General features: G+C 29.7%; 6 protein-coding genes across 7 annotated transcripts; 5 read left to right on the top strand and 1 right to left on the bottom strand.

Moving 5' to 3' along the window:
• Window positions 1–9,699: 9,699 nt before the first annotated feature.
• Window positions 9,700–14,224, top strand: LOC148203214 (uncharacterized). Its single transcript, XM_088107115.1, has 2 exons — window positions 9,700–10,005; window positions 13,694–14,224. The coding sequence occupies exons 1-2, from the start codon at window positions 9,763–9,765 to the stop codon at window positions 13,976–13,978; spliced, it is 528 nt and encodes a 175-aa protein (XP_087963241.1). The 5' UTR covers window positions 9,700–9,762; the 3' UTR covers window positions 13,979–14,224.
• A 14,954-nt stretch (window positions 14,225–29,178) lies between these two features.
• Window positions 29,179–31,273, top strand: LOC124829013 (exopolygalacturonase-like). Its single transcript, XM_047302431.2, has 5 exons — window positions 29,179–29,385; window positions 29,461–29,784; window positions 30,167–30,456; window positions 30,646–30,865; window positions 30,963–31,273. Exons 1-5 carry the CDS (start codon window positions 29,179–29,181, stop codon window positions 31,179–31,181), a joined length of 1,260 nt encoding a protein of 419 aa, XP_047158387.1. The 3' UTR covers window positions 31,182–31,273.
• A 7,691-nt stretch (window positions 31,274–38,964) lies between these two features.
• On the top strand, window positions 38,965–41,107 carry LOC124829009 (ethylene-responsive transcription factor RAP2-3-like). Its single transcript, XM_047302428.2, has 2 exons — window positions 38,965–39,226; window positions 40,082–41,107. The coding sequence occupies exons 1-2, from the start codon at window positions 39,052–39,054 to the stop codon at window positions 40,600–40,602; spliced, it is 696 nt and encodes a 231-aa protein (XP_047158384.1). The 5' UTR covers window positions 38,965–39,051; the 3' UTR covers window positions 40,603–41,107.
• Window positions 41,108–51,892: 10,785 nt separating this feature from the next.
• On the top strand, window positions 51,893–62,595 carry PLDP1 (phospholipase D P1). Its single transcript, XM_088105761.1, has 20 exons — window positions 51,893–52,317; window positions 53,130–53,231; window positions 53,369–53,493; window positions 53,587–53,728; window positions 54,605–54,775; window positions 54,894–55,067; window positions 55,409–55,651; window positions 55,791–55,907; window positions 56,975–57,114; window positions 57,243–57,392; window positions 57,684–57,840; window positions 57,933–58,466; window positions 58,709–58,819; window positions 59,102–59,248; window positions 59,335–59,529; window positions 59,601–59,702; window positions 60,711–60,842; window positions 60,922–60,987; window positions 61,956–62,017; window positions 62,112–62,595. The coding sequence occupies exons 1-20, from the start codon at window positions 52,066–52,068 to the stop codon at window positions 62,356–62,358; spliced, it is 3,369 nt and encodes a 1,122-aa protein (XP_087961887.1). The 5' UTR covers window positions 51,893–52,065; the 3' UTR covers window positions 62,359–62,595.
• Window positions 62,596–63,101: 506 nt separating this feature from the next.
• On the top strand, window positions 63,102–66,351 carry LOC124829011 (uncharacterized). Of its 2 annotated transcripts, none has more exons than XM_088105760.1 (8): window positions 63,102–63,497; window positions 63,579–63,709; window positions 63,869–63,946; window positions 64,249–64,286; window positions 64,390–64,434; window positions 64,545–64,596; window positions 65,286–65,392; window positions 65,966–66,351. In XM_088105760.1, exons 1-8 carry the CDS (start codon window positions 63,242–63,244, stop codon window positions 66,129–66,131), a joined length of 873 nt encoding a protein of 290 aa, XP_087961886.1. In that variant the 5' UTR covers window positions 63,102–63,241; the 3' UTR covers window positions 66,132–66,351. The 2 variants fall into 2 exon arrangements, with proteins under 2 accessions (XP_087961886.1, XP_047158386.1); XM_047302430.2 differs by having other exon boundaries at window positions 63,108–63,497; window positions 64,242–64,286; window positions 65,296–65,392.
• Window positions 66,352–66,813: 462 nt separating this feature from the next.
• On the bottom strand, window positions 66,814–71,777 carry LOC124829010 (lipase class 3 family protein). The gene is made up of 7 exons (XM_047302429.2): window positions 71,152–71,777; window positions 70,804–71,001; window positions 69,351–69,623; window positions 69,001–69,103; window positions 68,339–68,457; window positions 67,924–68,100; window positions 66,814–67,742 (listed from the first exon to the last, which is right to left on the bottom strand). Exons 1-7 carry the CDS (start codon window positions 71,455–71,457, stop codon window positions 66,990–66,992), a joined length of 1,929 nt encoding a protein of 642 aa, XP_047158385.2. The 5' UTR covers window positions 71,458–71,777; the 3' UTR covers window positions 66,814–66,989.
• Between the last annotated feature and the right edge of the window lie 312 nt (window positions 71,778–72,089).

The following is a 72,089-nucleotide window of genomic DNA, read 5'->3' as shown; positions in this document are numbered from 1 at the left end:
AATAATAGTGTGAAACTAATTTATCTAACTAGATACTTCTAATTATGATTTCATGGATAAAATAAAGAATCATGTCATAAACTATTGTCAAAATTTAGTCTGATGAAACAATGAACAAAACAGAAATAGTAGTTTTTCTTAGAAGACTCACTGAAGAAGTCAATCAGCTTTCTCTTTTCTTTTTATCTTCCAAAATTTGCATAAATTAATATTCTTTCTTAAGTTGGAAGACTCCTATTTCAGAATCAGAAAAAAGGAACTTAACTAATTTAAATTATTTAGACACATAATTGAGAATGCAAAACATTTGACAATATTAAAACTTTGTAAATATATATTTTTCTTATTATAGCAAAAACTAATTATGTCAATACTTCTTGTGCTAACAAACTTTTTACCCTTTTATTTCTTATAACATATACACTATTTGAACCAATTAATATATAAACTATATATATATATATATATATATATATATATATATATATCACACAATTAATACTTATATATATATATATATTAGTATTAAGATTTACTTTTCTATTTTAGTCACTCATGTTATAATCATTATGAAGTTAACGGAGTTAAAGGTTATCGGAAGATGAAAATGCAATTTTCACACTTGAATTCTTAACAAAAAAATGCTAGTAATATAATTAATGTGATCCGAAATGTTTTATTTTCTTTTTCATACACATATATATTCTCCTTCAGAGCTGATGCCAAATGTAACTACGTCAGAAGTTTACGTGACTAAGAAAGTCAAAGATTTGAAGAGGGTAAAGGAAATCTTGGCTTTTAGACTTTGACGACATAAATGACATTCAAATAATATAAAGCCGAACCGGTTCGTGGCATTTTCAACTATAATAGCTAAGAAATTTGAAAGTAGAAAAAAGGTTAGAAGAACTTATATAATGCAGAAGAATCTGATGGACCATCCAGTGTGTTAAATTTTGATGCAGTTCTGTCTTAGACACGAAAGCTTCATATAATTTCATAAATTCATTTTTACTGATTAAAGTTAATTAATAGTTAGCTCTTGGATAATCACTACCAAATGATATCGACGGATGGGAGGAATATACCAGTTCATCACAAAAATATATAGTGTATGAAAAAGGAACCAATATTTTATTTGGATTTGTTGGTCTAAAACATTATATCGGAATCATATATAATCATAGAAATTTTGTAGTAAATAAACAACAACTAGCTACATTCAGGTTTTATTATATAGAGTGATATTCCAATTGATCTATAAGGAAGAGAAGAAGATAAAAGTGGCATGTCTGTTATGGATTTATAAATATACGGGTAGTTGGAAATGTTACAGAAACAGACATATTCTTAAAAAAAATAGGAGAATACGTCTCGATTGTGACCATAACCGAGGTAGAAAGTTCTCTATGGCATCCGTTCAAGCCACAATCGAGACAAAAAGGCTGGCGAAAAAACAAAAAAGAAAAAAAAAACACTTTACTGCCTTGGTTTAGGTCCCAATTGAGGCGTAAAGTCATTCGTAAAAAAAAATAACCAAAAATGCTACTGCTTCGATTACTTTTGAAGCAAAATCAAACAAAGTAGACTTTTTGTCTCGTCTATATATGTTTCAGTTTAGGAACCGTTATTTATGGACGAAAATAATCCCTGTCATTTTCTTTGAGTGCAGTAGTGTTAGAACTGGAAAAGAAAACAACTATTGATATTGATAAACAGTAGAATCATTAAGTGACTTGAAGTTCGGTGGTGCGAACGCGGTTTGTGGAAGAACCGTAGATTCATTCTTTGTTCCGATGTAGAAAAGTAAAATGGAAAGAACACTTAAATGATAGAAAAAGGAAGAATTAGATTCAGTTTCTTTATGCTTTATGCTGCGCATTTTCTTTTTCATCTAATACTTTTTCTGCTTTTGGACCGCCACGTTATTATCAGTTGAAAAAGAATCTCCGACCTATACCAATATCCCATTCACCAATTCATTTTCCACATACTTAGCTAACCTGAAAGATCAACTCAGTAGGTTTGATGTGTTTAAGAAAAAAAAAACTTCATTTCGTGCAGTGTTGGTAAAATATAGTCTAAACATTTAAATGAGAAATAGCTTAAACCAAATCACTTTAGTTATTTGCTTACGATGAAATGAAAAAGTTATTTTGTATTCATTACCCCATGCCCTAGCATTGAGGTGTAATTTTCTCATAATTTATGTTTATTTGTTAAACGTGTTTTAATTAACTGAGCTTTTATTTAAACATATTCTTGGTCCCACAACTACTGATTAACCACTTTTGCCTTCGTTATAAAGTACAGCAGGGCTTCTTGTTTCAAAGCAAGAAACAAGATAACAAACACACACACACAGAGTATCATCGACTTCCACAAAGTTAGTGTCTGTTGAAGTGTTGCATATAGCATCAAGAATGGCACAACCTACAGACCTGAGAGTGATTGGTTCAGAAGGTTTTGCTCTTATAGACAAGTTTTATGGATCATCAACACGAAGAAGACCTAATAAAAAAGGGGTATTTCCTTCAAGACAGGGACGTTGGATGGTTCAAGTGCCCAATGACGAATTGGAAGAGCCTGTAATCAATAGCAGAGAGGCTGCTTCTCGCTATGGTGGAATTATGATTATGAATTACCCTAAACCACAAACCCATCTTAACTGGTAGTTCATTCAACTTTCTCCATCTTGGTTATATATATATATATATATATATATATATATATATATATATATATATATATATATGGGGGATGTAATAACCCATCTCATAAAATTATATGATCACTGTATCAGTATATATATTTGGGAAGCATCTCTAGGAGTTGCAGTATAATCTTTGAAGAATGCAGCAAGAGCTGTTGTATAACTAATTTGATCTCTTACAATAAATATATATATTATATGATAGAGCAATACTATCATGTTTATTTCTTTTATTTTATCATCTATACTATTATATAATATTATAGAAAGTTGCCTCGTTTGATACCAAGGAGTAGCATTTATAATTATTTTTTTGAGTAATCATATTATGATAAAAAAAATCATGGAATTTGTTAATAGTTAATTTTAATTAATGAATACAGCAATATATTTAATGAGATTTATTTTAAACATTGTTTTCATGTTAATACTTCAATTTGATAGCACTTATAAACAGCTGTTAGCAAAAATTAATAAGTATTATAAAATCAACTGTTTTCAGAATTATTAAAATAACTTATTTTTGAAAATATGTATTATAAATATAATCAGTTTTTATCGAATTTATATAGCTATATGAAATAAGACAATGATGACTAATTAGCTGTTTTATCTATAGTAGAGAGGTGCATAATACCATTATTTTTCTTCATTTTTAGGACTATATAGTATGACGGCTTTATCATATGAGTTGAAATTGAAATTGTTTCTCGAAATTGATTTTCAGTAAAGTAATAATAGAAGAGATTAAGAGTATATCCATTTGATACATTAACATGAACATAATGAATATGCTGGCTAATCCAAAAGGGAATTACGGCTCTAAAATTTTGATAAATCTATAGTTTATGATATGCTTTTTTATTTTCTTAGTATATTTTTCATATTTTACAGTTTTAAATTAAAAAGTAAAGTTAAATAAAATTAAAATATAATTATTTAGGATTGCAAAGTAAATATTTTTGATTTGATGGATGTGAACTCAATATCACCCTTAAATATTATACTCAGCTTTTCACTAATATAGAAAACAGATATACACAAATCGCACGATCAGATTCACTTTCCATCAAAATATTTGGACTTAATAAAAATGATAAATTCGAATATATTCCTTATTTAGATGAATGCTAAACGACATAACCAAATAAATAAATCAAAGAACCGATCTATACATTACTACAATTATTGGTAATGTCGTTTTAATGGTTAAGAGAGAATAGATTCATTCTTTCTTGCTGAAGACGTAGAGCTCAACACTCAGCCATTTCTCTCTATAAAAGCACATCATGGTGTCTGAACCTTTGAAGCAAGAAACCAAAACCTCAATTAAAATTCCCTCTGAAACTTGCTGCAATATCTAACGTTCCATATATGGCACCTCCTTCAGCAGACCTCAGACAGATTGCTACAGAAGGGTTTGCTCTGATAGAGACGTTCTACGGTTCAGCAACAAGAAGGAGCAGTGGCAGTGATGCATTGTCTTTGCATGGCCGCAGAGAACGTTGTTGCGTGGTTTATCAAGTGCCTAAAGATGTGATGAACGAGTCTTCTGTTGGCAGTTATAGCAAGCCTAAAGTCCCAAATCGTTGGGGTAGATCCTTTAAGTTTTAAGATCTTTGGCCTATGCATGTTGTATGTAAGTTATCTTCAAAAGGGTATGCCCTGTTTCTTGTTTTTAGGTTCCTCTTTTATAACATGTATGTACAAAAAACTCGAAGACTTTAAGACAACGTCTTCTGCAGTTGTGAAAGTCTATGTTGTTCAATAAAGTATATGTTCTGTGTTGCTGCACGAAGCCTTTAAGGATATGTAATTGATGAAGTTGCTCTTAATATGCACTATCCACTTTCTCATAAAGATTTGCAGTGAAAGTCATCAATGGAGAAATATAAATATTTCTAAAATGTTCTGACGTATAATGTTTTTACGTCACAGAAAGAAAATTTTATTATAAGAGTTAGTAACAGAACAAAAGTTTTGTTATAAAAGTGGATGTCCCGAACATAAGCTACATACTCTGTGTGACAACATATAAAAAATATATATTTAGTGTTTTGCTTCTGCAAATTGTGTAGATTTGATACGAAAGTTAGAATTTCAATGTAAAAAAAAGGCATATAAAACGAGACCATTTATTCTGAAAACTTTCTTCGCATCTTAGCCAAGATTTGTGGAAAAACGCTCTTAAACTTAATGAGATATATACATTATCTTTTTATAATAAAATAATATAACATAATAAAACTGATAAAATATAAATTATTATTATTAAATTAGTAATAATAAATAAAATAAATAAATAATATAAAAAATAATTATTATTATTATCATAATAACAAAATAAATAATATAAATAATAATAATTATTATCCAAATTTATCAATTAAAGTATTTTTCTAGTTTATTAAATCTTTTCATAAATCTCCATTTCAAATTCCTTTACAGTTTACAATAAATCATAAGTATTTGAAAAGTTGTATATTAATGCATGATATTCTATCAATTTTGCACCTTTCCACCTAACTTGACTTTTAAAGAAACTATATAACCATCGTAATATTAAAATAACCAAGTGAACATCAAGCATAACAATATCTAAGACACTATCCAAGCATAACTGAACTTTGATTTTAATTTTATAAATTATTTTCTTCGATTTACAAAGTTTAATATAATTGATTCTAACATTATCTTAATATATAGCTAGGGATGGATGCATGCACAATACTTGAGACACTGCAAAATGTAGCTACGTCATCGAGTTTAGCGTAAGAAAGTAAAAGATTTAAAGATGCTAAAGCAAATTTGTTGACTCTTTGACTGGAACAAAGTATTTTGTTTGGGGGTATAAATAGCAATTAATCAAGCACTAAAGTGGGCCGAAAGTTTGGTAGAAAGTTCCTTCCATAACATAATTATTATGTCCAAGAATCTGATATTATATTCTCAACTACCTTATTTTAACGCGGGATTTATATTACACACGGAACCATCATTTGATGTACATATTTAAGTAAATGATGAACTACTATTACAGGATAAATCAGGTTTCTCCAAAACAAACCAGATTTTTACTATTAATGATGATTTTTTTATTTATTATTGGAAGGTTACGAGTCTTTTGAGCAATGATTTAACGGAAAGAGACAACTAATGAAATATAAGTCTTTTGGTTTTTATGTAACAAAGTTTTATATCCAGTAATATAAAGAAAGTAGAACTATATCATTATTTGATAGAGAAGAATCTGATACTGCAACCGCCATATTCTGAGTGATTTGGATAATCATGGAAGAAGAAGCAAATTGAAGGAATATACTAATTAATCCGTTAATTATGATTTAAATCTACTGCTTGAAAAGAAGGAAATTAATGGAACCTATGCAATATTCCATGATCTGAAAGCATTCTATTATAGTAGATTTTGGAAGAACTCTTCATAATTAGAAGAAGTATTTAATAACTCGTAATTATGGAAGTTAAATGCTACCACGAAGTTCGGTGATGCTAACACGCTTTGTGGAATAACAAAGGTTCATAAAATAAAATAAAATGAAAAAAATTATTTGTTTCTAAAAAAAAGAAAGAATTCGAATTAGATTCACATTACCTTTATGCTCTATTTTTCTTTTTGCATTGTAATTTTCAGCTTTTAACACTGCTATGTTAATTTTAATTTGTTAAAATTATTTCCACCCTATATTCATAAAAAACAATAAATTTTAAGTTTAATAAATAAAATTTATATTACTTATATACTTTAACCATATTATATTGATGATGAAATGAACCCACTTATAGTGACTGTAAATTAATTAATCTTATCTAATAAGATGAACTTTCTATATAGATGTTGATATTTCTTTGCATCTCTTTGTGGAAAACACATATATGTTGTATCCCTTATACTTTTTCTTAAAATAAGAATAAAGTTTCTGAATTTTTGTTTGCTGTAAAAAAATAATAAATTCTCAGAGAAATTATACTTAATGTTTTCTAAAATTTGAAAACCAAAAAATATCGAAGTATATGAATCCAAAATACAGTACCTGAGTTTTCTATATTTCATAATTTTTTTTGTTAAATTTGTATAATAATTCGCAAAAAATGAATTTCCTGTGTAAATATTATAAAGTTGTACGAAATATTAGTCTCGCCAAAATATGAAAACTCTAACAATAATATAAGAACTAAAAATACACTTCATAATTAGTATCATCTATATTATACTCACTTGCTTTATAATTTTTTTCCAAAAGTGCTGAATGACACTGGGAATGCACATGGATATGTTTTTCTTTTGTTTCAAATATTAAAAAAAAATGTAATTTGTTCCATGTAATAATTTTAGTTAAATTCTATTTTGGTCTTCCTATTTGTCAAATTAATAGGAAGCCGTGCTATAGTTAAAGTTTCAAGGAAACTAATGTAAGTCACTTTTCTTAAAATAATAAAAGTTACAAATAAAACTGTCTTCAAATTTTAATTATAGATTATACGATTTAAAATGTTACATATGATCTTTCTAAATGTATAATCTATAACTGACAGGCAAGTTTTAATTATTTTTTAAATTGTTTAACTGTAGAAATGACAACTGATGATTTTGAAAGAAAATAAGAGGTGCAGAAGTAAAAGCCCAATAATAATGTGCAAAAGCCCGTTAACAGGGTGCAGCCCAAGCAGCAGAGTGGTAAGGTGAAGCTTTTACTTCCTGCGCTTTCATAATTTATTATAAATAGAATATTATGGTATATAAAACACACTTTATTAAATATACAATTTTGAAAAAAAAATTATAGAAACTTGTTCAAATTCCATTAATTTATGCAGTATTTAATGATATTCTAAAAAGTAACGGAGAAAAAGAAAATCTAAAATAAACAGAGTTAACTTGAGTTCTATAAAAAAAACATAAAAATTAATTACGTTAATATCTTTGGACTTCTAAAATTTAACTGATGCCACTAATATTCTGTGTAGGTGGTTTGTACCTATGTACCACCATTAATCCTAGGGATTAAAATTAATCTTTTTTTAATTCTAAATCTTTTTCAACATGTATATTCCTTTCACACAATATTAACAACGTTCGTCATGCAGTTTACGCAAGTAACATAGTGTAAGCTTTGATGTGTTTGACCCTTTGACTGGTATGAATAATTAAATAATATTTTATTTCGAAGATTAAAACTAGCTAAGGGGAGGTTTGGAATTTTCGAACAAAGTTAATGAGATTGTTTGAATATAAGTTACCTGAATTAAGTTGAAAAGACTTAGATATAGCAATCACTATTGAATGTAATTTTTTAATGATCACTTGTTAATTGAATAATGAAAATGGATAATCATGGAAGGAGAATTTGGAATATGCAAAATTTCATAAAGAATAAAATCAAATGTTTCAACAACTTTAAGGGAAAAATAAAAAACTTTTTCAGTTAATATGCATATATAAAATTATCTTCAATATTTTATTTGGAATATTTTTCTTATAGGCCTTTTTATTTTATTATGTATTGATTATTACTTTGTTTTCATTTTATTGTTTATTTACTGAGATTTATTAATATAAAGAGTTGAAATACTTCACAACCTTTTCTTTTTGTTGAGAAATTCTAACAGCGACGGACCTTGTTAATTTTTTTACACATATAAATTAATATACAAATAATTTTTTTAATTTTAATATATTTTATATATTTAACATTTAAAAAAATTACATCTATTTTAACATTCCAAATTATTTTCTGAAAATTCGTCCTCACTTACTACAAAAAGTTTAACAATAAATTTAGAATTTAGTCCTAAAAGGTTTTGTTTTTCTTTAAAAAAAATACTAGTTATTATGAAACAACTGAAATATGTTTTCTGATTAAAAATAAAACTACGCAAATCCTTATTACTGTATAAGAATCATTCACAATTATTCTCATTATTTAATTTCTTTCATCCTCTTACATGTTTTCTTATCAGAGGACAATTGTTTGGATGAATTTGATTAAACAAATATAAATGAAATAAAAATTAGTTTATATACAAACAAATTTATTAAAAATTACAATTAAAAAATTACTTTTAGTACTAAAATTTTCATATTTGATGAAAATTTCCCTTCTATATTTCTTAAAACTTACAAAAAAGTGAGTTTTATCCAATTTTCGTGTGAATTTTAAAATTTCATACAATATTTGTGGGAAAAAAATTAACTAAACATGAAATATTTTCATTTATATATACAAACTAGGTTAGTTCATCTAACCCTAAACTAATAGGTAAGAGAGGGTATACAGGACCATGGTGGGGACCTATTATTCAAAATTCTTGAAGAAGAAGATGCTGGAAATATCATACAAATGGGAAGAGAATCGGATTCGTAGGACACAGACTTTCCCTCAATAATTCACTCTATCATACTCCAATTATTCGACTCAATATATGCTCAAATTCAATCAATTTATCATACTATTTGAGTACATCCATGTAAATTATACACTGTTTAGTTTTATGTTTATGGTTTTGGTTGAAAGGTTTAATTACGCAAGTAAAACAGGAATTAAACAACTTTATTTTTTTATTACCAGTAAAAATATAGATAATGATCATATTCTAGATTTATAATTAAAAGTTATTGTAACATTCATTTATCATATAATTTTTTTTTCTTTTATTCTCATGTCATTCATTTATAAACATATGTATGATATGAGTAATTACGATTTTGAAACGAAAATACAGGAGTCAATAAGCAGGGTACGTATTGACCAAACACGATTGATAAAAAAAGGTTAAGCTAAGAGATTTTGTCAAGTAAACATTCCATTAATCCAAAAAAAATTTTAATTGTTTAATTTTGAATAAATATTTTTTTTTCTAATTATAATTAACAAAAAAATATTTGAATTTTATATAATGTTTTTAATATTCTTCTTGGGTCCACAGGAAGAGGCATGGATGAAGAATGTGGTTCTATATATGGCGAAAGGTTGAAGTAAAAGTGCAGACAAGAAAAGCAGCAGATACATTGGCGTATTCTGCGAGCCCTGATGGCATCGTCTCAAGAACAGCTCAGAAAAATTGCTTTAGAAGGTTTCGATTTGGTAGAAAAGCTGTATGGTCGAAGGTGCAGTTCCAGTGCTGAAGGCATTTGGGTGGTTCGTCAACTTCCCGATGAAGAAGTCGAAAAGCCTGCTGTCAAAACCATTGAGGTTGCTAACTATGCCATGGCAGCTGCATACCCTAGGGCTAAACCCCACAATAATCGTTGGGGTAGGCCCATCACTCTCGTTTAAATCTTATCGTGCTTATCTTCTACAGCCTCTCTGTCATCCATGCATATCAAATTTAGGTTAAATAATGGTGTTTATATATATATATATATATAATATATATATATATGTATATATATATATATATATGTGTGTATATATATATATATATATATGTGTATATATATATATATATGTATATATTATATATATATATATGTATGTATGTGAATAGAGCTCGATCACTTGCCATGGAGGGATATTAGTTTTATAAGTACCCTCTCTAGTTTGTGTATGGTGAGTTATCTTTAATTAAGTGGATGCATGTAAAATATATATATATAACTTGTCTATCAGTAGTTTGTGTTACCAAAAATCATGCAATCACCAATGTTTACCATACGATGACTCCAAATTTCGTGAAGATAATGGTATTAGAGTAACTCAAACTCGTAAAATAGAATGTGGAGCTCCTCTTACGATATGCATTTAACTTTATACCACTTGAGATATACATTAAATTTATCTTATATTTAGTTAATTTGAAATCTCTAACCCATTTTATGTATATTAGATATTAATAAATAGTTTAATATAATAACGTAATAAATTTAACAAATAACAGATATCATAAATTTAAAATAGATTTTGATACGTATTAAAAAATAATTTTAAATCCTATTCAAATTTATAAAACTAAGTAATAAAATAAGAGTTACATTCATATATATTTTATAAATTGGCATACAAATAACTTAATTTTGAAATGGGATAACTTATAATTCTCTTAATTACAACATTTTGAACAAAAATACATAAAAAAAAATTATAACAGGTAAATTACGGTTACCGAAAGGTTTATAGCTTAACATGCTTAATTACCAAAATTGAACCGTTCACACAGCGTAAGTTGAAACTAAATCTAATACACCAAAAGATCAATCACTAAAACAGAATTCGTTATCCTTGTGACTACTAGAAAAAAAGGAATTATTTTGATTTAATATGGAAAACTTATTTGAATCTCAAGCTTAATGTTTTGGGTTACGATAGTAGGAGAATTTTAATAAATGTTTTTAGCTCTTTCACTGGTAAAAAAAACATATTTAACTACACCTAATATTCAGCGCTACATAACTCTAGCGCAATTCTTCTTCGTTTAGGTGTAGTGCATTCTTGGTTTCCATTTAAAAAATATTCTTTGACATATCTACATTTTTTACATTTATTTGATATTATCTTTATTTACTTTTCTTTTTGAAAAAATATAAAACTTTACATTTTTATGATTATTTTATCTTTGTATTTTAAGTCAAATGAATGTAAAAGTATGTCATAATACCATTTGATGCATCTCATCACGATGACCAATTGTTGCTATCTCGATCTCATTCTCTCTGTTCCAAAGTTCTTCTCTTATAGAAATTTTAACTTTGAATCTCTTGTTCGTCTCATTCTTTGTTTTGTAAATCCTTTCTAAATTCTTACTTTCTTGAAAATTAGATAATATTATGTAAGTGCATATCCATTTTAGTTTTTATTTTCACAACTCGAAACTTTTTTAATATAGAACAACAACTTAATCCTTGAAAATCTCATATTTCATCTCAAAAATACTTATTAAAAAAGTTAAAAGTAGTTAGTATTTTCATTAAATTGGCTAAACTAACTTTATTAGAGTCTAACATTCATTGAATTCTAACTCTAATTCGATACTAACATAAATTTTATTTATCAAAAAATTTAAAAATAATTTTAGGTCTTTTAACTTTATATAAAAAAAATACATTTTTTTTATTAGAGCCAACTTAACCAATATCATTAATTCACATCAAATCAACGTTAATCTATCACTGACACAAATATTTATTATTGAAAAGTTAAAAATTATTTTACATTTCTTAACTTTCTGGAAATAATTGAAAAGGTAAGCTTATGCATAGCAGACTCGTGTAGCATCGCAAGTTAACTAACACCAATATTTAGAAGTTAATTGTTTTTTTCTCAGTGAAAGAAATGGTATATATATATATATATATATATATATATATATATATATATATATATATATATATATATATATATATATATATGATACAATGAAAAATAAAGAGATAAAAGAAAAAAAAATCAGTATACCATTGTGTTACTATGGGCTCATGACTGACTGAACGGTAAAAGTGCAGAAGAGTCAGCTCGACCGATGATACCTCTCAGGTCAATGAACCGATCGGTAAAATCAACCCAACCGATGATACCTCTCAGGTCAGTGAACCGATCGGTTAAATCAGCCCTTAAGATAATTAATAATAATAATTGTCAGAGAGTTAATGAAAATAATTGTTATTTATTTACAATTAATATTGTCATTCATTGGTGATTAATAAGTCAGAGCTAACGGTAAGCTCATTATAATTTATAAATATTTGTCTGGCAAAGGGTACAGGTAACTTGAACTTGAACTTGAACTGAAACTTAGAGCATTAAAATCTTGATTACAAGACAAAATTATTACGGAAAGTCACTAAGTTGAGCGTCAGAGTGTCTTTTGCAAGCACCCTCTTCCGTGGCTCAGACAAGGAAAAAGAGAGAAGACAACACAACTGGACATCAGAGCAGACAACTTTGAATGTTTTGGATTAGGATTCTAAATTCTTACCAAACACATTGATTAATATCCTATATATATTAAACTACATGTACGGTGTATCTCATATATGCCTTTGGGATATTTGTTTAATTTTCTTTTTGATGGACGGTAGGTCCAATATTCTTACCAACCTGAATGCCTCATATATCTTACATATTTTTTCGCCGAACGCAAAGTATTAAATACGTTGATACGTAGATAATGGAGCATCGTTTCAATATTTTTCAATTCCCTCCAAAGCCAGAGGAATACCTTAAGACCTAAATGCTTTTAATATAAAATGGCTGGAGGCTAGTTAGAAAACAAATTAAGCTGGTCATGCATTATGTTCTATATATATTATAAGTTTTTTTTAAGAAGATCATCGGAAAGTTATAAATAATAATAACAAAATATAAGTCTAATTTATATTAATATTACTTTAATCTAAAATTTTAAAACATGAATTTTTTTATATAATATTTAACCTTTTTATTTTTATTTAATGTGATATTTAATATTTAAATTTTGAACTAGTCATTAGATAATTAAATTAACTAAGCTTTAAGTAAGGTATTAAAAAGTAAATTTTAAACTTAATTAATTTTATAAAAAAGAAAACTTTGTTGATGTAAAACTTTTAACATATTAAATATATGTATCCGGAAACTAAATATTAATAAATAATTTGATAACACCATCTTATATATATATATATATATATATATATATATATATATATAAAACTAAGTATTAATAAGTAATTAAATAACAAGTAAAACAATATATAAAATAAAGAATAATTATCGATAAATTCTAACTTAATTTTGATATCATATTAAAAATTAAATTCTAAATTATCTGAATTTTATAAAAGGGACTTATAAAATAAAATTTAAACCTACTTATTTATTCTAGAATTAGTAATGATGGACGTGGAACTTCCACAAAAGACATCACTTAATAATATGATATAATGCACAGTGTGGGTCCAACCTTACACTAGTTAGGTAAAGAACCATACTTGTTTTGTCTATAAATGGGACTCAGGTTAGTTGATTTGGAACAAGAAACACAAAGGAAATCGTTTGTAAAATGGGACATGAATCAGATCTTGTTAAAATAGGAATGGAAGGTTTTGATCTGATAGACAGGTTCTATGGTGCACAATTGAGAAGAGGAAGTAACATGAAGCAGAGGCAGGGACGTTGGGGGGTTCAGCCACCCCAAAACCATAAGGAAGAACCTGCTGTTATCAATAGCAAAGAAGCAGCTTCTAAGTTTGGTGGAATTATGGTTGTCAATTATTTTCCCAAGACAAAACCACAGAATCGTTGGGGTAAGTTCTTCCAACCCTTCAAATGAACTATATATAACCTAAGATATGTGTCTGTCGCCAACTGCTGCACTCAGAGATACTAAGACCATGTTCACGATTCTTCATCTTAGGATGTTATGTAATGTTATGCTTGTAATATTATACTAAGACCTCTTATATCTATCATATCCATCGTCAATGTGTACCCTTGCTTGTTTGTTTCTTATCTATTTATCTATATATATAAATCGTGTAATATTTAAAAAAAAATTCCTTCTTATATGCTGTAAAAATTTTAGCTGTATTTTTTTTTTCGCGAGTTGTCACGAAATCTGTCATCACAAGATTTTACTTTACAGAGTTATCAAAATATTATCGTAATATATAATTAACAGTGCTGCATAGCTTTGCTTAATCATAAGAGAGGTAAATAACTAAGTGTGGCACATATACAAGAAAAATCTAAAATTTTCTTTTTTGTCCGTACTATTTTTCACTTTGTAAATTCCTATATGTTATAAATAGTTTGGTGTGTTATTCTCTTTAACTATAATATAAATATAAATAATATATATATATATATATATATATATATATATATATATATATATATATATATAGACACGTGTGTGTGTGTTAAATATCTTAACAAGTTATTAATGTAAAAATTATATTTTACAATTAAGTTTTCACTAACCATTATAAGGCAACTTTATTTTAGTAATAAAAATATTACGTTTAAGTAAATTGAAGTCAATAAAAAATGTCTTTTAAAATTTCAATAAGTTGTATAATAGTTATACAGAATATATTCATTTATTTTACTGATTCTAATTGTTGATAATAATATTAAAATGATTTTGTTAATTTTATGGTTTGCCTCCACCGTCATAAGCTGTCTTCACCTCCCCAACATCGTGAAACTCCACGAAGTGTTGGCGGAGACCAAAACCAACCTCATATTGGAATTAGCGAAAGGCGGCGAGCTCTTTGTGGGAATTGCGAAAGGTCGATTCGTCGACGATCTCGCACGGCAGTACTTCCAGCTATTGGTCTCCGCCATCGAGTACTGCCAGGCGCGGCGTTTTCCACCGCGACTTGATGTCGGAAAGTGTCGGTTCCCTGAGGAAGACATCACTTTCAAAACAAAAGAGAATAGTGAACAAATTAAAAAGAATAAAGAAATTGTATTATGTCAATACATTTATTAAATACTAATACAATAACTTATATTAATATTTTATTAAATAAAATATTTATTATAAATGTTCAACTATTTATTATCTAACTAAAAAGACTAACAAAAACAAGTTATTTAGAACTTACATATATTAACCATGCACTTTCTAAGATATTTTTTAATATACTCTTTTTTTTAAAGTGAATCAAAGCTATAAATTTATAATAAGAGATTCAATGTAAAACTAGTTTTTTTAATAACATTTAATAGTATATTTATATCCGGTAAAGTTCATATCAAAGTGGTTTATGGAATTCTTTAAAACTTTTATCTTTTTAAGGTATTATCAATTTATTTCTTCACATAACTATTTTATTAAATTTTCATCTCTCATCTTACCTAAAGTTTTCGTGTCTTCTCTTTGTCAATTTTTTTTCTTTTTAAATTTATATATATATATATATATATATATATATATATATATATATATATATATATATATATATATATATATATATATATATATAGATAGGTAACAACAAAATCTTACCGTCTCATTTTATAAGAAAGTAACATTCAAAGAAATGTTATCTCTTTTTTAAAAGTTATTTTAAAACAATTCTTATGTGGCATAATTCAGAAAGTGTCACGTGGAACTTATACATTACTTTATTTATGTATTTAATTTTAATAAATACCTATACGTATTTTTGCAAAACAAAGTTTTTAAAACTCATTAGGGAATCTATATCTCCAGGTTCGTCGCCATCGTCTCCTCCGATTTTGGTTTGTCCTTGAATCCCGACGGCCTTCCACGTGGATGCAGATCGACCACGTTGTCACCGGGACTTGCTAAAGATGAAGTCAAGGAAGCCCAAAGAAAAAAACTCTAGAAGATTACTGACTCACATGACCGATCCTAAAAGAAGGAGTTTATCTCTTTCAAATTAATATTAAAAAATTATCTTTATATTTTTATTATAAATAAATAAATAAAATGATGATTTCAAATGATGCTCTATAAATGGACTCACATAAAAAAGAAAAGGAAAAACTTGAATTCTTCTAAAAATATTCAATGAAGTTCCTGTACCTTATAAAGTGAATCAATTATGTTGTTTGGGTTAAATTAGTGTTTAAAGTTAAAAGGTTCTCTACTTACCCCTATTACCTATATGTATAGGATGACACATTATCATCGACAAGTCATTCTTCTTCAATGAGTTTATATAAGTATACATCAATTTGTATAAAAAAAAAAATATAGCATAAAAATACAAACATTTTGAAGAAATTTGATGGTTAGAAAATGGAATGATGAGCCAGTTGGAGAAAGTAGACATCCATCAAAGGATCATCATAACAAAATATGAAGAAGTTGCAACAAGAAGAAATGGATAAATACAATGAAAAAAAGGTTCAAAAACAAGTATAAAAAACAAAACATGGAATTGGATAATACCATGTATAAAGGAGAAGGAAAATGAGACGTGGAGATATATCTTAAAGTGAAAAAAAGTGAAACTGTCAGAGAAAATTCTCGTTTTATGCCGTCAATGTCCTAAACCTAAGCTTGAAGCCTTCGCTGTTGTCTGAAATTGTTCCACGTGTTCATCTTTACTTTTACCTTGTATTAGATGCTATTCCACAAAATATCACTAATCCTCACGTCAAAATGTTCTTCGTCTTCTACTTCTTCAAAAAGAATAAAACAATTTTGCAGAGATCAGATGATGATGACCACAACCTTCATAGGCATGTGTCTGTGAATCAGACTAGGTGAAGGTCTTCTTGTAGTCATCAACTATTAACTGATTCCACCCAATGAACCAAAACAATCCAAGACCACTCCTTCTCAATATATACTATTTCTTACAAAGATTCATACCCTAATTAAACTTCATCTCTCAAACCTACATGGCTATACGCATCCTTGCAGTTGGATATATATGTATGCGTGGTTTAGATCTTCATGATATCATGAAAAAGGAACCTTTAATTAGAATATCATAAGCATATATGCATATGGACTTCTCCATGGCAAATACTAGCTAGCATGGAGTCATTTACAATACTCTCTCAAAAATCAACCCAAAACACCGTTTTATAAATTAGACAACTTTTACATGATTCTGATCAACAACCATGTTTAAAATAGGAATAACCGACACTTTTTTTGTTGTTGTTGATTATGTACTAAGTTTCATTTTCGTTTAATCTAAAATGTCATACAAAAAAGTTATCTATTCGTTATAAAATGCAGATTGTTCTATATTAAAACGTAGATAGATTAGACTATATTTTTAAAATTGTAACTTAGATAATGTATATAAAATAGTAGATAATCTAACTTCAAATACTTTACATTACCACCACGCGTAACTTAATAATAATTAAATTAGTGTATAATGCATCGATTATTTCGTGAAAGTGAACTAAGTATAATGGAATCGTGATCTTTTCACTACTAGTTATAATTTTTTATTTAAGAGTAAATGTTTGATCTAACAATTACTATCGGGTTCAATATTACAAGTTCGATTCTCGACATCTATATTGTGTTGACAAAACTTTTCATTACTATTTAACTAAAATAAGAATCTCTTTTCAAATCTGAATACTTTTTTTTGTTGGTTGAAAAAGTATATTAAAATCTGATTTCTCAAAGGGAAAGAATTTGATCAAGCCAAATTTCTAATTCAAGAGAAATAAATCATAGCTATGATTTTAATTTCACAAAGTAGGACAAAAATTGATCTAGACAGAAAGTATATAACGAAAAAGATCAAGTGGATACATATGCATGACACAACAATTCTTATCATCCCAATGAAAAGATTCACCTTAGATAAATATATTTTTTCATTGTATATATTTTGTATATATACATATAAATTAACCCTCTCCACTAGTAGAAAAGAATAATCTCATTAAAAAAATCAACCACAAACAGTCTGATGTAGCGTTAACCACGTATACTATTGTGCCACCACCTTTGATGCTCTAATAATTATACTCATCCAACAGATTCGATCCTTCTTGGAGGAAAGTTGCTTACATTATTTCATTTCAATGGACCTATATAGATATATATATATATATATATATATATATATATATATATATATATATATATATATATAGCCATGCCCTTCAAGTTTTACACTAAAAAATTGAGAGCATTTCCTGAACTAGTTGGTGTAGTATTTTTTCCTAGTTCCCTCATTTCCTTGTGTAGTTGAGAAATGGCACCACAAACAGATTTTTCTAAGATAGGGTATGAGATAGAAAAGTTGTTTTGCAAGCAAAAGAGTTTTAGCAACCCTCCAGCCACTCAAAATCTCTGCATACACAAATTTTATCCAACTTATGTGGCTACCAAAGTGGTGCACATGCATGTGGAAGATGTCAGGTGCAATGAAGCTGCTTCAATATTCATAGCAGAAAACAGAACGGAGCTGCAGATGAAAGGTTTGGTCGGACGGTGATTATTAATATTACAGTTCTGCTCAGAAATATTTGGCAGTATTTTTGTCTCTTTTATATATTATTACAGACTTTATAGATTTCTGCAAGCTCTTGAGTCGTTTAGCATATGATGGTTTCACTCTTCTGGTACTGTAAAATACACTTATGTATGCTTCAGCTCGAAGATAAACACGAATGTCTTCTGCAGCTTCATGAGTTATGGCGTAGGTTTTTTCTTCATTTTGTTACTATCCATCAAGAAGTTTTGTTCTCGAATCTATACATATATTGCTGTGGAAATCAAAACAAGATTACCGAAAGGTTGTTAATATTTGTTCGTAGCATAGACATTTTATTTAAGGTGTTATGAATCTAATTTGAGTCTTAATATACTGAGGTATATATAGTTTACGGGATTTAAATGGTGAATTGTTTTGGATAATTTTATATGATATTTATATTTATAATATGAACAATATATGATATATATAAACTATATTATAAACTAAATACTTATTTTGACATATATTTTAGACTTAAATTATTTTAGATTTCACTTCAAAATAAATGTGAGAAAATTATTAGATGTGATAAAAAAAAAAGAAAAAAATATTAAAAGCTATATGGTTGGATTGAGATTGGAGATGGGAAAGGAATCACCTATCATATCATCTTAATTATACCATTTGCTGAGGAGGAATATATAGCTGGAAAGTAAAAAGTAACACTTACAAGCACAGAGAAATCAAGAGCTAAATATAATTTAGAGATATGGTTTTAACAGTGCTGGTGATTTCAATTGCAGTGAGGAACTTCTTAATGGAGAAGAAAGATTTATTATCCTCCATTTAAGTTAACGTTTCTCAATACTTCATCATTTTTATCTTTAATTGATTTCAGAATTTTAATTATTTTTCTCTAATATAACCACATATCAGAAAGTATTTTCTAAACTATTTTGAATAATGATTCATATTTAAAGTATTTTTTATGAGTTAAAGTGGGTTGGTTTAGCTTAATGTTTAGTCACTTAGTGTCACTTTCACTTTTGATATATTATTCGATTCTAATGACTTGAACATATTGTGGAATAATAATTAATAAGATAAACATGGATAAAAAGAGATTACATATTTAAAAATGAAGAATTTTAAAGTGGAGTCACCATAATGATTGTCTATATCTAGCACAAATAATAATAATTATTAAATTAATTTAAATTATTCTATAGACTCTTTTGTTTAATAATATGATATGTTTGTGTATTATCTTTTATATCATATTAGATTTTAACTTAAAATTAAATTATAATAAGTAGAAATGTTCAACCGATGTATAAACCAGCATTTTAAGACTTGAGATAAATGGTACGACATTTTTCAACACACTTTTTAACCGTGACTCAGATATACAAGACATTTATAAGGTGTTTAGCCTTTTACCGAGAGATTTAAATTTGTATTTTTACTTTCAACAATTTTTTTTTTAAGATGAAATTCTTTTGTCGAAATCTTCTTTTATTACTATAAAAATAATTGATACTATTGAAAACTAAAATTCATTGATAATAATTAAAAGTAATGACTAAATCAATTTACAAATAGTAAAAAAAAATTGTCGATAAAATTTTCATCGATTCTTCTTCTTCATAATTAATTTTTAAGACATTCCACGTCAGATTTTGACTTTAGATCTCTTACAAAAGACGTCAATTTCAAATTTGACGTCCGTCCTACGATTAATAAACATTAAAAAATGTCAAATTATCTGATGTTTTTAAGGTATGTTGATTTTAAGACCGACATCAACTTCAAAATTAATGTTTGTTGTGAGGGGTCTGATATCAATTTAGCTTTCAAATTTTCAAAAACGACATCAGCACCCTTACCTTATTCTTTCTTGTTTGCGCGAAACTGTCCATCAAAGTGCAGGACGACACCAAAATCATAAGAGCGAGTTGTTCAACCCATTCATTCCATTGTCCTGGCGTGCTCATTTCGACTCAAGCTTTCATTCTCTCTGGTTACATTTTGCATTAAAGTTAGTCTTTTAATTCACTACCCATTAATGCATATCCTAAATGTTGTGTTTTTTCGCTTTTAGGTTAACCTGATTTTTTAAAATTCACTTAAAGTAGTTAAAAAATTATTTTTTACTTAAATTCTTTTGTAGTAATTTTTATTAGGTTGTATTAAAACAGAGTGTTCAACTTCGAAATGTTAATCATTGGTTTAGAATTATAAATATTTAGTGATAAAAAACTTCAAATAATCATAATTTTTGTTACAAACTTTGGATGGAAACGATTCAAAAATGAAAGTCTAGTTGAAATGGGATTCTAGATTTTTCAAAAATTTATTGTTTACGGTATTTTTTTTATTTTCTAAATATTTTTCATCTATTTTTCCATACTTTACATTTGTTTGAGATACCCATATTATAAAAATTCTGAAAATTTTTGTGATTTATTATTGTATCGCATATTATTTTTTCATGATTTCAGAAGAAAAAAAAATCCTCCACAAAAATGTAACCTACTTAACGTATGCTCATAGCAAACGTCGTTGAATTGTTTAAAATCCAAGTGAATTTAAATTTTATATATAAAAAAAACGTAGTAGCATAAAAATAAAATACTCATCAATTCATCTTAAATTTTTATTAAAAATGATGTCTTAATATCTTATATAAATATATCTAAACTTATAAATTTGTCTCTGTAAACTGTATAAGTTGTATAAGTGACAAATTCACGAATTCTTTTTATAATTTTAACCCTTTGTTCATTTGAATGGATTTGGGGGAGAGTGATTGAACGGATTTGAAGGTAAAATTTTTTATTGTTTATTTGAGTGAATTTGGAGGTAAGTGAGAGTGAATTTGAAAGTAAATCTTTTTAATCTGTCATATCAATCAAATCCTACACTAATTCTCACACTTTACTTTCAAAAAATCCACACTCACTTACCTCCAAATTCACTCAAATAAACAACTAAAAATTTTACATTCAAATTCTCTCGAATTCATTCGATCATTCTCTTCTAAATTTATTGAAGTGAACAAAGAAGGAAAAAACTAATAGTATACGAACTCTCTTTAGTAGCCTTGGTACGTATTCAAAATTGCAGTTGATTTTCTCTGTTCTTTTTCTTGTTATATTATGTATAGTACAAAAAATAGTTTGGAGAAGTGCACGCAAAGTCATGAAAAGTGAAACTGTGAGAGAATATCCTTCATTTATGGCATTATAATGTTAGAAGCTTCAAGCATGAAGCCTTTGCATGCAGTTGTCTGAAATTCGTCCACATGTTGTTCTGATGAAGTTTATTTTGGATAGAGTCCACCCTATGCTGCACTTCTATTTTCAGCTACTGTGTGATTCTATACCATAAAATATCACCTTATCCTCACATCTTGCGGGTCCCAAATTCTTCTTCTTTTTCAAAAAGAATCGAATCATTTCACCATGATCATATCATCATCATCATCATAATATGTCTGTGAAATTAGTCCAGATGAAGATCTTCTACCACCCATCATCTCCTTATGATCATAATTGTTCTTATCTTTGTAAGCTCTTTTCCCAACCCTTATGCTCAGCACAAACACAAGCACTCAGAGATTCGTCTTCTTCGCAATAGTTGCACCTATTTGCACTTGTTTCAACCAGAATTATGATTTGACTACACAGAAATCTAAAGATAAAACATAGAATCGGAATCGATTTCGAGGTAAATATTCACTTTTTAATGTTTGTGCTCATCAAATCTTACACCTAATAATATCATATTATAACATTTTGACTTCGTTTAGAAGGTGCTGTTTCTTCTCCATAAAATGGGACGATATGATCGTGTCAAAAAGCAACATTTTTTATTTATATTTTTATCTTAGCTTTTCTTCCTCTAAGTAGCATCACTAACAAGACTCTTCAAATTTAATCTATCATGTGTTTCTTTAAAGAAAGATATTAATATATTCCATGTATAAAAAACCTATATTCTCTAATGGATTTTTAAAGGAAACATGAGAAAATTTCTACATTCTATCATATTAAACAAAATATATCTTAAAGTTTAATCTTAAATCAACTAATTTATCATCACATTTGTTATCTTCTTTATAAATATAAATTACAAAACAAGTAATAATTTACAATGAGTATATAACAATGTCATTTCTGTTTCATACAAAAGAGAAATTCTTGAAAATAATTGCAACTGAAGTGGAATCACGAACCACTTCAGATTTTAACTTCACAAAGTGGGACAATCAGATCATGACAGAAAGGAACATCTATATAACAGAAAGATTAACTGCATATGTGCATGACATGACAATTCTTAACTTCGATTTATACAATTTTGTTTTCAATTTTTTCATATTTTCTGCTTTGTATTCGATAATATTTCAAAAGGTAATCTCTCTCATACTAGCCAAAGAGAATAATCTGATGTGCACGTCTACTACTGTGCCACCACCCTTGATGCTATAACAATTCACTGATCCAGAAGATTCGAACCCTATTGAAGGAAAGTTACACCATATATATATATATAGCCTTCAAGTTTTACAGTCAGACAATATAGAGCATTGTTCTTTGTGTAGCTGAGAAATGGCACCACAAGCTGATTTTGCTAAGATTGGTTACGAGATAGAAAAGTTCTTTGGTGGGCTAAAGAGTTTCAGCAATGGCAATAACCCTCCAGCCACTCAAAATCTCTGCCGATACAAATTTTACCCATCTTATGGAGCTACCAAGGTTGTTCAAATGCATGTGGAAGATGTCAAATGCAACGAAGCTGCTTCAAGATTCACACCACAAAACATATCAGGGCTGCAGATCAAAGGTTTGGTTGGACAGTGATTATCAATCTTACACTTCTACTCACAGATATTTACCAGTATTTTTCTCCCTTTTATATATTATACACTTTAGAATTCTGCAAGCTCTTGAATCGTTTGGCATATGAGGGCTAGTTTTGCTCTTCTTGTACTGTAAAATACACTTATGTATGCCTCAGCTCGAAGATAAACATGAATGTCTTCTGCAGCTTCAAGAGTAAAATTATCAGACTCTCATGTATATATTCCTCTCCATCAAGAAGTTTGTTCTTGAATATTTATCACCTCTTATAATATGTGCAACAAGGGAAAATCAATTTCATCAGATTAACTTCTCATACTATGTAGGATAAGTATTAACTTCCTTTGCTTTTTAATACAATAAAAAAATACAAATTTTTGTTTAATCTTTTTTCACTTTTGCTATGTAAATTTAAAATTTATAGTAATTTCCTTAAAAATAATAGCATATTAAGACTGTTTTTTTCTTTAAAGACAAAGATTATAATTATTAAAAACAAAATAGATATTCAATTGTGCTAACTATTAACGAAATTTTCTTTTAATTTTCTTAATATTTTTCAATTTGTTTTTTTAAAATAATTTTGGTTGTCACAGGTATTTGGTGTGATATATGATATTCATTTCAATTAAATTTTTATATATGTCTATTAATTTAATTTATGCTCAATTTTTTTCAAAATAAAACACTATTGTCCATTTCTAAATTGAAATTGAATTTATTATTTATATAAATGTTATATTGGTATTTTTTTTATAATAAAAATAGTCTTTAACATATTACATTATTATATATTATTAAATCATATTTTGTTAATTCATGTTTTTCATAATATTAAAACTAATTAAATATAAATAATCTTTCAAAAAAATTAAGTATTTAAAGTTAATATATTATAAATCCGCGTGTTTATTTATAAGAATTATTTATATAAATAATAAATTTGGTCGTGAATCAATTTTATTATTTGTATAAATATATAATAATATAATATATTAAAAAATTATTTTTAATAAAGATATTACTATAACATCTATATAAATAATATATTTGTCACAATTTGAAAATAGTGTTCTTTTTGGAAAAAAAATAAAATTGAAATTAAATCAATAGATACATATAGACTAAATTTAAATAAAAACAATCACATTATCACGAAACACTAATATTGTTAGTGGTCAAACTACGAACCTGACACGTAATATTTAAAAATTAGAAAAGTTATATATTCACACGTGCCCTAAGATCATTAGTAATTTATTTTTAAAAAATACTTCATTTTGTCACTTTATCAAAATTAAGACGCAATTAAATATATTTTAAAAGCAAGACCAACTTAAAATTTTTTCACTTTATTGAAAAAATGTCACGTATTTATTTAAAAACATTTTAGAAAATAGTAAATACATGTAATTATATTCTTTTATTTTTATTTTCTAATTTTACTATATTCTGTACAATTTGAAACATAGAAAGGAAAATGAAAAAAAAAATCATATTAAACTTTTTCGTAGGATTCCCTTACTTCCGAATTTCTGAGCTTAATAATTAAAATGATAAAAAAATAGTATTTTTTATGATGTATATTTGTATAATGCAATAGGTTTTAACGTATAAATTATATTATAAATAAATATATATTTAGAATTAGGATAATATTTTGCACTGTAATAAATTTTTTAAACTACAAATAATTCCTAAAATTATAATTTGAAAATAAAGTTGTAAACGAAAAACTGAAATGAAGTAAGAGATGGAGTGAAATTTGTAAAAATTCTCTTTAAAAAAAGTTCCTGGAATTATTCTTCTCAACGAATAACTTATAAAACACTCTCAATTAATACTTTTACTCTAATTTTTATATATATATATAAAAGATTCCCTTTTACGCTTTTGTTCTTTTTCGGCTTAAATATATTCTCTTCTTAATACATGCACAGAATAAGTGAGTGTTATTTTTTTTTATAATATTAAAAATAATATACATTATTATTATTATTATTATTACTATAAAATTTTATTGTCAGTAATTTTATAATTTTATTATAAGGGATTTTTATTTATTTTATATGTAATTTTTAATTAAAAAAGTAATTAAACTTATAAAAATATTAAAGTAAGAAAATATTAAATTTAAATAAACAAACACTTAAGAAAATAATATTGATAAACTAATAATTTTAATTTAAAATTATTATTTGAAAGATAAAATTAAACAAACAAATATAGACAAAAAAAAATAAACCCTTTATATATATAAAGATATAAATGAGTTAGTTTTAATTTCTAGTTCGTATAGAAAAAATCTTGATTTTTATCTTGTAAAATTTGTAATTATTATTCTTATTAGCTTTACAAAATAAGAAAAAACTGTTTTAAATTTTATAAATTTGTTTAATTTTCGTTTGTCAATTTTTTTCAATAAATTTCTATCCCTAAAATTAATTTTCAAATAAATAAATAACATTTATTTTTTGAATCTTAGCACTTTTGCAAAAGGTAATACTCACATTATGTCATGCCGATAAAACAAAAAACTGATTATGTCATAAGGATTACTATCCTTACCTTGAAATTATTTTGTATAGTACATAAATAACTTTGCGATATTGAAAATAAAAAATAATTATTTATAATTTAGAAAAATTATAATAAAAAATATTAAAAAACAAAATATTCATTTATAGTTCTAGAGGAAAAAAAAAGTGCTTATTTATTTATTTTAAATTCTTACAATCAAGTGAAATTGGAAGGAAAAATTATTAAAAGCCTTAAGGTTTGGAATTGAAATTAGATTAGGATTGGAATCACATATCATATCACTACACCATGTTGATGAGGAATATGTATAGCTGGAAAGTAAAAGGAAGCACTTAAATAAAGGAGAGATTCCACAATGAAAAGTAAACTGAATCTTATATTCTACTATCGTTATCATCTATTCTTTATATTAGAAAAAAAAAACAGAAAATGACTTAAATATTAACACACAGTAACTTCTGTAAAATCCTTAGCAGAAAATATTATAGTTTTTTCTCTATTGAGAATGATAATATAAATTTAGAGATAAAGCAGGTGTTAAGTCTGCAACGGTTATTCTTATTTGTTTCTGTTTAGTTTCTCAACTCCTATTATTTAGGAAGAATAAGTCAATTAGTTCCTTGATTTTAGGGATCACATCTAGGCATGTAAATGTGGTTTATGTCAGTTTTATTTTACTGTAACGACTATATATAGTCGTATAAACTTTGCTAATAAATGAGAGTGAACATTTCCAGTTCTTCTTCTAAATCTTAGAGTCTCTCTGTTTAAGATTTCACAGCAGGTAATTTAAATTTCACTGTGGCACACGTTCTTGGTGGAGCAAATAGATTTTGCAAAATCTTATTATCATGAATCCAAGAGACATGAAATCACATACTATATGTTGGAGAGATAGTAATTGTCTAAGTTAATGACTAGTTTCTTTTGATGATTCTTGTAATGGAAGTTTATACATGTATCCAGTTTTACATGAAGGTGTGAATATCACTCCTTGTAGAATTGAAATTTTCAGAAAATTACTTACGTATGCATGGTAATCAACAAAAAAAACCTTTAACGTCTCTTTAGACGTCTGACCCTCGAATATCCAACGTAAAAAATGACTGTAATATTTTTCATAAATAAAACAACTATTTAGACGTCAGTTATTGGAAACGAGTAATGTTTTCTTTCAAATCACTTTTGAAGTTGGTATAGGTTAGAAATTCTTTACACATCAGATATGATACCATGTTTGAGGACAAGCAACATTTTAGGTTGGACGAGTGGTTAAGTGGAAAAATTTAATGCAATTGTCTTAATATTGAATACTTAGAAACTTGAATTCTTTTAAATTTTAATCAATTTTTTTTCTATTTAAAATGATTTCTTGTGTATCTCTATTACAAAAAAATATTATATTACCAATCGAAAAAAGATTGTCAATAAAACAATATTTATTAATAAATTTTATCGTCCAAAAAAATTCATTAATAAAATAAAATTTATCAATAATTTTTATCGATAAATTTTAGAATTTTAATTATCATTCAATATTTTTATCGATAATGGATCTACCATTAAAATTCAGTGATAATATATTTTTATTATTAACCGATATTTTCATAAAAAAAATTATTAATAAAATAGACATCAAAATTTTTCATTTAGTTTTTGATGATAAAATCTTTAAGTAAATTTATTAATAATAAATTTCTTAAAATTTATTGGTAATTTTTTTCAATCCATCATTAAATTTATCGACGAAAGTTTTATCTGTTTTATTATTTGTAAACTTACTTTACTTATCCACATATTTTATCAGTGGGTAAATTTGAATTGTTTTTTTTTCTTTTTGAAGTAGCCACAGTCAAGAATTAATATAAACCAACATAAAAGAGGAACAAGAACGTTGGAAAAGAATGGGAAACAAAAGAAATTTCCATTTAGATGAAACCAATTGTGCATGAGAGAATTTGCTCAAGAGAGACACATACTAGCAAGAAACAAGGGGGACTCTCGAGCCCAGTTACGCTCAAGCGAATGTATTTTAGCTTGAGTTTTTTGGCTGCTTGAAGCATAGCATTAGCTTGAGTGAAATTTCACTTGCTTAAGTGAAAATGTGTAAAAAACTGAGATTTTTTTTTAGTAAGTAGGTTTTAAGTCTAACTCAATCTCACAAAACCGGCTTAAACTATGAATTGGCCTTATTTCTAGTAGATGTAGGACTTCCAACACACCTCCTTACCATGGCTCTGATATCATGTTAGTAAGTGAGTTTTAAGCCTAACTCAACCCTACAAAACCGACTTGTAAGATAAGGTTTGCACCCACTTATAAACTATAAATTGACCTTATTTTAGTTAATGTGTAACTTTCAACATTTTTTACTCGAGTGAATGGTCATTAGGTGAATGAGTTCTTTCACTGAGCAAACAATAATTTTAAAAAATAATATACAGAAAACTGGCCATTGAGCACCCTAGAGACTCATTAAACAAGTGTACCTTTAGGAGTAATCACTAAACGAGTGAGTGTTATATATCTAGCAAGTGTGATAGGTTGGAAAACTCCTAATTGATCTCTTTGAATAAGCTTGTGAGCTCGTTGAGCAAGAGGAAAATTTCTTGGAAAGAAAATGAGATTTTGAAAGTCAAGAAGGATGATAGTATGATTTTACACGGATTAAGTTACCAGGCTCTTGAATTTTGCAAATTGGTGACAATAATAATAGTAGATTAAGTAAATATTCTGTTGGTTTGAGATACTAAAAGCAAATTTGTGGGACATCGCATAATTTTCCTCCCAAATGAACAAAAATCTATTTTCTTCTCTTGTTTTCTTTCTTATTTTTTCTGAGTATTGGAAAGTGATTGCCAGAGAAAATATAGGCTGCTTTAGAAGGGTAATAATCAGAGCTAGAATTTAGGAGGTAAAAGAATCACGAATTTTATCTTAACCAAACTTAACCACAAAAGCTAACATTCTCCGCTCGTATAGATGCTAAAAATTACAAACCAGTAATAACCATTGTTTCAACCAAAATTGAAGAAACTCAGCTAAATAAAAAGGGATCATTTTCATCATTTTGTTCACATCATTTTTCTCCTATCCAGCCTCCCCGGAGGCTTTATCAAAAAAATTGAAAAAAAAAAAGAAAATTGAAAAACTTAGAATTATATGTAGAGAGAACTTAATTAGGTACAATAATGGACATGACAGAGAGAGTAAGTGTTCTTATTCTGTACGTTGCACTGGTTTATCATGTGGGTGCTGCAAAGAAAGTAATGCCAGTTGCAGGTCCTGATATCTACAAGAATAAAAACTTAGATCAGGATAAACTTGTTCCTGGGGAAAAGATAAACAATGTCATAAGCTTTGGAGCCAAAGCTAATGGCAAGTTTGACTGCACTCAGGTATATATATCTTTCTTTCAATCATGATTATTACTGCAACACAAAATTCCTTGTTGATGTTGATTACAAGTTCAGGCTTTCATGGATGCATGGCGAGCAACTTGCCACTCCAAAGTGCAAGCCAGGCTTCTGGTTCCAGAGGGAACATTTGTGCTTTCTTCCATGTTTTTCGCAGGTCCGTGTTCTACTCCAGAGCCCGTAACGATCCAAGTTGTAGGCACCATTGCGGCTACAACAGATCTCAGTGAATATGAGAATAACGAATGGCTTCTGTTTGAGGACGTGGATGGTATAAAAATCATCGGTGGTGGTACTTTTGATGGTGTCGGTAAGAATTCATGGAAAACGGCTACCAACTGTAAAGAAGACCCCGACGCAACCTGCGTCAGAAACCCTTCTGTAAGTCAATATCTCGTAAACCCTAGACCAACTCCTTCTACGAGATAAAACAAATTTATAATATAAAATCAGATGTAAACTCATCTTATAAGTCAGTTTTATAGGTTGAGTTAGACTTAAAATTCATTTCTTAACATTGTATCAGAGATATGATTAGAGTCTATCCAAACTATATTTGTTGTTTGTTGAGTGTATTGAAAGTTCAACCTCGACTAAATAATGAAAATTAACTGTTTACTATCATCTAAACGTGATTTTAGTCTCGTTAGAGTCTTAAAATCAGATGTAATAAGTCTTTTTTTCTTCCAAGATATGTTGGTTTTAATCTCTACAGATCCTTAGAGTTTAGCACTAAGTGAACTTTGTATGTTTGGAAATGCAGAGTATATATTTCCACAGAATTAAGAATGGAATTATACAGAACGTTAAATCCACAAACCCCAAAGGCTTTCACATATTTGTGACTAATTGTGCTAACATCAGACTCCGACGTCTTAACCTCACTGCACCAGAAGAAAGCCCTAACACCGATGGAATTCATATTAGCCAATCAATCGATGTTGAAGTAGCCAAAAATACCATTGAAACTGGAGATGATTGCATTGCCATGTTACACGGATCCCACCAAGTTTCCATCAACAATGTCAATTGTGGTCCTGGACATGGTATAAGGTAAAAATCAATTCACCACTGATGTAAGTAATGTCAAAACAACATTTTCTTAATTCGCCAAGGATAAGTAAAACAGTAACATTTTGCTAGATTTGTAATAAGGGTGTGTGTATATCATGCAGATAAGATTTAAATTTGCTGTTTAACTTTTCTTTCTGTTAATTTCTTGGTCTTGAATGTGCATGGCAGTATCGGTAGTCTTGGAAAGTACGAGGAAGAGCTAGAAGTGAAAGACATTCGTGTGAACAACGTGTCGATGGTTGGTACAGAAAATGGCGTGAGAATCAAGACATGGCCAAATCGGTATGCTGGCAATGCATCAAACATCACTTTCAGTGACATCACCATGCAAAATGTTAAAAACCCTATCGTCATTGACCAAGAATATCAATGCTCTTCAAAATGCAAGGTTGATTTATTTGTTTATGTCATTCTCTGCGTTATTACAAGCCTTCCCATTTGGAACATGTTAACATGTATATGAACATTCATTTATTTCCATGCAGGGTTCACTTGTAAAGTTAAAAGATGTTGTTTTTTCTAATATAAAGGGAACCACTACTTCGCCAATTGCAGTGGATTTAAGGTGTAGCGACAAGTTCCCTTGTGAAAGTATTAAACTCGAGAACATAGGCCTGTCGCTTAAATCCAAGCCTACCGGATCTAGATGTGCCAACATTAAACCAATTTACAAGGGCTTGCAAAATCCACCAGGTTGTCTATAATTGCCTCACTTTAAACTGCATGCATTCTGCAGCTCAGTAAAGAGGGAAGGAAAAGTAATGTTTTTGACAGTTATTAGACCAAATTGGAGAATATGCGGCACATGTAAAAGGTTTTTAAGGATGGTTTTGAATCCCAGTTAAGTTTTCTCTGTACAGATAAAATCACAAATTGTATATAAAGTACGACAATTAAGTACTTAGAACTTTCTTAACTGTAAAAAGAATGTCTCTGTAGATAACAGACTTGTCTTGTGAACAATCTTGATTCATTTATGTTATTGTTTTATTCACGTATGTTCAACATATGTTTAAGTAGATATGATTTTGTCCCTTTTGAATGATTTTATCGTTCTCCTGCAATATATTGTTTTTCGATGGATTGTTTGCGATGGAGTGAATCAATATAGATTGATCCGAAATTTGATTCAAATCCAATATAGCACCCATGGATACATAAGAAATGTATTGAATCGATTCAATTGCAACTTCAAATATATAATTCAGAGGTATCAAATAGGAAATGATACTCTGAATCATCGAACTAGAATGAAATACATGATCAACCAACATTTATCAAATTTGAAAGAGTCAGAAGAAATGGTTCGATCCTCTTATTTTGATTTCTCGAACGGAGAGATCTATGAATTTATGTTATTGTTTTATTAATATACAACCAATGATATATTATATATATATATATATATATATATATATATATATATATATATATATATATATATATATATATATATATATATAATATATATACTCCTGACCATACACTCAGAACAGGAAAAACAACTAAATTCGATTAAAACATTTTTTTAAAATTATTTAGATTTTTATTCAGTTGAGTTAACATAAGATAATAAGCCTTCTCTGTTCAGCTAATCCATCATTGAGCTATATTTCACATTTTCTAGCACTGCAACGATAATGGGTTTCCAAAAAAGAGAATAATAGGAACCTTAAAGGGTCCAATTGGTCATGAAATGCAACCATTTCTGACATGTACGTCTTAAAATTCAAATTGCTCAATTACTCAAATAAAAATTAAGGTTGATTAGAGTCGATTAAAAAATGTATTTTGAAGAATTTGTGTTTGTGCAATTTTATGATTATTTTTTAAAAGGTGAGTTTTAAATTTAGTCCACCTCTACATTTACTTATAAATTTATTTTATTTTTAATTCACATACAATCTTTTTAAATAAGAATAATCCGATAGTCTGATTACCTCTACCACAATAAATTTAATAAAAAATCAATCGAATAGATATACAATAAATCTAAAAAAAACAAATTTCAAATTTCAAAATACTATAATATCATCTTAAGACGTTATAAGCCGTTTTTATACTATTAGTCTGAACATTGCATATTTGTCATGATTCAAAATTTATTTTCATTTCAATTTATATTTTATTGCAATGAAAAATATATTTTGCATTAGTGTTTTAAATTTTCTCAAATTACATTCAGTTTACATAAATAATTTGATTAATTAATTAAATTAACTAAAATTATAAAAGCAATTACAACATCATAGTCAATTATTTTTTTTAAAACATTCAAATAAATAAAATTCAGAAAATTACATCTAACTACAAAAAAAAATACTACTAAACATAAAGCATGCTATTAAACACAATTTAAAAAAAAAACTATGAAAAGATCTTTACCAACATAACTTTAAAAAATGTGATGAAGTCGTTCTATAAAACACAATTTTAAGTGCGACAAAAATAAATTTAAAGCCAAAATTAAACTTTAATTCTTCATTCTAAAGTTATGTATATAAATAGAAATTATTTATACTCGTTATTTTTCTTTAAATATTTGTCCATTTTCATAAATTTTAAATAGAATTACACCGTTTTTATATATTTGTCGTCATCCACAAGTAGAACGTTTGATGAGAGTAGCACAAACACCGATAGAATTACTATTATTCAATGATACACTTTTACGATAACAAAAATATGTTATTAGTGTGGAAACTTAATTTGAATAAAATACATACTTTAAAAATAAAAAATCATAACACCTAAATATATTAAAAACAATTTGTAAATAATAGTGTTAGTTAAAATATAATATTATTAAAGTTGATTCAATTGATTCTAAAATAACTTAAAAGATTATTTAAAAAAAAATTAAAATGCGTAGAATTGCTCTTTAATTTAAACTTTGTATAATATAAAATGTGCGTGTTGCTTAGCTTGAAGAATAAATTTATCTTAAGCAACTTTAAATTAATGTTACTTTTATTAAAAATAAAAGTATTTGTTTTAGCATCTACCAATTGGTTTATTAATCTCCATTTAAAGTTTGTGTTTTTATTATATCTAATAGTTTCATAATTTTTAAGAGTTAATGTTTAAAAGAATTTAAATATTTTTTTCTTCTTATTATTTGAAACGTCTTTTAAAAATAAAATTATAATGAAATTTCAGTTTTCAAAACAAAGATTACTTAAAAAATATAATATAAAATTATTTGATCTAATTAACATTGATATTAAAATTTGATCTAATTAACATTGATATTTTCTATTTTTGATATTATAATTATTTAAACTAATATGATCAATACTGATTTTATTTTAATTTATTATTTATTTAAGTTATCATCAAATAAACTGATAATAATATAATATAATAACACATATCTTTGATGTTTACTTAAGTTAGTATAAATTTTATTATTATAAATTTGTGTATTGTCATGAAACCGAATAGAAATTATAAATTATTTTTAATTTAAAAACTCAATTTTAAAGATGAAAAATATCTTTTTTTACAATTTTCATTTCTCACATTTTTTTTAATGTAAATCACTCTATATTTATCTCCTTCATCATATTCTTTTCTTTTTGTCATCAACTTTCATCACTTTCATCCATTGCAATAAATTTTAGTTTATTTTTATTGGAAAGGAAAATGTTGTATGCCAATCTTTTTAAATATTTCAACTAGTTTAAATTAAATTAATATTAAAATTTAATTTAATTTAACATCAGCTTAACCAAAGTTAAATTAAATAAATTTTAAAATGAAAAATACATTGTCATCCATTTAGTTAACATTAAATTGTTTTAATTAAAAATTAATTTAAAAGTTAGTGATAAAGTAACATTGACGCAGTCAACATTACTTATAATCGGTCTTCAAAAATATTAATGATTTACCGTTACTGGCTTTAGAGTTCGACCATGTGTGATGCAAATTCGACATTATGTTTTTGCCTGTTAAAGTTAATTATTAATCGAAACTAAAAGTGTATTTTTTCATAATAATACTAAGAAGAAAAATACAATTTCGAGAACATAAATAAGTTTTAAAAAAATTATATATACCAATTTTAAAAATTATTCTAGACGTAATATGTTTTTAAATAAAAGTGACTTGATTTTCATTTTATACATTTTTTTAACCATTTTAAAATTTATAATTTAAAATTATTTTTTATTATTATAAAAAGTTCCGATTTTGATTAAGTTCCTCTCCTTTTTTACGGTTTTCATAACATATAAATTCAAAATAAGAAATTAAGCCTGTTTAACTTAAAATATGTATAATATTTATTTAAGATTTTTTTTAACGTATTCTATATTGATATTATACAATGTAGTTTCTCAGATACTATTTAACAGGATAAATAATTTTGTATTTTCATAATTAGCTGATAAGGAATTTAGAATCTCTAAAAATATAATTATTGATTCGAAACATTAATAAATATTACGTAAATTTAGTTTCAAAAGTAAGGTCAATATTTTTCAATTAAATAGATTGTTGAGTATATATAGATTAATAAGATAGTTTTATATATAACTCTATTAATCACAAAAAAGAGTTGTGTTGAATTTTTTTCAATAAAACTATGGAACACAAACATTAATGAATAAAATTCTTAGTTTACTTTTTTAAGTCTAATGTTCATAAGGCATATTGGTCTTATGTTATTTTTTATGCAATTTATTTGATAAATAGGTTGTCTTTTTTTTTTCTTAAAGGTAAGATCTCATATGACTTAATGTATGATGTTTCTTCTACTTATCTAGACTTAAAAATATTTGGTTATTTTTGTTTTGCTTCCACTTTTTAAAATAACCAAAACAAATTTGTTTTAAAAAATAGTGTTTTTCTTGATTATAGGAATGATATGAAAAGTTACATTATGTTTGACAAAATTACTAAGGAGATTTTTATAAGTAGTAATGTTATATTTTATGAAAATATTATTGAGATACACTATATTAGAGAAAATGAAAATGTTTTACTTAATGACATTATATGTCATTAGAATCTTGTTAAAGCAAAAAGTCAGAATGACAACAATGGCCAAAATGTATAACTGAGTCAAACTGAAAATGCAGACCATCTCAACAACAACATAACAAATTCTATTGAGAGTGAAGAAAATCACAACTACAAAAGGTCAACCAAAGTTAGAAGAAATCTTGGATAACTTAATGACTACATACATTAGATTAACCGATCTTCATCAAAAAATCTATGTACAAAAAATAGTTTCAAAACTCCACATCATATGTCTAATGTTCTGTCTTATAACTCTTTATTTGAAAAACACTTGAGGTACAGCTTAGTCATATCCACTAGTAGTGAACCTCAGTTTTATGTTGAAGTCAGGACAGAATACGAATGACATAAGTTATACAAAAAAGAAATTAAAGTCTTCTTCGCAATTAAAGTTTTCATGAGTGAACAAAACACATTGACCTGAACTATCACATTGTGTGCGAGAAAATTCAAACATCTTCTTCCATTCGCTTGAATGAAACATTGACGAACATCTTCACCAAGTTCTATCGTTTTGGATTATTAAATATATTATAAGTTATCATTTAGAAGTAATAATCAGATAAATTTTTATTTTTCTCCCTTTCTTTTCTCTCTAGATGTTGTGGAAACCTTATTTAAGTTAGGAATTTCGTTTTTGCTTCTAAACAAGAACACTCAATAATCAATTATAATTTTTTTTTCTAAATCTTTTTATATTGGAAATCATGGATGTCCTTGTTGTTCCTACAAGTCTCATATGTCATACATGATAAATATATAATCAATTTTATACAACATTGATAATTTTATCATAAAAATTTACACAGTGCATATAAAAATTATTAAAAAAATTAGAAATAACAATGAGTTATTTAACTTTATTGAAAATCATCACTAAACTTTTTACTAAATGCGTGCATTTAACGGGTATAACAACAGTATAAGAAACGAAACTTTTAACATTTTAAAATTCAAAAAGCAAAAAAATGTTTTCATAAAAACTAAAATTTGATATATTTTACATAGCATAAAAATTAATTTAAATTCAAATTTAAATCATACATTGTGTTTGTTTTATTTGTGAGAAAACCAGCTGAACTCAAAGATTTCTGTAAGCAGTTTTGACTACTTGGGCCCACCCTACTTCTGCATGGGTCCACCATTTTCAATCATTCTGATCGCTGCAGACAATACCAATCAACAAAATCGAATCCACATAAAGTCAAATACAAATACAGTGAAAAACTAAATGATTCAAATTTCATATATGCATTATTTTTAATTGTTTTAGACTTAATTTCTAAATACCTGCTGCCAAGGTTACTTTTACGAAAAATAAGTTTGTAACTAGATTTCTCACAATTTTAGTTTCTAAAGCATAGTTGAACTATTTAAAGATTTTTAATATATATTTTATTGATAAAAATATTAAAAAGTAAATTTTAAATGTGTCTTAACCTTATGAAATTAATTTATAAAATGAAATTTATATTTATTTATATATTCTAAAAAAATTACTTTATTTTTAGTAGATATAAAACAACAAATTTTATTAAAATAATCTCTAATAATAATTCTAATATCATTTTAAGAAAGAGATTTTAATCCCAATTCAATTTTATCAATTCAACATATAATACAAAATATACACTCACTTATATTCTCTAAATTCAATTTATTTTCAGTTTACACATAACTTATAAAGACTAATTTCATTTCTCATACTTTACTACAAATTAATCGTTATATTTAAATATTAAAAAATTTATATGATGGTTTTTGGTTGTGAATAATGAGTGAGGTTGGAATGACGAGATGATATATACAATCCCAAAATTGTCGCACTCCACTGAGATCCTAAGCAGGACCACTTTTTCATTTTCATTTTCATTTTCATTGTTTCATTTTCATTTTCCAACCTTAATAAGAAAAAGGTGATCATGCCCAATTTATAATTACGGCTGAGAAATAAATATCTTCAACTTTAACAACTTGCAAACAAGAAACAAAAAATAAATAAATAAATAAAAACACAAACCTTCGAAATGCGAAGCTCATTATAAAATAAATAGTAGTATATGATTATGATATACTAAAAATCAACTCAATGTAATCTTATCAAGCTAAGTAGGGGACCTCATATATTTTCTTTGCAAAAGGGCATGGCGGTTGAAAATATATATGTTTTTTATTTCATTTTCTGAAGCATTTTCGTTAATTTATTTATTTATCTGTTCTTCACATAATTATCTTAAGGTGTTCATATAAATCGGTTAGGAGACAGCGTTTGATGCATGCAGTTTGATAAGTCTCATCTCAAAGTCCTTCGCTTTGTTTGCGTGTATGCATGCCATGTCAAAGACTCTGCAACTCGTTTGTTTTCTTCTGCAAATTTTCTTTTTTTTATCTTCTTTTTATTACAATTTTACAACCTGTATTATCTCTATGCTTACGTTATTTTTCATGTTTGGGATGTTCGTGTACGTACTGTACGTTATATACGTACATTTTTACATATACTTACCTTTCTTATGCGTATTCCTACTCTTACTGCACTCTACTTTCGTTTTCTTGCCATTAAATATTCCCAGTGCATGGATTTGTCTTCAACTGATATTACCTTTCTTTTTTATATGCATATGGAAAAGATACAAGAAAAACTCTAGAAAAGGAAATGAATGAAAATGCTCTATATTTTGAATTATCATTATTTATTACTCTTTGAATGAAAACTAGAAAAGAAGAAGAGCTTATATTGCAGATAATAAATCTGGAATATCATCGTATTATAATGATACTATTTATTTTAAAATATATTTTAGAAATCTTATATTACTTTTAAATTAAATTTTATATTTAGTTTAGTTTACTATTCGTGTATAATACTAAAATCAAATACTCTTAGTTATCTCAGATATATATATTCTTCAAGTTTAACCCCACCAGTTTTAAACTTTATTCTTATACATTTATATTTGCATTTATTATTATTTTTATTATTTTTGTTCTGATCTACTTTCACGTGCAGTGATTTCCTTTCAAGTTATCCCTAGGATGAAGAGAGCAGTGAAAGTTAAAAGCACTTTTAACCTAGAAAAAAAAAATTCACAGTGGTTGGTAAGTGATTGGTTGATAGCAGTAACGTTGCATCAATGGCTTCAAGCGTTATTATTGCTCACTTCGAGGGTGACACATGAAACCAACGTAACTCCAAAACGCACTGGTCCCACCAAAAGCCCGTTTCATCTATCTCTGCCGTTAAATCATGGCGACGAGCGTTAAATACGTCTCTGCCCAAACAAACAAGGCGCAGAACCGTCTCCATCCAAACCAACCAATTTCCGCCACGTCACCACCCCTCAGTCTCCACCGTCTGATCACCACACACCATTCTATGATTCAGGTCTCAAGTGGGACCCACAGGACACGCCAGAATCAACTCAACCCAAGCTCTCTATATAAATTCGTACATCCATCGTCTTCTCCTCCCTCACTTGCTCATTTGATGTTCGTCACGAGACTCACAGTGCCAGTAGTTGTTATTCTCCGAAGAAGAAGAAGAAGATGTGTGGAGGTGCAATTATTTCCGACTTCATCGGTGTCAAGCGTGACCGTAAAGTCGCCGCGGAGCAGCTGTGGTCCGAGCTAGACCCTTTCTCTGACCTCCTCGGCTTCGACATCACCACCACAACCACTTCCAAACGCCAACCACCCTTCCCCGTAATCTCAGACAAAAAGGGTTAGTTCTTACCTAATCTAAATCAAGTTCAATTTTTTACACCTACCTACCTATCGCTGCCAGTTTATCTTTTTATTCTTGTTCTAGGTTGTTCCATGTGCCTATTCTATTTCCCCCATGTTCCGACTTACCTGTCTGAATTTTTGTTACCCAGTCAATTAACTTGTTTGCTACTGTTTTGAGTGGACATAATTCAAAAAAGATCCAAGGTTTTAACTTTCTTTTTTATCTCTTTTTAATCCAAAAATGATATATAAGTTTTTTCTTTTCTGTATCAACCACAAACCTATGAGTTTTTTATAGTTTATAATGTAAAGATTCTGCCTTGAGTTACTAATTTTGTTAATATCTATGGATAATACAGCATGCAATCGAAAAATAAGATATCTTTGTGTAGTGTCTATTTTTTTTATTTCGAAAAAAAAAAGTATCTGCTTGATGTTGAGTTGCCACTGATGATTTTATTTTCTGAACGATGATGAAAAGTAAGATGAAGTTATCATTGGGTGGCCTAAAAAGAGTTTTTTTTTTCTTGTTTACCTTGGGGTTTGGTTTGTGGTGGTAGATAAAGAAGTGGTGTGTGTTGATGAAGTTAGAGAGAAAATGGAGTAAAGTTGAAGCTTTTCCACCAATTTACAATAAAAAATGAGAAGACGCAAGCGTTTCTTTTGTTCACGTTTTTCCTTGCAGTTGAATGGTAATGGTAAAAAGGAAAAAGCTTATGAGTTTTTTAAAAGCAAACTTTATGACAGAAGAAAGAACGTGTCCCTAAAACAAAAACAGCCATTAACGGAAGAAGTTTGTATGGTGGGAAGTGTGGCAAGGATTAACGCATTGTTTGTCTGTACGTGGCAGTGGAATCATGTGCCAAGAAGAAGAAAAGCGTGGATGCAGGGAAGAAGAGTGAGCGTGCTCGCAAGAACGTGTACAGAGGAATCAGGCAAAGGCCATGGGGGAAATGGGCTGCAGAAATAAGGGACCCACACAAGGGTGTCCGCGTTTGGCTCGGCACCTTCCCCACCGCCGAGGAAGCCGCCAGAGCCTACGACGCCGCCGCCAAACGCATCCGTGGTGACAAGGCCAAACTCAACTTCCCCGACGACACTCCACCACCCTCCAAGAAGCGCTGCCTCAGCCCCGACCTCCCTCAACAGAGCAGCTCCTCTTCCACCGCACCACCGCCTTCCGCCGTCTCCTACAGCGGAGACAGCAGCGGAGGAGAGGAACTCGACCTCAAACAACTTGAACTCTTTCTTGGCTTAGAGAATGAGCAGCCTCTGCCCAACAATGGTGTGGAATGGGACAACGGTTACGTGATGGATGACTTGTGGATGCTCGACGACGTCGTTGTGGCCAACCGTAATCTAGTTTATTAGAGGAGAATAATAACATGTTTAGATAAACGTTTTCCTTAAAAACTTGTATTATTAGAAGAAATAATAAAAATAAAATAAACTGAGGTTTTTCTTACAAATTAAAATCGGCTTATGTGAGTTTTATTGTCCATCTTTTGAAAATTAAAATACATAAGTTGGTTTTAATTTGTGATTAAATCTCGATTTATTTTATTGTTTTCTTCTTGGGGTTTTTATAGGAAAGATTATCGAACATGTGGGGTGTTTTCTATATGTTGTATAAAACTATGTTGGTATGTTTTCTTCCAGTTTATGTTGTGTTGTCCCTTCTTCTCGCTAGCTTTGGTAGCTCGTGCCTTGGACGGTCGAATGTTTGAAAAATCAGGTCCACCGTATTAGCGGGAAGATTATCGTGTATTAATAAAGGTAAGTTAGGGCGTATTTATGATTCTAAATGTGTTTTGTTGGTGTTGTAAATAATATTAATGGCATTATTATATGGTGCTACTTTGTCGTTTTCTGCAAACCTAGTTTTTGATTGTGGTGCATGAATCTGATGTCTACTTTGTGGACCAAGTTCGATTGTCTTAACATGTATGTTTAGTTAATTATTTAAATAAAGCTACTTGTTAATAATATGTGATTAAACTATTATGCCCACTCCGTTATTAGTACTCCTTCTATTCTTTTTTGTTTTTTATCTTTTAAGGTTGTTTATGTAAGAATTAAAAAATACAATAGATTGTTCCATTCTAATAAATTATTTTCAGAATTGAGATAGACAAAGAGGAAATATAGGGTGGGAGTAACTGTTATGCCTAGTTACTGATGAGTAATTATCTTGGAAATGGATCAGTTTCCTAAATTAAATATATAATTATTTATTTATTTTTTTTCACCTTTATGTTTTATCAAACACAATTGTTAGTCATTTAATTCAAAAACATCTATTTACATAAAAAAAAAGTAAAATAGACATGCAATAAATACGAGTCTTGTTTGGAGTGCCACTTTTACTATTTCAATCATAATGTACTGAGATATTTTATTGGTGAGATTCAAATGTTCATCCAGCACGAGCAGGTTTGATTTTTGTAATTAAAAAGAGAAATTGCATTTGACAATAAATAATGTGAAATAATCAGAATTTTTGTGACATGTGCTTCCTTTATTTATATTATGCATTAGCATATGTAAATGTTATTTTCCTCTGTTCCATTAAGAATTAACTTATACCTATGAAATCACTTAAAAGTTATTCCAATTTGCTAAGTTTTGTCCTCATCTACATGGATCATACTATTAATATATAGCAATTTGAAATAAAAAATTAAGATTTTGGTTAAACATGATTGCAATATTGATATTCCTCTGATAAAGAACAAACATCAACTTGTTATTAATATATAAATCGCTATGTATCTATCTTCTGACTTTGGAAATTTAACTTACATATATTGACTCTGTTTTTGTTCTTTTCAAATGCTTATTTATTTCACTTGTTGGATTCAAAATAGTTTGCTGCAATTTATACAGTTGAAAGTATTAAATTTATTACCTACAAATGTAATTTCTCTTTCACTTTAGCCATGTGTCCTTTGAATTATATTTTAAAATAAATGCTTGTGTATATGTATATCATTTTCGTATCTGCATTTAAATACAAATTTTTAATCAGATGTGTTACGCGTAAATAATAAACACAAATATTATCATTTTCCTTCTCTTATATATCCTACATTTTATTTGTATCTTCGACTATCTCTTGTGATACTTTTTTATAGCAGTTTGTATTATTGATTACTAGATAGACTTATTGATATCGTGTATAAGTGTCATATTAATTTAGTTCATATGATTTTAGCTATCATACAAAAATAAAATAATTAAATATATTATTTATTATGTATTTTATTGAAATTATGTCATAATAAAGAAGTAAATATAATCAAATATTTTGAATACGTACTGATCAATATTGTATATAAAATGTGGGAAGATAATTTTTTTTAATTCATTGAAAGTCTCTCTTTTTATTTTATATTGTTTTTGAAATATCATTGAAGGTAAAATGCTAAAAAAATATATATTTATTAAATTGGATCATTTTTATTGCATATTTAAATGTCATATTTATTGACAACCAATTAAATAATCATTTCATTAAAAAAAATTATATACATGGTCGTCGTGTGATAAATTAGTGAACTGCCAACTGCTCTTATGTCATCGATGAAAGATATATTGAATAAAAAACATCTCAAGACTATAAAACAGCCAAAAAAAATATTTTAGGAAAAAAATTAGTACACTATGATGAATATCTTTTTCACAGCAATTATGATAAATAGTATACGTAGGGAATGTAATATTTTATTTTATTTAAATAGTCACTTCTCAATTTGTGAACATGATATTCATTAAGTTACGTAATCCAGTTAAAATTTGGTTTTATTTTAACTATAACAATTAATAAAAAAAACTTATTTGCTGACAAAATTGATGGTTGTTTTAATAATGTAAGAATATTTAAGAATATATAACCATCCAGTGAAATGAAAAGCTACACAAAGTAACCAAAGAAAAATATAATTTCAAAGACTGCAAACATATTTAAAATTATAAAATTAGTTTGAGAATAAAATAGAAGAAACAGTAGGAGAAACTTACTAACACAAAACTATATAAGAAATAAGATTCACTTGGTAGTAAGGATAGAATGGAAAATTGAAGATCATGAGTTTAATTCCATTCATTAACACAGATCTAATTTAATCTTAATAACTAAAATTTATTGATAAAATAGAAAAAAATAAACATATCAATTGAGGGGGGAAAATATATTATTATTTTCATCATAAAATTATGTGAAAGTTTAGTATTTATAATTTTGTTTTAATTAGTGGTTTTATTTCTGTTGGATACTGGAGATTGAGAAGTTTTCAGCAACTAACATGTTAAATATTATAATACAGAATTAATATTTAAGATATTGTAAAAGAGATTAAGGAAAATGATTTTTTTTTTATACAAACAGTCTTAATAAACGCATGCAAAAATTAGCATAGTAATTAGAGCAATTATCTAACACTAAAAAGTTGACTAACTAAAAGAAGAATCAGCTGTTATACCAATAAAAAAAGATAAACCATATTTCCTAAACTGTTCTCAGTTAACAAGTGAATCAATCAAACATGAACTAAAACGCAACAATTTTCTCAATAATTAATGTATAAAATAAATATAAGAATGAGACTATTCTAATAAAATTTATTGAAAAGACGTAATTTATTATGTTAATATATATCTAAAATATTAAAGGAATTGGGAAATACGTAATAAAAGAGAGTAATATGATATAGTTTGCTTCATAATAATAGAAACATTACCAAACAACGACAATAAAAAAATATATTGGTACATTAAATAATAATAATAGATTATAGATTATTGTGATCACATGTAAAAAAAGTTATTTAGAATATTAAATAAGATTCTTATATAAGTTGCAAGTATTTTTCTTTTATCATCATAGAAATAGAACAGCTAATAAAGTCTATTATCTATGTATCAAACGTATGGTCCAACATAGATCAATAATTTATATATGGTTGAATGGTCTAACAAATACTTTTGTTTTGCTATGGTTGAAACTCACAATATTTATTGTATTTATTTTTAACTTTATTAAATTACTTTTTTAAGATATATCTTTAATCATTTCATTTCTTTTCTTTCTTTTTAATATTTTAATTTTTATTAATTAAAACGTATAACTATCAATTTTAAATATTCAATTATATAAACATTTAGTTTTTTAAATAACTTATAAAATTTTCTTTTATTCTCTCTCTGGTTTTTAGTTTTATTTTTGTTTCATTTAAAAAACCTTTGTCTGGTTACACATTTTTCATTCTTCATATTTCAAGTCCAACAATGTATGTTCTCTTTCAACATTTACATAAAATGAGAAAAGGTATGAGATTTCGATTATTTTCTCTTTTTCTAATCACCATTTTTATGCCATTTTTTATTTGATATTTTATTTTAATATTTATAATGCATATCCTTTTAATCTTAAATATCTTTGAGATCATATCATGTTTGATATTTATGTTTTATAAAAAAAGTTAATATTTAAAACATTACAATTAAATATGATTTTAATATTTTATAGAAAAAATATTGAATTAATATTTAAAACAATATATATAATTATGAGAACATCTATAATCAGAAATTCAATATTCAATTATAATATTGAAAGAAATAAAGACACAAATAAATAAAAGGAAAAAAAAAAGACATAAATAAGTAAAACATTTTATTTGAGAAACAAAGTCCAAGTCACATTCTCTTTCCTATCATCCTTAACTACAAAATAGCATAACAAAAAAAATACTTTATTTATTTTTATTTCTTTTGTGTTAAAACTTTTCAACATTCAAAAGAGGATAAGGTGGCTTCACTTAATGATCTAATAGGGTAAGTTATGTGTTAGTTTGGCTTAAGGTAAAATCGTGTAAAAGTTATTCTGGTCTTCATGTTGATATTTTGAGAGAAAGTTAAAATAAATATGTAAATAGTTTTTTTTTATAGGTGTAGACTTTTATTTATGATGAATTTATAGGATCATTTATGTTTTGAAATTTTTTGGAAAAGAATGTTTAGAGATTTTGAGAAGTAGGTGCATGCATTTTTGTAAACATAAGTAATTTAAAAATTTTATATTTTTTGTAAGAAAAATTATTATGCTAATAAATTAATTAGTTTAATATTTTTCCTTGATTTTGTTTAAGGTTTATAAAAAGTAATTTTTATTAGTCTACTCTTTCATTCATTCTCTGTGTTTATTTATTTTATTTTATTATTTTTATACGAAGAGAAATTACATATCATTAAAATATCTTCTTATTTAGGGAACTTATTTTTCGTACGATTAGATTTATTAGTCATTTTCGCTGTGTTAAAAATTGCATTATTGTTTCCCCATTCCCAGCCAACATTTTGACGATGTTTCATTATCAATAGAAAAACAATTTTACTTAGGAAAACTAGCCAGTGCAGGCTGACCAGGTAATAATCAGTTCAAAACTAAAAGCATGGATTGCCATCCTCAACATAAGAATTATACTAAAAATAAATCTAACATTACAGAATTTGGGGACGGTTTTATTTTTAAATAAAATGGTAAGAAGTTCTGCCTTTTTTTTATTTGTTCGAAAAACATTAGTTAAATGAATTTTATTGATTTTGTTATTAAGAAATGAGATTTAAGTCAAACTCATCCCACAGAAACGGCTTGTAAGATGAGATTTGCACCCATTTATATATTATAAATTTTTCTTATCTCTAGTCGATGTGAGATTTCCAAGATGGTCCGATAACAATCATATAGTGGGTGGAACAGAATGTCCACATAAATTTCGCGACTCTGATATCATATTAAGAAGTGAACTTTAAGCCTAACTCATCCCACAAAACCGATTTGTAAGGTGAGGTTTGCACTTATTTATATATTATAAATTTGTTTTATCTCTAGTTGAAGTGGAACTTTCAAGGTAGTCTATCATGATTTTGATATTATATCAAGAAGTGAGCTTTAAGTCTAACTCATCCCCACAAAACTAACTTGTAAAATGACATTTGCACTCACTTATATATTATAAATTTGTTTTATTTTTAGTCGTTGTGTGATTTTCAACATTTGTTTCTCGATCGAGAAACCTTTGGACCATTACACAGTTGACAGTCAAAAGCACATAAATTTCTATGCCCTTGTGTTCTTTGACTGTGCATCACGTACGAATGTTTTTGGAAAGAATGGAAGAAAAATAAAAGAAAAGAGAAGCAGCATGTCAAATATGAACAAGAATAGTTTGAAAGAGAAACATGCAGACAATATAGTATTATAAAACTACGTAAGAGGAAACTTCGTCACGAAATGTAACTAGAACAATATGTAAACTTTTTGAACATGCACATGTGCAGCTATTCTAAATCGATGCATATAATCTTTCGAGTTGACGATGCATGACACATTAGAGACTCAGATACAATTCAATAATTTTTAAGTTGAAAAAAGAACAGAAAAATTAGAAGGTGCATGAACCAACAATGGATGTCCTAACTTTTGACCTCCCAACATCAGTGGGACCCCATACATAGTATAATCAGATATTTAACGTAGTTGTTCAAAGTGTCCTTTTCATATATGCAGTAGATTCCATTGTCTTTCAATGCTAAAAGCAAAAGGAAAGAAAACAAGACAAAAAATTGCACTGAATATGGCAGTGGCAATCGAAATTAATTATGCTTTCACGTTTTGCGTTTTCAAAAAGGATTTATGGAATTATCCGTTCTGTATGTTTTGTTTAAGTATTAAGAACAAAATTTAGTTTTGGTAGTCAAGATATATAGAATATATGTTAAGATAGGATCAATTATTTTATTCTATTTTAATTAGTTGTTTAATGTACCCATAATATATGTAGTTTACTTTATCTTATTATCTTTTTTGTCATGTTGGATCAGTACAATATTCCCTGTAGAAATTCGTTAAAAATATTATTCCATCTGACGATGTTATATCTTTTATATAATATATGTATTTAATCATTTGATTTCAACTATATAATGTCTTTACACTAAAATGTATTAAATAAAGAATAGTGCTTAACAAATACAAGATATAATTGAGTTAGTAATTATATTGTATTTTGTTTTCTTTTTTCTTGAAGAAAAATAAAAAATAATATAAATTGGAAAAAAATTTCCACTTATTAAAATTTTGTTTTCTGGTGTTTTTTCTTTTTTAAATTTTGGTTGTTTCGTGCTTCGTATTGAAATTATTTCCAGTTAGACTTCTAAAATTAGGCTTTTGAGACAAAGGGTTGTAATTTGTTTACTTTTTAACTTTAACCTACCCTACGATTTACTTTGAAAGAGGGTGACACCTAATAGAATATAGGTCAAATGTCTATTATGTCAATGGTTAGTAGGAATCACAAAAACAAATTTTGCAAGTGTTTTTAAATGTGTTCTTTACAAACTGTGTATTTGGTCTAAATTTGAACGGTTTAATTGAGTTAGATAATTTAATTATTCAATCATTTCAATAATAGAGATAACAATATAAGTTGGTTTATCCGTTTTGATCTACTCTATATTTGATTTATGAAAAACAAGATAAGTCGGTCCAAATAGAAGATATGGGCTAATTTTTCTGTCTTTTATTGCATAATATTTGTAATTGACTGGTCTGTGCTATGTGTAAGAAATTATTTGTTTTATAATTTCTTCTAAATACTAAGACGTGAGATTTTAGTACTTTTATTTTTATTAAATTATTACAAATAATAAAATTTATAAGTTTATTTTTTTAAATAATATTTATAATTTTATAATTTCTAATATTTAAGTAAATCTTATATAGAAATAGAAATGACTTTAAACTGAATTTAAACATTAAAATAAATATGAATTGAGAAATTATTTTTGGGTAAATTGGACCTGAATGAGTTAACTACTTTTAGCTGAACTATAAAAAAATATAAATAAAAAATTTGCTTAAAAAAACATACAACATATTGTTGGTGTTACTGGATTTAAGAATTTAAATAAGTGTTTTTATAACTAAATACATGTTAGTCCGTCTACACAAATTGTGAGTTATGCAAGATGGATATAAACAGATCCGTAGGCTAAAATACTCTGTTTATTTGACACTTTTTCTCGTGTATTTACGGAATATCCTGACTCACTTCACATTATCATTCCTAATTAATAATTTAATAGATTGACTTAAATTATATAGGATTTAGTTAATTTCAATTTCAATTCAATCTATATTGTTCTACTAAACAAAACGTTAATGAAAAACTTTTTGAGATGAGGTGATAGTGATGGTGTGGTGAGGCGAAGGGTGTTGGAGTCTTTTCCTGGTATTGCATGGTGTAATTAGTAATTGTGGAGGTTGAGAAAGCAATGGCCTTATTGTAGTCAATGTGGGTTCGTAAATAGATATTAAGCCCAGTCCATCTCTACCGAGGAAGAATAGTACCACATTTAAAAGGGATTGTCCTTAGCACAATATGCAACGACATTTATCTATCTAAAATACTATTTTGTACTACAAATAAATAAACAGTATTTAACTTAGTACAATAGTAGTGTTTTGTTTCTAAAGATAAAAAACAGATGATGTAAATTATATATTGTAGATTTATCCAAAATCAAATGAGTCAGTGTGTTCAATATTTAATATGCATTAAATTATAATACCAATAATAAAACGATAATTATAATAATAAAATTATGAGTAACAATGATACTCGACTAATAATAGGTAAAGAATTTTATGTCATATGAATCGTCGATAACTAAAAAATATTTAATTATTGGACTAACTTTTCCAAATTATTTTAAAATTAGTGGTATTTACACTTTTCTTTATTGATAAAAAATTAATAAAATTATCACTATAAAAAATAAATATAAATAATTTTATATATAAAAATATTTTTTTCTTATTATAAATAGTTCTTTTAGTTTAAAAACAAGATTAAGTTTGAAATAGTTAAATATAAAAAAGTTAAATTTTAAAAAAAAAGTCATTTAAAAATAAAATATTTTAGGTTAAAAAATGGTTATTTATCAGAAATTGTGTATAAATTTTAAGTTAAATATATTAGAAAATTTATTTTAATATCTATTTTACTTTTTAAAGATTGTGTAGAAATTGTTTTACTTTTTTATTATTTTATTATTTAATTTCATTTTTATTTATACTTATTTTACTATCACACGTGATGAGGGTTATTTTATCTTATTTATTTATTTATTTTAATTATATATATATATATTTATTTATTTTACTCTTTTATTCATTTATTTATCTCTAACATCTATAATAATATATAAATAGAATACATTGTCCACAGTTACTATTCTACTTCTATCCTTAACAATTATTTTCTTAACTTATTTTTATATTTAAAATTGAAAATTTGTGTCAACTCTTTTTTGAATATATCAATTATTAAAAACAAACCTTTATCTACAGAGTATAATTCTCTCTCTATTCTCATTTGCTTGACGGTTTATTTGTTAAACTTTTATTCTATCTTTCTCAACCATTTGATATTTGATGGTGGGTGATCTTAAAAAATCAAGTTATAATAAACTCGTATGTAAAATTAAAATTTTAATTCAATTTTATAAAATTATTTTATAAACTAATGTTTATAGTTATATAGAATTTGTCTTTATTTTTAATTTATGTAGAATCTCAAACAATTTTTTTATTTGGTTTTTTAAATAAATTTTATTATTTTATAGTTATTTAGTTATGACTCATTAAAGGCAATGATTTAGTTTCTTATGCATAAATGTATATGCATGAACCAAAATTATTTTGAAGTTGTGAACACAATAATAGTTTAAAAAAAATAGTTTTTAAATGAATATAAATATTTATAAGGAGTTGTTGATAAGTTTCTTTCTTCTCTGAAATTTGGAACCACGTGCATCGACTTATTTTAGGGTTTTTCGTGTGATGATGCATTTAAGCAGAATTGGAAACAACATTTGCAAAATCAGGTAAATTACGTGTTTACGAAGACTTGTTTCTTCATTTAAAAAACTAAACAAACCTTTTGCGTATCATCAAAAGAATAAAAAACATAGTAAAAATCGATGTAACAAAATTTAAGAAATTTTAATTTTAATAATCTGTGATATGATAAAGTTTTGGTTTTAATTTTGAACTAATATGATTATCTGTTTATATTTTCTGATTTTTTTAAACTAATAGCATCTACTAAAGTTTTAATAATCAAATGACTATATCTTTATTGTTTATTTTTTATTTTTACAACTTCAGCTCTTACAAAGCAAGTGATAACAACTTCTCATTAAAAACAAACGTGTGATGGAAACTTCAACTCTAAAATATAGATTACGCTTTAAATATGGTGATTAATATCAAGGAGGTTAATTAACATCAAAATATCACCACATATTTAGGGTTACTGTTATTTTATTTAGAAAGCAATTATTAATGGATGTAAAAATTTAAATAATATAGAGAAATATAAAGAGAAGAATGATAAATATAAATATAACAAATGTAATTTACATTATTATGTATAACTTGAGTGCCATGTTTCTTTCTTAATATCAAAATTTGAGGCATATGATTTGTCAATATTTTTTTCAAGTGTGTTTTGGTCAAACGTTCAATCATCTATTCACCAATGGATCAAATTAAGGATCCACCGTAGAATTTGCAACTTTCATTTCCCAAACAAATCCATTTTAGCCGTCTTTTGACCCATCATCCAACCTACCATTCAAAAACGTTGAACCCTAAAATCAACTAACCACTCTTTAAATCTTATATATTTCTACAACTTTTCAAACCCTACCTTCTAGATTGCATCCAAACAAAATAAATAATAATACCCATCTAAATCACACTAACAAAAATCATTAAAACTTTCCATGATTTTCTTCGTGATATTTTAACTTAATGGCTTAATAAAATTTTTGATATATACAGTTTTTAAATTATATATGTTCGTACTCTATTCAATAGTCTTAAATTGTTTAAAAATTAAAATTTAAGACGGTTTAAATATTTTTACTCATTTCATTATTCAAAATGTCTTTTAAAGATTTTTAAAACTAAAATCGTGACAAAATTTTACATTTCAAAACAAATATCTTAAAGTATGATTATTGACACTAACAATATTGCTTGACGAATTTGGAATCAGAAAACCTATTATTCACCATGAAACTTATATGTTTAACACATTCAATAGTCGAACTCTGAGTTCGAGATTAAAACAATATCCTTATTTTTCTTTTTAATTTTCTTATTTGATTTATTTATTTTTAATATGGAGATTAATCTCTTTTATATTTTTTTTATCATACATTCCTTAATTAAGTTTTAGGGCTATCTATTATACGTGTCATGTTTAATTTTTTAAAAGCATCCCCTTTCCCTTGATTTATTGCAAAAGTTATAAAACAAAATTTCGAATCTAATTAAAAATTAATATTGAAAACGTCAAAAGAGTTGAATGGCTTTCCTAACATAAAATTGTAGAATTTAATAGTTTTTAGTTCTAAGATATTTTAGCATTTAAATTTATTTTATAATTAATTGAATTTTTTGGAAAGGAAAAAGGCAAGGACTAGAAGGCGAGTGAAGAAGAAATCAAATTTGTGCGCACTCTTTTGGCGTTGTTCACAGTTCAACTCTCATTCCGAGTTTTCCTCTTCTTAAGAAAACTAGCGTTCTCTCTCTCTCTCTCTCTCTCTCTCTCTCTCTCTCTCTCTCTCTCTCTCTCTCTCCCTGAATTTGTTTTTGGATCCGAAACCACCAACGACGTCGTTGCACCACCTCTTCCTTGAAACGTGTTGCGTTTGATTACCTAATCGTTCCCTATCGCCGGCGACGTCGATTCAATTTCAATGGCCACGGAGCAGTTGATGTCCAGTGGCGGTCCTCGCTACGTTCAGATGAAATCCTCGCCACCGCCGTCTCCGCCGGCTGCGACTGCCGAGGAGATGTCATCGGTTCCGTCGTTCCGACACAGCGGCGCCGAGGCCAATCGGATTTTCGAGGAATTGCCGAAAGCCTCCATCGTCTCCGTGTCTCGCCCCGACGCCAGCGATATTAGCCCCATGCAACTCTCTTACACCATTCAGGTTCAGTACAGACAGGTAACGTGCCATCTTGTCTCACACTCACTGTGTGTTCGTGATTTCGTGGAATTCAATTCTTAATAAAATGGAAATCTCTGATCGCAAGCACTGGTGCCAATTGTGTGAAGCTAAAGCGTGCGAAATCCAAGCGAATTGGATCCTTTATCTGAATCCGGTTGCTTCTTCATACGCCGTGTTTGTACGTGTGCGTATATACTTACGTACGTAAGTGTGTATGTATTTGGCAAGTATATCGTAGGGTTTAATTTGAACCAGAAATTCGTGATGCAATGGCTCTGTAGTTTGTTTCTATTTTCCTAACACTGCAACTTAGTTAGCTTTGGACTTTTCCTATTAATTTTACTTTCTCAGAACTACACTTTAAGCTTTTTCTCATTTACTTCTGCTGTTTATCGGCTTTGGAGTTGTTTAGAGTTGAAGTGCGTATAAAAAAGACAAAAAATAAAAAATAAAAATAAATGGTGGTGTGAGCAATAGTTTAAACCTTTATTGGCCTTGTTTGAGGGGCAGCCCAACACTTGGCTGTAAAGTTGAGCCTTAGTGACCAGTTTGTCATGAATTCTTATCCGGAAGTAGTCTCCTTGTACATGCAAGGGTAAGACTGCGTGCAATGACTATCCTCTATAACTTTGCATAGCTTGGAAACTTCTGGCACTGGGGTATGTTAGTTTTAAACGTTGGCCTGGCCTATGTAGCTGTCGCCGCCCCAGAGATATTTGTACGGAAGAGAAGCATTGTTTGTTAAATATTTATTTTTTTCAGTCTTCATTCCTACGGGAGGATACTTATATATCTCATTTGCATTCCAGTTCAAGTGGGAGTTAATGAAGAAAGCTCATCAAGTATTTATTTTGCATTTCGCATTAAAAAAACGTGCCTTCATTGAGGAAATCCATGAGAAGCAGGAACAGGTGAGCAGTGTTATTTATATTTCTTTAATGATATATACACAATGGCTACAGTACATTATTGTCTTATTTGTCGATATCCTTTGTGTCTAGCTAAGTTTGGATTTTGATGTAATGTTCACTGAAATATTATATTAAAGGTTAAAGAATGGCTTCAAAATCTAGGAATTGGAGAACACAATGCTATGGAGCAAGATGACGATGAAGGTGATGATGAAACAATCCCATTGCATACTGATGAAACTCATGAAAGTGCTAAGGACAGGTGATCCCCAGCGTGCAACTTCTATAGAGCACTCTATAACTGTAACATGTTGATTTGTGATCATAATATTGTATACGTTTGTTTCTTGCGCAGAGATGTTCCATCTAGTGCTGCTCTACCAATTATACGACCAGCCTTGGGAAGACAGCAGTCTATTGCAGAGAGGGCAAAGAGAGCAATGCAAGGATATTTGAATCACTTTTTGGGAAATATCAGTATTGTGAATTCTCATGAGGTATGCTTTGTGTATGAGCTTTTGAAATTTATGTTGTCATGTTATGGAACACAGTCATTGATTCATTGTCATTTGGTGTCAGACATTTCACATATGCATAGAATATTACAGTTTGATGTTATGGGTTGGGTTATTTGTTAAGCAAATGTAGACATGTCTCTTCACTGCTGTGGCAATGGAATGACTTAATTTTTTATATTAGTTTCATTGAAAAGCAACGAGATGCATGTTATCCTACTATTGTGGGGGTGGCAAGTATCAGATATTCAGATGTACACATCCATGCCCCCTCATTAGCTGAGGGGCTTCCATGAGGAAAATCCATCTGTACTAGATCACAAGCTAGTAACTTTACTGTTGCACCAAAACTTACTATGGGATATTAGTTTTATTATAAATATTGATCATCCAAGTTCGTCAACACACTTTGCTTGTGAAATCCTGGCATCTGATTACTAGATTTGGCAGGGAAGGCTGACATCATGAATCTGTTTCTAGTGTGGCTGAATTGGTTCTTGTTCTGGTTCTAGTCTGGAATAGCCTCTCCACTCTAAGGGTTAAAGTTACATGTATCTGATCCTTCCTAGTCCCCACTATGGTGGGAGCTTGTGCTCTGGGCTGCCTATTGGTTCTGCAGGGCTTGAATTTAAACAAATTACTGCCATGGTTTTTGGCAGCCATATTTAATACATGTAATGTGATGTGGACCTTGAAACTTGTAAAGCATATTTTATTTTCAGTTAAAATCCATGCCTAATTAAGTTAATTTTTCGCTGCTTTATTGGTTTTTTATCTTCTCCATTTGATTTGTTGTTGAAACTGTGGTTTTTATGATCACTAAATGCTGTTTTTACTATAAGAAGTGTTTTTCTCTAGGTTTGCAAGTTTTTGGAGGTATCAAAGTTGTCTTTTTCACCTGAATATGGCCCCAAGCTAAAGGAAGAATATGTGATGGTGAAACATTTGCCCAAAATCCTGAAGGATGATGACTCCAGAAAGTGTTGTTTGTCTGACTGTTTCAGTTGCTGTAATGACAACTGGCAAAAGGTAAAGAATCATGCTTTTGGATATGCTTCACTTATCTCGTTATTTACATATTTTTAGGTAACTTTTGTTATATTTGGTTTAATTTTACATTATTACTTCCCTGTATTTTTATGTTCAGGTATGGGCTGTACTGAAACCTGGATTTTTGGCATTGCTGGCAGATCCTTTTGATACACAGCCTCTGGACATAATTGTTTTTGATGTACTGCCAGCCTCGGATGGGAATGGGGATGGTCGTTTATCACTGGCAAGTGAAATGAAGGAACGGAATCCATTACGCCATTCATTCAAGGTGAGATGGGTGCTCTTTTGTGCTTAAATATGTTTATTTTATATCATATCTTGAGTAAATCCCCAATTTGGTCTTTCAAATAGTTTCAGAACATCAAGTGGATCCTCTAATGATAATGTTTGGTCATCGAGTGTTCAATTCCAGTAAACTAGTAATTTTGGGAATTTGAAAGCTTTCTTTTGACAACCAAATTGATGTTCCAAAATTCTTTTCAGGACCGAATTGAGGTTTATTCTTATGTAATTACTAGCAATTAACTGACGAGTGGTTATCAGATGTATGGTAATACTATACAGAGGAACATACCTTTTCAAACTTTAACACCAAACTAAATATTATAGGTGGCTTGTGGAATCCGCAGTATCAGAATTAGAGTGAAAAGTAGAAGTAAAGTCAAAGATTGGGTTGCTGCAATTAATGATGCTGGACTCAGGCCTCCGGAAGGCTGGTGTCATCCTCACCGTTATGGTTCATTTGCTCCTCCAAGAGGCTTAATTGAAGATGGAAGTCAAGCCCAGTGGTTTATTGATGGGCGAGCAGCATTTGAGGCCATTGCTTCTGCAATTGAGGCTGCAAAATCAGAGGTTTGTTTTTTTACTGCCTTAACATTCAGGCCCACTTTTTTACACACCTATACGTAGGCAGAAAGGTAGAGACTGAGAGGGAGAGAGAGATTAATGGTTGTTTTAGAGATTATGCTCAATTATTGAAAGATTCATGCAGATATTTATCTGTGGGTGGTGGCTGTGCCCAGAACTGTATCTACGGCGACCTTTTCACACTCATGCTTCATCAAGGCTTGATAATTTGTTGGAAGGAAAAGCTAAGCAAGGGGTTCAGGTAACAATTTATATGAACTCGTGTGCAATGCCTTGCCTTTTTAAGGGACTCTTTTTGTCTGGGTTATTTAACTTGTAAGAGACAAGTATAATACAACCGTTCCAAAGATTTTAGTATGATAGCTTTCAGTCATCTTATCTGCAATCGTTTTCTAATGTAATAATGTTGTGTCTTTCACTGGAGGACTCCTTGTTCTATGTTGCTGGTCATGTCCTGAGTTTATTTATTTGCAAAGTGTCTGTGTTCAGTTTGGGGCCTTGCCCACATTTGACCTGTCTTTGAACCCTTGGTTTGGCTGAAGCAAATGGATATGGACCCGTAAATATGCTTGTGTGGCCTAAGGGTTTGAAATTTGATTAACTGCTCCTTGTAATCTTCACTAGTAAAAGTGAATATTGTGTTCATCCTTGGACATTGGCCTAAATTTCACTGTAGGTACACACATTTAAATTTATGGTCTATTTTTCCCAGGTTTCTGTATGAGCATCTTGTTTCAACAGTTTTTTTCTTGTTTCTAAAATTCTGAGTCATTACATAGCACATGAATCATGGACTTTAAGAACGCAGTCAAAAACTACTTAAGCAATGTATTAAAACCTGTCAAATAATTTCTTGACAGTGTCCATGCTTCTGCTTTTTGTCGTATGTGAGCCAAAATCCATGCATTTTACGTGATTAGGTAGGGAGGGATGATTGCTTGTTGTCTTTGAATTGTCTTGCATAGCGCTAGGATATTTCTAAAAATGACTGAGTAAAACTTTGTTATTGATCTCCCCTCTCTTGGTAGAACAAGTAGGTCCACAATTTGCTTTATTGTTTGTTCTATGAATGGTGTACTGGCTGAATGTTTTCATACCACATATAGAACTGTATTTTTTTATAAACGATTTTAATGTCATAGTGGAGAAGAGTAGATGAATTGATTTTATAAGATCAGTACAGTCTATACTATCAAAACGTAGTTGCAAAGGCACTCATCTGTGTTGTATGCCACCTGGGCAATGCATGTCCAAACTCCTTTATTTCCATGGAAGTGTTGAGATTTGCTTGAATTATTTTTAATGCAGATTTACATTCTTCTCTACAAAGAGGTGGCTCTTGCTTTGAAAATCAACAGTGTTTATAGCAAGAAAAAGCTTCTTGGCATTCATGAGAATGTGAGGGTATTACGCTATCCTGACCACTTTTCTACTGGTGTTTACCTGTGGTATGGAATTACCGAAAACTTGGTGTTTAGTCTATATGGTCTTATAACAAACTTGTATTTTTTCCAAGAAAAGATCATTTATACTGCACGTTTTTGGTTTCTTATTTGTTTGTGATTATTACATACAGGTCACACCATGAAAAACTTGTCATTATTGATAACCATATTTGCTTTATTGGAGGACTGGATTTATGCTTTGGTCGTTATGACACATCTGAGCATAACGTAGGAGATTTCCCTCCTCTAACCTGGCCGGGAAAAGACTATTATAACCCAAGGTAAGTTTTGTGAATAGAGTGTATAATCACGAAGGCACATTGTAAGATTTTGTTTAGCATGCTGTGATACAATTATACAAGTATACAATTCTATATCAGTTCCTAAGATTGATCCTAACATTTTACATATATAATATATGATGTGCCCCAATAAATATCTATGAAAATTTCAAAGAAAATGATTGGCAAGGTTGTGCTTGGAATGTGTTACAATATGTCATTCATCTTTGATTGATTAGAGACTAGCTCTTACCTGTTGAACACAAGTCATTTTATTTTCAATTTTGACAGAGAATCTGAACCAAATTCATGGGAAGATACAATGAAAGATGAATTGGATCGTGAGAAATATCCTCGTATGCCTTGGCACGATGTTCATTGTGCCCTTTGGGGACCACCTTGCCGTGACATTGCTAGGCACTTTGTTCAGCGATGGAATTATGCAAAGGTTAGTCATATTTTACCATTGGATGCCTTGAATCATTCCAGTTCTATTCCTATATTCCCAATAGGAAATAATCTTGTTTTTGTTCAAATCAGAGGAACAAAGCTTTATATGAGGAAGCAATACCATTACTAATGCCTCAGCATCATATGGTTATTCCACATTACTTGGGAAGAAGCCGAGAGATACAGATTCAAAGTGGGAACATAGACAATCAAACAGTTCTTAAAAGAGAAGATTCTTTTTCCTCATCTTCCCAAGACCAAGATATTCCTCTACTTTTGCCCCAGGAGTCTGATGGGTCGGATACTCATGAAGGAGACCAAAAGTTGAATGGTGTAATCTCCTCTTCACATTGCCTGGACAAGCCAAGAAGGATCAGCACTGGTCTCCCCTTTTCATTTCGCAAGGCTAAAATTGTAGCACTTGGTTCAGACACACCAATGAAGGGCTTTGTAGATGATCTGGATTCTGAGCATGATCGCGAGAAAATGTCTCTAGATAGAGTGGCTCATTCTGATTTGCAAAATACAGATCCAGAATGGTGGGAGACGCAAGAACGGGGTGACCAGGGAGGTTTTCCTGAGGAATCAGGACAAGTTGGTCCTCTTGCTTCCTGCCGTTGCCAAGTGCGTTGTTCTCATGACCTACTTAATAGTTAACTATTATTTATTGAGAAAAGTCAGATATTTTTAACACTTGGCTTTTATCCATTTTTCTCAACATAAAGAGTAAACTATATTGCTGGAATTATTAAATTTTTACAGGCGTGTATTAAACACTAGTTTATTCCTTTTGTTCTTGTCTTAATATCCTTTTAATTTTTCAACATTTGTTGGATATTTTTCTCAATAAACCTTTTCATTGATAGGTTATTAGGAGCGTGAGTCAATGGTCTGCGGGAACAAGTCAAACCGAAGAGAGCATCCATAGTGCTTATTGTTCTCTTATTGAGAAAGCTGAATACTTCATCTACATTGAGGTATTAAATAAACTTCCTCCTTTTACATTAGAATATATTAGCATATAGAATAAAAGAAAATCATTTATCTCTATTCTAATATATGCTATAATATATATTCTAATAAATATATAATGTGTAGGTTTTATGGATTCTTGAACTGATGAAGCAATATTATATATTCTGCTCCTCTCTTCATTTTTTCAAATTAAAGGAGTGGTGGTTGTGATATTTTATTACATCCTTAATGTGTTCTGGATCTTTCTCTGACTGTTGTAATTCATTCTTGGGCACATATTCCAGAATCAGTTTTTTATCTCAGGTCTTTCTGGGGATGAGATGATACGCAATCGTGTGTTAGAAGCTTTATACCGACGAATTATGCGAGCTTACAATGACAGAAAAACTTTCAGGGTTATAATTGTCATACCACTGCTGCCTGGCTTCCAGGTTCCTATCAATTTTATTCTTGTTTTATTTAAACACTGTAAATATTGCTTTTGCATAAATGTTAGACTGACTTTTCTGTTAACTAGGGGGGCCTTGATGATAGTGGTGCAGCATCTGTAAGAGCCATAATGCACTGGCAGTATCGAACCATTTGCAGGGGGCAGAATTCTATCTTGCATAATCTTTATGAACTTCTTGGTCCTAAAATACATGACTACATCTCTTTCTATGGTCTAAGGTCTTATGGTAGACTTAATGGGGGTCCTGTGGCAACCAGCCAGGTATTCTTATACATCAATGGTTATGTACAGAGTTTGTTTCAGTCAGCTTAATGGTATAAACTTTTTTGCAGGTGTATGTTCACAGTAAAATCATGATTGTTGATGACAGTATAACTTTGATTGGATCTGCTAATATTAATGATAGGAGCTTACTTGGCTCCAGAGATTCTGAGGTACAGTTCCATGCCCTTTTCACTTTATTCGTTGCACATAGGGGTTCAAATTAACTTGTACTAAGTTCTCTGTATCTCATTTCATGCACCCTCATTGAAATAATTTTCATCCGTGCTAAATTTCATTATAGAAACAAGTTAGTTGCAATTGTTGAATTTGGAGGGGAAAGGAGAAATATAGAAATAAATGTTTAAGACAGAATTGAGAATGATAATACTTTATTATTCAAGAGAATGTGCATGTGTACATAAATTATACATAGCATTCATATCTGTAGACTCTTGGTAGTCTTAGGGGAGATTATTTTCGGGACTCATTAATTGACTGCACCTGCCTACTTACTAATTTCCGCGAACATTAAGTGCATTTTATCAGGATACATTAATGTATCATTTGATTCCTAATGAAACTGATATTTTGTTATCTTGTCGTGTGTATACATTTTATTGGAAGCGTGTAGACTGCAAATCTAATTCTCAGCCTTGATAAACTTTGAATTTTCTTCTTAAAATCCTTAGTTTGACATAAATGTGTTTGTGATAATTACGGAAATAAGAATCGTTCTTTATAGATATCATGATCATATCTTTATAATCAGAAATATCAAGATCACTCTAGGATCGTATCTTTATTAGTGGAGGATATAAAATTTCCTCTATTTATTTTATTGATTTCTGTTTATAAATATAAACAAACCATCCGTGCATGTCACAAAAGCATACGATTTCAGTTCAATGTTACTCTTTATATATATAGTTTAACGTGTTAACAAATTCAGGGAACTCCCTAAAATAAAATATGTAACTAATGAATGAATAATTTCAACTGGCAGGTCTGTCTTATTGCAAACCCCCTTTTAGTCACCTTTAAAATTATGTATTGAATAAATAAATTGGTCTGCTTGCCATGTACTTTTTTTCATATTCTTATTTTTGGCTTTAAGTTATCTGTTAATGCATAATTATTGAACCCCTTTCTGTTCCTTGAATCTTCTCACTGGAATTCAGATTGCCGTAGTTATAGAAGACAGAGAGTTGATTGGTTCTTATATGGATGGAAAACCTTGGAAAGCTGGAAAGTTTTCCTTGACCCTTCGATTGTCCTTATGGTCTGAGCACTTGGGTCTCCCTACAGGAGAGGTTGTTAATTTTACATTCTTAGTAAGTAGTTGTTTCATGTGCCTGATTTGTAATGATTATTTTAATATCTTTTCCTCAGGACAATCAAATAATGGACCCAGTTGTTGAATCTACTTACAAGGATATTTGGATGGCTACGGCAAAGGTAGTAAGAACAATAGAATGTTGATACTCGTTGCTAATTTCACCTCTTTTGATATGAATGATGGTATTTTAAGTGATATATTCTTATAAACTTACTAGTGTTATATGGAAATTTTCGTGCATAAGTTTATTCTTCTAAAAGTATTTTTTGCATAAATAGTTATCCTTTAAAGTGACCTCTGCTTTCTTCATTATATCATTGCCCATCCATTTAGTTAATTATTGAAGACCGGAATTGATGATAGCTGATACATATTTGCTTGTTCATTTTGTGTCTGTTTTGAGGTTTATTTTCTTTTCTTTTCAATTTCTTTTTGGCTAGATAGCAAATTGCCTACTTCAACTTTAATTTTGTTTAAATTGGATATGATGGAGAATACCCTTGCAAGTTGGAAGCAAAGGTAAACTAAGAAAAATCTTTTTGAAATCATTAAAAAGGACATAAAACCTAATGAAGTTGCTGAGGATTTGATTTTATGACAAGTAAATGATGATATTGTTTGATTCATGTGGCCAACTATATTAAAAAAAGATTTTGTCAAAATATCTAGCATGGTCAGTTAGTGTCAGTTTAAATTCTAATCTCAGTGTGGGGGATAACGGGCAATACTGGATATGCATCTGTGAAGGACAGATCTATAGTATGTGCTTGAACTTTATGGCATGAAAGTTTTGCACTTGATTGTTGACTCTTCCAGAGTCCTTTTACACTGCAATGCACCAAAGCCCGTGGGAAGTTATTTAGGTTGCATTACTATTTTGTTGTACAAGATATTTATGATTATATATTTTCGGTTTTACACGGTTAGCCTCGTAACATTGCGGACACAAAACACACAAAAACAAATATGCACATGTTTTTCTAGGTGATTTGAGTTCCTCTTGGAGATCTTGTGATGATTCTGAATAGCTTAATGAGAAATTTTTTCAGTAATAAAACTGATAATTATCCCTGGATACGTTTTACAGACAAATACTACAATTTACCAGGATGTCTTTTCTTGCGTACCTAATGATCTGATACACACCAGGTATGTCAGTAATAATTTTGCCCATCGTACATCTTTTGATGAAACTTCTCCATTGTCAGTCCCTAACATTTATTTTAATCGTATGTTTTTGCAGACATGCCTTCAGACAAAGTGTGCTTTTTTGGAAAGAAAGGATTGGTCACACGACCATTGATTTAGGAATAGCCCCAGAAAAATTGGAATCCTATCGTGATGGAGGCATTAAGAACACCGATCCCTTGGAGAGATTAGCATCAGTGAAGGGTCACCTGGTCTCTTTTCCCTTGGAGTTCATGTGTCAGGAAAGTCTGAGACCTGCTTTTAATGAAAGCGAATACTACGCTACTCAAGTTTTCCATTGAGTACGATGTCTCCCAGTACATAACATATCTTGGGTTTTCTTTTTCAATTTTTATAGGTTATAATTTAATACCTGCAGAATTCTTTTTATTACAATTCTGTTGGTGAGAAAAAGAAAAGGGGGGGGTGGGGGTTCGGAGACACGGTATAATCACGATATTCTTGTAGAGAATGTATCTGTAACTGTTCACTGTATAAATGATATCAATTTAATTTTTATAAAAAAATCTGTTCAATAATATTCGTAGACAAAGATGTACACTACAAACTGACAACGTTTCGTAAGAATATGCTATATTTCGTTGCCATTACTGGTTTCTTTGTCCCCTATTGTTGAATTAACCTTTTTTTGTCTTAAAAACCAGTCAATATAATCTATGATGATAAAAAATGTGATGTAAACGTGTGCTGTAAATTGAATCAGGCACCGTCTCAATTTAGTTCTGATGGTTAAATTTAGGAAATGTTGGAAGGCATGATTTCAAACAGCCTATCCATGGAAGCATTGGTTCTTTTGTGTAACATGTCCATTGACAGATTCTGCTATAATAATTTATTCCATTCTAGCTCAATATAACATGTCAAACTAAACTTTCTTCATACAAAGTTTTTTTTACCATATAAATAGTCTCGTCAATATTGTTATGAAAAAGAAAACATCACCTTAACTTTGATAAAGCTCCAAATCATCTAAAATTATATAAAGTTCATGTGACTAATTTTTGATCGTGAACATGTCATTACGGCTAATGTAATTGAATTAGGGAAAAAAGAAACAAGTGTAAGAATTTGTGTCTGAATTTATCAGCTTCTCAACAAATTCTAACTACTCAATCGCGCCCTGTCGCGTGTCCGCTTCGAGCTTTTAACAGTCGCTGTTATACGATGAACATAGCCTCCACCACTGCCTCCATAAACTTCCCCTTCCAACTCTCATCACTCGCCTTTCGCGCGTCCCACAAACGCGCCACTTTCTTACTTTCTTTTGCTTCTCGTTCTGTCTCCAAAACCGCCATGGCCTCCGCTGCTCTCCGATCATCCACTCCAGTCCCAGCCGAACTCAACGATGAGTCCGACTTCGAATCTCTCCTCTCTCCGGACGGTTACATCTCCATATGCGGTTTCGGCTCTCTCCTCTCCGGTAAACTATCATTACTACCACGTGCGCTTTCTCTACTATTACTGTTCCTCTTCATCGACGTAACCGTTCCTTGCTTCGCAGAGAGAAGCGCACGAAGCACTTTCCCCGATTTGGCAAACTTCAGAACCGCACAGTTGAAAAGCTTCCGGCGGGTCTTCGCGCACGTCGCTCCGGTTTTCTTCGAGCGCGGCATTGCGAAGCCCGAAACCATGGTTCGTTCTGACAACACCGTAACTCTTACTTCTTCGTAGTGTGGGAAGAACAATGGTGCCCATTTTTATTTCTTTTATTGTGAAATTGAAAATAAGGAAAAATTGGAAGGGACGTTGGAACTGTAATGCTTATGCTGTGTGTGATGAAAATGTTATTAGGAGATTTCGAGCTTGAGTGTGGAGCCATGTGAAGGAGAAACTCTTGTAGTAACAGTGTTTGAGATCAGAAAATCTGAGGTACTGTACTGAATACTTTAAATTCTGGATTTGTTGCAGTCGAACTTTCCACGCATCACGTAATCAGAGAATTGTAGCCATTGGATGAAGATTAGACGGCTTTGATCTCGAATGAGTGGTTTAAGTTCTATCTACCAAGATAGAATGAGTTGTCTAATCTTTGTTTAATGATACAATTTACTGACTGCGTAATGCGCCGAAAATACAGGGAATCTGGCAGTTTCAGATTTAGCGTGTGCCGGTTTTTTATTAGCTTGAGCACTGGAGCTAATATTTTCTATGGATGAATTTTTAGATTCCAGATTTCATCAAGAGGGAGGTTGAGTTTCGGTTTCTTGCTGTAAGCATCTAGATGCAGATTTTTAGCTTGCTGCTTTTATATTTTGAGTCTTCTGATATTTTTGTATGTGGTGGCTTGAGATCTCTGGTTCCTTGTGTGTTAGGTTCTTCCTGAAACGCTTGATGGCCATGCTTTTGATTTTCCAGCGGTATGTGATGACTGTTGTTGTTGTGGCAAAACATGAATTGTCTCTGCTCATAAGGAATGTTGGTCATTTCATTAGCAAATTGGTCATTCGATGTGGCAAAATTTTTTCAGGTCCTTTGTGCCCGTTACAGTGATGAGGAATTTTTCAACATTAGATGTAAAGGTAATTTTTCATTGGCGTGGTGCTTTTTAAGAGCAAGAGGCATGTAATGTTTTGGAAACTTGAAAGGCTGGTTCTTCCAAATTATTTTTTCACGTTTGTGTCCGGCATACTAAATAGTATCTTCTATTCTTAAATCTAACCCAGAATCTGATTAAGGAGAATACCAACTAATTTCTTGTGAATTGAATAGAGTTTGTATTTGTGGAAAAACTCGTGAGGACTTAGATGATAAAAAACAGTGAAGAAAAAGGAGAGAGTAGAGATTTGAGTACTGAATCTAAAATTTTGTTTCTCACACGTCCATGTATAGTAATACATCATATTACTATTTATTGTACAATAACAAGCGGTTAAATAACAGCCTACTAACTAATTAACGAATATGCAATACTAACTGAATTATTTATAACAATACCAGTTTTCTATATTCTGCTTGGTGGGATGTTTACAACAATCAAAATATTACTAGACATTCCTCACTATTTCTTACCTTTCTGGCTAGGCAAAAAGAAGGGTGCGATAGTTCACTAAATTTGATTTTCCTCCAATCATAGAGCTCTAGGTGATTTATATATTTTACGTAAAAGAAAAAATCTGACTGTCTATTTATGCATGCCTTTTGTCATACCTAGATTGTTTCTCTCTTATTTCTTGTCTTTTGTCTTCATTTATGCATTCTTACATTACAGTTGCATTCAGGAATCAAGGAAATCTATTTTCAGCAATATGGACGGTGGAATATAGATAAAATTTGGAGAGATGATGTCTTACCTTGTCGGGTTTATCTTAGACACTGGTAAGCACTGGGTGAAAACCCATTTGTCATTTTTTTCTTAGTAGATGTTCAACAGGGGAAATAGTACAAGGGTTATGCTAACTAAGGCACCAGTCAAAGATTTAATCGTTAAAAGAGTTCAGTGGGAAATCACGTTGGAGCGTAAAAACATTCTATTTTCTTATTTCTTAACCAATGTCTCAAGGACTCTTGTTAGCATTCTCTGTAGTATAAAATCACAACGTTTCATCTAAATTTCTAATCAGCTAACCTCGCTGTCAGATGTACTCTACAGATTCATTTATGCAACTGACAGCAATTTACTTCCTAATGACGATACCTATTGTGTAAATTGGATTGCCTGTTCACACAGGTCACAAATTCACGAGCAACAATTCTCCTCATTATAGTTTCTGTCTACTTGTCAAGTTTTCACGTATCCCTTTTCAATTTTCTTTCAATGTGAGAAACAAAAAATTATTAGTTTCCTCAAAACCATGATAATAGAATTGGCAAACAAAGCTTTCCACTATTTAGACCCAGTCTAGAGTTAGATTCCCTGTAATTTAACAGTATTAGTGAAATTTTTTGTAGTGTACTAGCAGCAAAGAATCTTGGTGAAACAGCCTACAACAACTTTCTGGATCACACTTATCTTGCTGACCGGAAAACAACCATTCGCGAGTACTTGGCAACAACAGGTTCTGGTATCATGGAAGAGCAGCCCCCTGAATCCCTCAAGCACCGCTATGGCGGTTGATAATTTTAGCAGCAATGAATATATCAATGTAAAGTGATGGCAGATGGGCTGAAGGGCTTGATTCTTCAATATAAAAACTGTACAATCTTTAATAATTCATGATTCACGACTTTCACTCTTCCGATTTGGTGCTGAATATCAAGCTAAAAACAGCATCAATACAACTGACCTTAGCATGTGTGTAAAAGAAATTTGTTGCTGAGTACCGTTTAATTGTTTCCTTGGTTGAGCACATTATTCTTTAGCGCCCAAGATTCAAACGTGTTTTTGTTTCAGAAACCATGTGCTTCAACTTCTCATTTTCATTGTGATGAGTACCAATTTACCTCAGCCTGGTACTGCAGTATACATGCTCCATCTTCCATCATGATTTTATTGCTAATCCTCAATGATTGTTAGATTTTAGTTAAATATTATATTTAAGATAACGATCCCTAAGTTGTCCTAGAAAAATCTGCATTAAGTAATTTCACATCAAGAGATAATCAAGCTTGAATACGAAGTTGACCACATAATGCATGTACATCGTAAACAGTGAATACCTGAGCATCACTGTACTTATCAGCCGAGGTCCTGACAGGCCTAATACAAGTATTTAAGTTAATTTTACTCCTCCAAAACGAGTGAATGCATTGGACAAAAAACTGCATTTCCAGTTTGTTAGATGTACAACCTCATAAAATGAACAATAAATACATCTTTAATTTCTCATTTTATACATGTACCTACCATAAAAGAATCAAATTCATACAACCAAAATTTTCTACAGCATGGCAGTAGCCAGCAAGGATAAAAAAAGAACTGAAATATGTATGTACTCAGTCCACTAACAATTTCGCAATTGCTATTTTGTTTCCTTTAATTCAAGATATTACAGTTGCTATCTTTCTCTAGTTCTCGTATTAATAGTTCCATCATCTTCTTATACATGGGCATGTAATGATCATTTATCATGGTTTTTGAAAGTCTGAGCTTGCTGTACAGCTCTCTGGGAGTTTCATATAAGCAGACATGTTCTTCTATAGGGTCATCAGAATTTGAATTTGATTCATCCGATGAAGGTACAGGAACAATATGCATGATCCTGCCAGGGGGATAAAATCGATGGCTGTCCAAATTGTCTGATGTAGTGATTGAACTGCTACTGCATTCTGCAGCAGCATCAACAAGTTGACTCTCTTCTTCTGTGATCTCTTTTGCTGCTGCGGCCTCTTCTTCTTGAGCATGAATGTTCATAACATTATCCTGCTTTTGAAGCTCCTTCTCTAGCTCATACCATAACTGGCCTTCTGTTAATTCGTCAACAGCTGTTGCAGTGATGTCTTGATTAGCAGGAATGAGAGGCTCTTCTTCATCTGTGTCATCATGGCCAGATCCTCCACTTGAGGATGTACTTTCATCCTTAAGCATAGGTTCTACTACTACCTCTTCAGTCATAACAGATTCTGTGTTCCTTGCAGATATTAGAGATGCTTCGGTTAAATCCTCTGATTTAGAGTTTACTGATGGACCCACATTTCTGCGGCGTGCACTCATGCAAGACCATGATGACAGTGATGACCGAGTTCTGACAACAGCCTCAGCAACACTCTGTGCACGCCTCATCACAACCTGCAATATAAAACACGACCTACATCAGATTAAGGATGATCCATGTTAAGTACAGATAGCTAACTACAAAATTGACCAACTGATGGGGAATCCCATATTGAAAGCTAGATCCCAAATAGCACTATGTGCTAGATGTTAAATAATGTTAATTGGATATGGCACAGCTTGAAGTTGAAGTTACCTGTGTGCCACTGGTTACTGGCCATAGAATAGCACCAGCACCAGCTACCCTAGCTTTTGCACTGGAAATAGATGGTAAGCGAGATCCAAGTGCAGTTGCAGATCGGTAGACAACATTCAGGACCTTCGTATGTTCAACCTGATCCCGTAAATCATTCAACCAAGAGGATGCAGTGACCTAGTAACAAACCAACTCGAGTAAGATGCAGAAGCAAGATTACATCACAAATTGAGTCTAATGTACACCTCCAGCATGGTTCATTGCCACTCCTATTTAATTGACTTTTGCATAATTTTTCAAAATTATTAGTTTTGTGATAAATAAATAAAAAAAGCCTTCTAGATAAAATTAGTTTACAAATTAAGTAATGAACATTAATGTTTGTCAAAACCATCGAAAGTCCTAGCTAGCTCACCTCAGATCGGAGATCATCAATGGATGAAGTTGAAAATGTTGGCACCAAATCAGAACCATTTATAATGGTTGTAATAAAGTGTTTTCCTGATTCTGCTAACTCCCATGTCATACAAGCAGCTGCAAAAGAGACAATCATGATACAAAAAAATTAGTATTGGCTGTATAATGAGACGGGAAAGGATCCCGTGTTAGAGAAAATTCAATGTCTAAAGAAAATTGAGCAAGGAAAGTAATCAAACAAGATCATAGACAACAATTTCAGTGAATAAGGATTTTCAAAACAAATGAATATCATGCGATGTGTTACATTCTTCACTCATCCATGCTTTAGTGTTTATTTGAAGAAGTAACTAGACACTATTACATTCTAATGCAAAATAGGCATGCTTGCTATTAAATGTTAAACCTGTAACAAAACCATTGACTTTGTGAACAAACAAATCGTAAGAAAAATACAAACAACGTTGATATAGTACATCTTATGATGAACAATAATAATGAACTGAAGTAATTGGAAATCTCTCATTGCCACAAAAAGTTTAGTGAACTTGTAGTCTAGCACGCACATTCCAATCAAGATAATGAGATGTGGTTTCAAAACTGCAGAAACTGATAAATAATCTAATATCTTAATTGAATAAAAACTTCATCAGTACATGCCTGGAGCAAAAGTGACACATGTGCTTGAAGAGAACTCTTTCTGCTCTCTAAGAATATAGGTCAATAGCGCAGCAGTACCGCCACCAAGTGAGTGTCCAACAATCTATAGAACCATAAGATAGGATTACCGTTTAACAAAGATACTTGTACATGTTTATATGCAATACTCATTAGATAAAATTAAAGAGTGAAATACAATTTAAAAATATTGAAAAAAGGAATAGTGTAAGGAACAAAGAAATGAGAGAAAAAAAATAAGATCCTATAACAAAGCCATTACCAGTGGGTCATCAATTCAGTACACTAATGTAATGATACAGTTTTCCAAATCAAATGTGTTAAAACAATACCTTGACTTTGAAGTCTGGAAATTCATCAAGAGCCTTAAGTAGGGTAGGAGTGCAAAGCTTTGCAATCCATCTAGCAGCAGCAACCATGCCACAATGTGCATATCCCAAAACCAAGTTGCTAATCCCACCATCATTTAAAACTGAATGGTGAAAAGGGACTACAGCACCAGTTGCAGCTGTCAGTGTGTCCTTTATGCTATGAGTACCCCGGATCAGTAGAAGTAAACATTTTGATTGTGTATCACATATAATTGTAAATGCAGGCTTCAGAAGCTGCAAAATATATCATGCCACAGATCATCAAATTGAGAAAAGATTAGGAAAACATGAGGAAATATTAAAAAAGATCACAGTAACACACACACAGAGTAATAGCAGAAGACAATGTAGATCATATTTTGTAAAATTAATGACTAAAATAGGTGAGTCAAATATTTTCAGAATTTAAACTCAAGTCTACACCTGTTTGTGTGTGTTTCTCTAGAAATCAATAACCACCATCTCATACAAACAAAAACATACCTACCTCACTTTTTTCTTACAGGGAATTTATAACATCACAGCTTCGTACAACCCAAGTCTCTCTTACGGATTATTTTGGACATAAACAACAAACTTATGATTGCTTTAACAGATTACTCTAAATGATAAGCCAACATTCCAGACTTCTCCAAATACTGACTGTTTACAAAAGAATAGCAGTTGAAAATTACAGTAATCTGAAAAAGGTAGCCTGGCTTTGTATACTCATTTTGTCTTCAATCTCTTGGGATTTAAATTTGTTGAAGTACACCTTGTTTTATTAGAACATGCACACTTCCACTACAAAACATAAGTTTTACATATAGATAATAATACAGCAGGGGGAAAGGATTCTCTAATGTGACATGTTGAATAGTGTGTAGGTTTCTTGTCTCTCTATCTCCTTAAGCCACAAGGAGTCTCCTATCTCTTAATGTTAAAAAAAAAAAAAGCAAGAAAAAAATAGTGTAAAAAATTTTCAAAATGCCTATTACACCACAGGTAATCCAAACTATAGCTCCCTATTATCTCAAAGAGTAAACAAAAGTTTCACGTATAAACCCAAATATGGGGACAAAGATTAAAGGGGAAACGTAAGAGCACTTTTTGTCACCTACAAAGGACCCTAAGAAAAACTTGTGTTTTTGTGCTAATAGTTTTCTTTTAGTATATAAAATATTTACAGTGAGGATCAATATATAAATACAGTGATCTGTGGATTCAATTCATTGTCGTTTCTTCTGAACAACGGTGAGAATGATGCCACTATCTCTAAACTCATCTGAGTGGCTGAGTCAGACTCTCTGTGAGAGCATGTGGTCTGTTCTACTCCTCTCCACCACTCACCTCAAAATTATAAAATACACAAACAGAAAGTAATAGAGCAGAGAGAGAGAGAGAGAGAGAGAGAGTGGATAAGGACAAAACATACCCCAGCTTTCGGTTTCTGAATGAGCACATCATCAAGGGAAAACCCAGCAGAATCTAAAAACACAGGAAATGGCTTCTTAGAGAAAAGCATACACAAAGTCAAAAGCCTCAACAACTCGTACAGCTCCACAATTATCCCATCCCCTTTGAGCTGCACAGAATCACTCCCAGCATAGACACTTGCAACTGCCAAATTACCCTGCAAAATGCAAACCATTACACACACGGGCCCATTATTCCCAAAGTCAGAATCCCCCCAAAAGCCTGCACCTTTCTGCATGCTCAGAAACAGAAACCACTCAATTTCACTTAAAACTATCAATTTTATTCAGAATCTCATAAAACTTACCTGCTTGCGCATGAAGTAGTTGATTCCGAAGGCCAAATCGCCGATTGGCCACTTCCCGAAGGTCTCGGAATACGTGAACCTCAAAGTCTCCGACAGCGTTCCGATCGACTCCAGCAGCGTCGCCGGAGCCTGCGCCGGCCGCCTCGAAAGCCTTCTCCGGCGCACCGATCTGCTCGATTTCGACACGTCGCCGCCGCCTCCGTGATCCTCGCTGTCCTCTTCCGCCTTCCGCGACAGCCGCCGGCTCAGCACATAAAACAGCATCAACGCCGCCCCGGCAGCCGTCGCCATTGTCCCCGCCGCCATGAGCTGACGGAGATCGGCCACGCGCCGAGTAGACCGCTTCAAGAATCGAAGAAACGACAAATGAGCGGAATTAGGGGGGATTTTTTTTAGGGGAAACAATGGGGTTTGGAAAAAGATTATAAATTTGGGGTTTGGGTTGTGAAATGGGAATCGTGACAGAAAAAATAGACTATTGGGTGTTCTTTCTCTTTATGGGGAAGGTTACCCACTGGGAACACATCATCTGGAACAACAAGCTTCGCATACTGTTTGGACATGATTACTATAATGTCCTTTGTTTATTTTGAATATTTGTGGATTTTGTAAGGGTATATTAGACATTAGGGTGAATTATCATTTGCTTCCAGTGCAAATATGTTAAAACCGTTGAGTTTGATTTTTGTCAATGTCTATTATTATCAGAAGAGTTAATGCTAAGTTCAGTTTGATTTGAATATTGTTTTTATTTGAAATTGTTACTCACTTTTTGCTTTTTTTCTTTGTATTCTAAGGTTATTAATGTAAAATTGCATAACTAATATTCTCTAATAATTCTTGGTTGTTTTACAATAAGTCTATAAAATATTCAATTTTTCTTTTTCAAATGCGCTGTCCCGACCCAAAATTTAAAAGATTAATTTACTATAAACAAA

This window comes from Vigna umbellata, chromosome 2 (genome assembly GCF_029865625.1).
Source record: "Vigna umbellata cultivar VRB3 chromosome 2, Vumbellata_1.0, whole genome shotgun sequence".
NCBI classification, from domain to species: domain Eukaryota; kingdom Viridiplantae; phylum Streptophyta; class Magnoliopsida; order Fabales; family Fabaceae; genus Vigna; species Vigna umbellata.
This window is presented reverse-complemented; position numbering and strand designations above follow the sequence as displayed.

Excerpts from the sequence above, each read along its gene's own strand:
- LOC124829009 (XM_047302428.2), top strand. The coding sequence starts at position 39,052 with ATGTGTGGAGGTGCAATTATTTCCGACTTCATCGGTGTCAAGCGTGAC. Across the intron at positions 39,227-40,081 it reads CGTAATCTCAGACAAAAAGG|TGGAATCATGTGCCAAGAAG; the intron begins GTTAGTTCTTAC and ends TGTACGTGGCAG.
- LOC124829011 (XM_088105760.1), top strand. The coding sequence starts at position 63,242 with ATGAACATAGCCTCCACCACTGCCTCCATAAACTTCCCCTTCCAACTC. Across the intron at positions 63,947-64,248 it reads TTGAGATCAGAAAATCTGAG|ATTTCATCAAGAGGGAGGTT; the intron begins GTACTGTACTGA and ends TTTAGATTCCAG. Across the intron at positions 65,393-65,965 it reads CGGGTTTATCTTAGACACTG|TGTACTAGCAGCAAAGAATC; the intron begins GTAAGCACTGGG and ends AATTTTTTGTAG.
- LOC148203214 (XM_088107115.1), top strand. The coding sequence starts at position 9,763 with ATGGCATCGTCTCAAGAACAGCTCAGAAAAATTGCTTTAGAAGGTTTC. Across the intron at positions 10,006-13,693 it reads GTAGGCCCATCACTCTCGTT|GAAATCGTTTGTAAAATGGG; the intron begins TAAATCTTATCG and ends AGAAACACAAAG.
- LOC124829010 (XM_047302429.2), bottom strand. The coding sequence starts at position 71,457 with ATGGCGGCGGGGACAATGGCGACGGCTGCCGGGGCGGCGTTGATGCTG. Across the intron at positions 69,624-70,803 it reads TTCAGAAACCGAAAGCTGGG|CTTCTGAAGCCTGCATTTAC; the intron begins GTATGTTTTGTC and ends TATATTTTGCAG. Across the intron at positions 68,458-69,000 it reads ATGTGTCACTTTTGCTCCAG|CTGCTTGTATGACATGGGAG; the intron begins GCATGTACTGAT and ends TCTCTTTTGCAG.
- PLDP1 (XM_088105761.1), top strand. The coding sequence starts at position 52,066 with ATGGCCACGGAGCAGTTGATGTCCAGTGGCGGTCCTCGCTACGTTCAG. Across the intron at positions 53,494-53,586 it reads CATGAAAGTGCTAAGGACAG|AGATGTTCCATCTAGTGCTG; the intron begins GTGATCCCCAGC and ends TTTCTTGCGCAG. Across the intron at positions 58,467-58,708 it reads TTGCTTCCTGCCGTTGCCAA|GTTATTAGGAGCGTGAGTCA; the intron begins GTGCGTTGTTCT and ends TTTCATTGATAG.
- LOC124829013 (XM_047302431.2), top strand. The coding sequence starts at position 29,179 with ATGGACATGACAGAGAGAGTAAGTGTTCTTATTCTGTACGTTGCACTG. Across the intron at positions 29,386-29,460 it reads GCAAGTTTGACTGCACTCAG|GCTTTCATGGATGCATGGCG; the intron begins GTATATATATCT and ends TTACAAGTTCAG. Across the intron at positions 30,866-30,962 it reads AATGCTCTTCAAAATGCAAG|GGTTCACTTGTAAAGTTAAA; the intron begins GTTGATTTATTT and ends ATTTCCATGCAG.